Source organism: Drosophila persimilis, unplaced genomic scaffold, assembly GCF_003286085.1.
Source record: "Drosophila persimilis strain 14011-0111.01,24,50 unplaced genomic scaffold, DperRS2 tig00000191-arrow-pilon, whole genome shotgun sequence".
NCBI classification, from domain to species: domain Eukaryota; kingdom Metazoa; phylum Arthropoda; class Insecta; order Diptera; family Drosophilidae; genus Drosophila; species Drosophila persimilis.
In genome coordinates this window covers 1,399,994-1,466,130 of record NW_020825298.1, presented here as the reverse complement: position 1 = coordinate 1,466,130, position 66,137 = coordinate 1,399,994, and the positions used below count along the sequence as shown (strand labels likewise).

At 46.3% G+C, this 66,137-nt stretch overlaps 7 protein-coding genes across 8 annotated transcripts; 3 read left to right on the top strand and 4 right to left on the bottom strand.

Moving 5' to 3' along the window:
- Window positions 1-12,461: 12,461 nt before the first annotated feature.
- LOC6595361 (protein phosphatase inhibitor 2) lies at window positions 12,462-13,443 on the bottom strand. The gene has a single exon (XM_002020798.2). The coding sequence runs from the start codon at window positions 13,391-13,393 to the stop codon at window positions 12,692-12,694; it is 702 nt and encodes a 233-aa protein (XP_002020834.1). The 5' UTR covers window positions 13,394-13,443; the 3' UTR covers window positions 12,462-12,691.
- Window positions 13,444-47,569: 34,126 nt separating this feature from the next.
- On the top strand, window positions 47,570-49,231 carry LOC113565832. The gene is made up of 3 exons (XM_026989124.1): window positions 47,570-47,851; window positions 48,863-48,979; window positions 49,038-49,231. The coding sequence occupies exons 1-3, from the start codon at window positions 47,703-47,705 to the stop codon at window positions 49,123-49,125; spliced, it is 354 nt and encodes a 117-aa protein (XP_026844925.1). The 5' UTR covers window positions 47,570-47,702; the 3' UTR covers window positions 49,126-49,231.
- An 8,415-nt stretch (window positions 49,232-57,646) lies between these two features.
- LOC113565783 lies at window positions 57,647-58,182 on the bottom strand. The gene is made up of 2 exons (XM_026988917.1): window positions 58,065-58,182; window positions 57,647-57,997 (listed from the first exon to the last, which is right to left on the bottom strand). The coding sequence occupies exons 1-2, from the start codon at window positions 58,167-58,169 to the stop codon at window positions 57,737-57,739; spliced, it is 366 nt and encodes a 121-aa protein (XP_026844718.1). The 5' UTR covers window positions 58,170-58,182; the 3' UTR covers window positions 57,647-57,736.
- Window positions 58,183-58,366: 184 nt separating this feature from the next.
- LOC6595362 (40S ribosomal protein S14a) lies at window positions 58,367-58,929 on the top strand. The gene has a single exon (XM_002020799.2). It carries the CDS (start codon window positions 58,416-58,418, stop codon window positions 58,869-58,871), a length of 456 nt encoding a protein of 151 aa, XP_002020835.2. The 5' UTR covers window positions 58,367-58,415; the 3' UTR covers window positions 58,872-58,929.
- An 84-nt stretch (window positions 58,930-59,013) lies between these two features.
- Window positions 59,014-59,735, bottom strand: LOC6595363 (transcription initiation factor TFIID subunit 7). The gene is made up of 2 exons (XM_002020800.2): window positions 59,657-59,735; window positions 59,014-59,589 (listed from the first exon to the last, which is right to left on the bottom strand). The coding sequence occupies exons 1-2, from the start codon at window positions 59,669-59,671 to the stop codon at window positions 59,092-59,094; spliced, it is 513 nt and encodes a 170-aa protein (XP_002020836.2). The 5' UTR covers window positions 59,672-59,735; the 3' UTR covers window positions 59,014-59,091.
- A 427-nt stretch (window positions 59,736-60,162) lies between these two features.
- On the bottom strand, window positions 60,163-61,727 carry LOC6595415 (histone acetyltransferase Tip60). Its single transcript, XM_026988813.1, has 4 exons — window positions 61,605-61,727; window positions 61,406-61,532; window positions 60,543-61,353; window positions 60,163-60,481 (listed from the first exon to the last, which is right to left on the bottom strand). The coding sequence occupies exons 1-4, from the start codon at window positions 61,626-61,628 to the stop codon at window positions 60,265-60,267; spliced, it is 1,179 nt and encodes a 392-aa protein (XP_026844614.1). The 5' UTR covers window positions 61,629-61,727; the 3' UTR covers window positions 60,163-60,264.
- A 1,654-nt stretch (window positions 61,728-63,381) lies between these two features.
- Window positions 63,382-64,823, top strand: LOC6595416. 2 transcript variants are annotated; one of them, XM_026988790.1, is made up of 4 exons: window positions 63,382-63,489; window positions 63,945-64,052; window positions 64,110-64,541; window positions 64,598-64,823. In XM_026988790.1, the coding sequence occupies exons 1-4, from the start codon at window positions 63,445-63,447 to the stop codon at window positions 64,610-64,612; spliced, it is 600 nt and encodes a 199-aa protein (XP_026844591.1). In that variant the 5' UTR covers window positions 63,382-63,444; the 3' UTR covers window positions 64,613-64,823. The 2 variants fall into 2 exon arrangements, with proteins under 2 accessions (XP_026844591.1, XP_002020838.2); XM_002020802.2 differs by having other exon boundaries at window positions 63,387-63,489; window positions 64,110-64,823.
- Window positions 64,824-66,137: the final 1,314 nt, after the last annotated feature.

The window sequence follows — 66,137 nt, the reverse complement described above, 5'->3', positions numbered from 1 at the left end:
GAGAGCCGACTGGTGGCGGGATGCCGATGGAGAGGCTTGGGGCCAGCCCTGGCTGCTGTGGCATTTTCTGGTCGATAAATTTAATTTACACAAATTAGTCGCGCATTGTCGTAAAAACGCAATCGAAATGAGGTAGAAAAGCATGGACAGCAGGGGAAGGGGAGGGTGAAAGGTACGGAGCCCAGGAGTGGAAACGTAAAAACAAAAAGCTAATTAATTAAAACACCTTGGACACACACCGCCTCCCCCTCTCTGGCTAGGTTTGTCCTCGTCCCCTGATCCCGTGGAGTAATCGAAGTAAGCCAAGAAAATGGATGACTTTCGCGGGGGGGTTCCCGCGGAAAGTAGCTCTTAAGTCGATTGTTCGGTTGTTCGATTGTTTGCCGAACGGAAAAGAGTTAAAACCAAGACCAAGGGCATTCTAAGAAGCAAAACTCTTTTCCAGATTGTCAATGAGCTCAAGATTAGCAAATCGGCTAATCTTTGAACTGAAGGAAAGGGAATGGAAATGTACTTTAAGTCCCATGGCTTTAATGGTCAAAGGTTGGCCCTTGAGCTCTTCAGGGTTTCATCAATCTCACAATTTCATTGCTGATTGAGAGAAGGAGAGTGGTAAAGGAAAAAGTGGATGAGGCCCTTTCCGCCGCTGATTGAAATCGGCGGAGGGAGGACTGGAATAAAATATGCGACCTCACGATCAATTCAGAGAGCAAATTTGTGAGCATTTCCTGGGCCTTGGCCACGCACGTCTGACCAGCCTTCGGTTAGCTTCACCTCAAGGTCCTCTTCCCGGCTCATCCTTGTGCCCCATGCCCCCGTCTCTTTGGTGGAGCTGTCAGGCATGAGGCATTTTCATTACATTTCTGCTTTGTGGTCCAAGTTTTTGCTCTCAGGATTCATTGGGGCATCTCTCCCAGGGTCGCTGAGTGGTAATTTATGGCTACGCATTTGGTTTACTAATAATATTCTCCGCTCCCTGCCTCATTCCCTGCTTTACAGGGCACCAATTTCTATTCTGGTGCCGCCTTTTGTTTACCTAAGCAATAACAATAAATTAATCGCCATCGACAGCCATTAGTGGCGCCCTCCTCCCACTCCTTCCGCCCTCTCTCTCTCTCGCTCTCTTTATGCTTTTGTACTTTTAATTATGTGTCCAAATTTTTGGTATTTGTACTGCTCCTTCTGTTCCGTGGCCTGCTTTTGTAGTCCTCTTTGGATACCTCTTACTTGTGGGGCATTCCATGAGGATGGAAACTGCCAGAAGATTCATTCTAGTTCCTATAAGTCCCTCTGGAAACGCCCAAATCTAGAACATTTTTCTGATTTTCATTTCCTCATAACTGAATAAATATTCCAGCCATAGAAGTGAGTATTCTTTCAAGCATCAAGAGGTACTGAGTGCGAGTGAGACCCTAGAGTAGAGGGTATTCCATAGTTGGCTCCGTTCCCACTGCCTCCCGCTGAATATTCCCTTCGTATGCGTATAGGAAATATGGCGTGTCGAGCTGTTAATTGCCTCTATCAATGCCGCTTCCTCTGCGTATTTTACATGTGTTTAGACACCGGTATCTCATATCCCGCACACTCCGGTCCGCCGAGAGGACCTTCCCCACCTCTCCTACCGCTCTTCCACCTAATTGTCGGTAATGTGTTCTGGTTATAATATTTTTTCGTGGGTTTTTCGGTCTGGCTGTCTGTATGGTATGTTTTGTTTTTGCTTTGGAAATGTTGAATTCCTGTGCTGGTAATATTTAAATGAAGGGGACAGTGCGTGTGCAGAGTTCGCTGGGGCTAAATGTTTGATAAGTATCCACGTGGCCGGGCATTTGACTGTATTGAAATTCGTTTCGGTTATTGGGGGAATACATTTTTAATGGCTGGTAATCTGCATGTAAAACTAGTTATTGCAGATACAAAAAGTGTTTTTCCCGGACTCTGTATTGCTCTTTAATACCTTGTGTGGAATACCTTAGCCCCGCTCTTTCTTTCAGCCAAACAACTCATGTATTCGGCAATTAAAAGCCTGTCATCTTTCCATTCAATTGTTGCCGGACAGACAGGTCTCTGCCACATGTTAGAAAGGGTTAACAATGATTACATTGACTGAAGGCAAGAACTTTCCTGATTTTCCAAGCAAAAATGTAATAAACTGTCACAAAATTCATTCGTTCAACTGCACAACGACGTCAAGTGAGTCAATGAATAAATGAATGAATTCAGTGAAGTGAATTCAATGGCGCAACTGGAAAAGTTTCACTCGAACCGAATTGTTCATTGTGCTCATCAATGCCTAGCCAAGGGGAGTGGAGTCGCTTTACACAGGGGGGGAGGGCACAGGGGGGGACACGGTTGGGTAATGCATTGAAAGTGGAAACCACAGCACAGCACAGCACAGCACAGAATGCAACGAATGTCAACGTTTTCGGGATGGTAAATTGAAAATCTTGTTATTGTTGAGTGCGTATGAGTGAGTGCATGAGGGATGGTGGATGGTGGATGGGGGAGGGAGTGGGGGGTGGGGGGTGGGGGGGTGCTGTAACAAGGCAGCTAATTAGTTTTTGGAAAATGCCGCAGGATATTTCGAATGGTAAAACGCAAAACATGTGTTAAATTACATGCAAAATGGGCGACACTGGAGTGGAAATGGAGTGGAAATGGAGTGGATGGTGTGTGCGTGTGTGCGTGTATGATGTGCAATGCATTTATGCTAAATAATTGAAAATATTACATTACCAAAAGTAAATGTGTCACATTTCCTGTTGACTTTAATTGTTGTCAGAGGCTGCCAGGCAGACAGCACACAGGACACAGGCCACAGGACACACGCAGGAACGGAGGGACAGCGGCAGAGCAGGAAGTTCGGGACGACAGTGCGTATGCGTAACTTATCTTACCGTTGACATAAATGACATTTTAAGGGCAATAAGTTATTTCGCATTATGTTGTTTTAACCCCCAAACCAGTGCCGCCTTCCCCCTCCTCTGCACAGGCCCGCCAAAGGCAGTGGAGGTCCTGGGGGGATCCGTCCACAAGGATCCCCAGACTGCGGGGCGGCTGCCGCTCGAGTTGTTAACAACTATGGGACAAACTTTATGAATGAAGGACAGAAGGGGTGTTGGCCTGCACGGAGGGCTGGCAGGCAGAAGGAAGAGCAGGGCCTACAGAAGGAGGAGTGGAGAGCGGAGAGTGGAGGTTCCTGGAGTGTGCGTAAGTGTTTGCACCACATGCGGAAGTCACATGTTTGCATTATGTGTGTCCTTTGGCATGTCCTTGCCTCGTCCTCGTCCTCGTCCACGGCCCCTGACGCCTGTTTACACTGCACTACTTGCTGCAGCTTCCACTCGTGCCTCATGCCTCGTGCCTCATGCCTCGCGCCTCGTGCTGCACCCTCTGTGTCTTTGTGACTGTCCCTTCCTTGCCGAAACGAAACATAAATTGCATATACTCGTACATCGTCCATGTGTTTGCGTCGTCTAGCTCGGCCAGCACTCTCGTAAATTTTAGCTGCTGTGAAAATATTTGTTTAATGAGAAACTTTCGGGCTGCAACCGGTCCAACATCCGCTTCCCAGCAGGCAGCAGGCAGCAGCAGCAGCAGTCAGCACTATAATTTATTAATTATTTAAATTAAAGCCCGGCACAATGATCACTTGTGTGCTTGGCCGTGTGTAAATAGACAGATAAAACATTCACAGCATTCCAGAATGCTGCCAAACGCTGGACTCAACCAAATTAGAATGACATCAATTCTATAGAGAGTTGGGCACTGAGGACAAACTAAATCCATCCATAAGCCAGTTTTGTTTCCTATTATAATCCACTGTTTCCTTCGTCTATGCAAAGATAGATAGAAAAGGAAGAGAACGGGAAATGCTGGGCAACGAAAATTTAATCGAATATGTTTATTATTTCTACTAAAATCATCCTGAATCATCTGGTAGATTCCATTGCGTACACACACTCCTTGAAACTCCACTCTATTATGTAGAAATATTCAGGCACTCTGCAAAATGGAGAGGTAGGAACTGATCGACCAAAGATCTGGCTCACTCCGAGGAAAAGTGGAACAGAGCTCGCCAATGATTGCAGCCATTGTAGTTCCAGTTGGTTAATATCAAAGGAGTTGGTGATTGGAAGATTTGATTACTCTCCGGCGCCATTCTTTAATTTAGTCCGGCAGGACAGCACTAACCTGGAACGAATCGACGCGTCCATAGAGCGAAAGGCGTTTGGCATACAATAATGAAAGTATCTGATGGTAAGCTCCAAAATCAGAGCCATAGCAAGCACATTTCAAGGTCTGGAGTCTTGGAGCTAGCCACTTCTCAAATCTGCAGGAGCTGAATCAGAAAAAACGCAGACCCCACTGCTTTCCATAGCCGCAGACCCATTCGTCTGATTAACACGTTGTTCGACTCCATGGAGGGGCTGATAAAGTTGAGACTAGACATATCTGATATTCCAGAGACACCAGGGAGGAACCGAAACACCATGACGATAGCTAAGCCATTTCCGGGCATCGCCAGAAGGAAGATGACCCAGATCAGCAAGGCATCCGAAGATGTTGACAAATGGTTGAGATGAGACGCTACCAAATGGTTCAGAAGAAGCGCTAGCTCTAATAATCCAAACCTAATAGCTTTTTTAATCGAAGACTAGACTCACAATTAACTTCAAAAGACTCTAGTAAATGCCAATAAATATAATTATAAAATTTTGTCAAAGTAGAGACTAAGATAATTGAGATTCAATTTAAATTTAAAAATTAAACAAGAAAAAAGATCGGAGACAAGTGAGGCAACGTGGGGTGTGGGTTGTGTGGTGCCTACATTTACGAGTATATCTGGGGATCACCCGGAGTTCTACATAAGTTTTCGGGGCACTGTTCTAATTTGGAAAATTTCTATTACACCGCCAACGGGAGAGAATATTTTCGTTTTTTGGTTAGCCACATTTAGCAGGATTCCAGCACTTAACCTCACTCTCGCACACACACACACACTCTCGCAAATCCACTCTCTCTCCGGCTCTCCTTGGGAAAGGAGCGCGCACACACATACAAATTACCAAAGATTTATCGCTTGTGCACTTGGAATTGATGACCAGGGCCTAATTGTCATCCGATATGAGTCCACCGCATGACTCGCATTGTCGCTCCAAGGGCCACAGTGCCACAGAGCCACAGAGAGAGAGCGAGAGAGGAGCAAAGAACATGGCTGCAAGAGAAGCCACTCGGGGGAATCGAGGGGACTACTTCCCTCGACTACTTCTCCTGGCGACCAGCACATTTATACACTTCAACCGAGCACGTGCATAGTTTTGCATGCTGCGCATAACTCGCACACAGCCAGCCAGAAAGACACACACACACACACACACACACACACGAAAAGCTATAATTTTTTACAAAGAGCGAGAGGGAGATGCAGAGAGAGAGGGAGAGAGAGACAGACAGAGAGCTGGGGAATAAGGAATGGGAACGGGAACGGCTACGAACAGGAATGGTAGAGCGATTTATGTTTGACTTTCGTGTACGGCCAGCGGTTTGTTTGTTTGTGTGTGTGTGAGTGGGTGGGTGTGTGAGTGGGTGGAGGGCAGATTTAAAACTTTACCTCAGCCTTTCCCTAACCCCTCTTCAGCCGAAGCCCGCGAGAATCGAATGTCTCGGCTGGATCGGCAGTACATACCCCTGGATACCCAGGAAATTCGGGGTAAATGAGGTCTTCGAGATGGAATGATACCTATGTACCTACAAGTGATCCTCCTCCGGCTAAAAGCCGTGCGATTCGAGCTACAAATCCATTAACATCTCACAGAGATTAGCGTTTCCCGTACTGTTTTCCTGCCTCCTAGAAAGCGTCTTCTCTCAGGTATCCCCCAGGTCGATTCCGGGCAATCTTGGCAGTTATCTCCTCCATTGGTTTCGCACTCGTTTTCCCCAAGTAAGTTAAGACTTTAGCTAGTGTGCGACTATTTGTTGTTTCTCCTCTTGCTGCCACTGCCACTGCCACTGCCACTGATGCTGCCACTGATGCTGGTGCTGTTGTTGCATTGACTGATAAATCGCCAGCAATTTATTATTGATAACACATTGGTACATTGATTGTGTATTAACTGAAACTGTTTGCCAAAGTAAAGTGACATTGATATATGGCATGTACATGAAATATCGCTTGTTACGACTGTTTCCCAGGCTCTGTCTTTCGTTCATGTGTGTGTGGTGTGTGTGTGGGGTGTGTGTGTGGGTTGGTTGTGCGTCGAGTGTTTGGTTTGCCCCATGGTGCAGAATGCCCATTGTGGCAATCAACACCAGACGCTGACGCAAGATTTGTGGCCCACCAGTCAGTCAGTCGAGTCGAGTCGAGTCGAGCTCTGTCCCAGCTGTATTCTGGATTCTGGATTCTGTTGAAAAGGCTCAATGCCCAAACATTTGACATGGCATCAAAAATGATGATGGCATTTCATTTTAATTTTGCACATAGCCAAATGCCATTATTTATATCCACTATACATAATCGTACACAATTACTACATATGTATGTATATCCTGGATATACATATTTATTGGACACTCACCCTTTCAAAAAGGGTGCCGTGTTGCTGAACCACTCCATCGCTATTTTAAGGACTCTCGAACTGTTCAAATCGTTGTTAAAACTTGTTAGACTTTGCTGCAAAGACAGAGACACCAGGATCTCAGAACCGGATTCTATCTAAACGTACGGAATGCAAGCACTAAATGATCTCCGATTAACGAGCGGTAACATTGAGAGTCGCAGCTAGGACTTCGACTCACCATTCATACCCGATACTCCATCGCTCTAACTCGCTCCCCTCCGCCAGATGTCGCACACTGCACGAGGAAGAGTGTGTGAAAGAGAGAGAGAGAGGGAGAGAATGAGTAAGCGCTTTGAACGGATACCGCAGCCACTGCAAATCGATTTCATCATTCTTGGTGTATCAATGATCCAATTTTAAACAGATTCGGCAATTGAAGTGGAGGCTTGAACAAGTTGGCTAAAAAAAATGCAATATTAAAATATAGAGAATGTTTATTGATTTTTGATACTGGGTAGCAAGCGTCTTCAAAGAGTATCATAAAACTGTACAAAATTCTAGAGTGAAGGGTACATTTCGACTGCGACTCATACATCACGACTCATGAAAGAAAGCGACCCAGCTGAGAGTGGCTTTTGGGCGCTCTCTTGGGGCCTTTCAATAGAAATTTAGGAGAGCCTTCGCTGAAACAAAACATGCACCATTGAAGTGCAGTGGCGTTACTCATCTTACCATCTATATTGTCCAGGCATAAACCCACAAAAAGCCCAAAAAAAAGGAAATCGAATGGTCTCCGAGATCCCACAGGATGGATATACCCTGGTATACCCTTGGCGGGTATGACAACAGACTCGCTGTGCAGAACAGAACTAACATGCAAATACGGACAGATGTGGCAAATGAACAACACACTTCCCAGCAAGAACAATGGCGGAAGAGAAGGGAAGTGCAGTACAGTACAGTACAGTACAACTTGTGCGGGGACAAGAGACAAGTGACAGGCGACGGCAAAACACGAAAGTGTAATCAACGCTTAAACACTCGCAGCCCGAGCAGCGGGACTCCAACAATTCGCTGTCTCTCTCTCTCTCTCTCTCTATCCCCTCGTGCTGCGGCTCTGCCCGAACTATCAGCATCTCCATCTCCGTCCTGGCTCCTACTATCTCCATCTCTATCAGGGCTGCTTGACAGACGACAATGGCTGACATTCCGTCGCTAGATGGCGCTGCGCTGCTGCAGGCCTGGGACAAACATTGCGACACATTACTGTCAAAACTCATGAAAATATTTCATCCCGGCACACAGTCCCCATCCATCCAGATCCACATCCCCACGACGGCGACGGCTACGGCGACGGCGGCGAGGAGAGTCGCACATAAAACATACAGCGAAAGAAACAGCAGAACAACAGCGATGAGAAAAACTCCCTAACAAGCGTCATATGCCAGCTGAAGCGTCAACAACAATGCAGCGGTACAATGCATACACACACAGGCACACACACACACACAGCTCATTAGAGCTGTGACATGGTCGGGGGAGGAAGAGGATTTAGTACGCCGGCTTAGCAGCAGCAGCGCAGGAGCAGCGCAGCAGCAGCCGGAAATGCAGCAACAGCATCAACAGTGGCTCCAGAAGTACACTGGAAAAACACCGAAAAGCCTCGCAGGATAATCGGATTAAGCAATCAGAGGGTTTGCACCAGAAATATTCTGGGCATGCTTCATTAGAGTACAAGAAACGTATCGATCGATACCTTGCTTATAGGATGGATATTCCTTCTTGATTCCAATGATATTGTGTTTTCTTCGGTGTAGTTGCAGCTCGGGAACGATATGTGTGCTCTCATCTTGTTGCCGCATTCAACATTCATTTGTTTTCAGCTTGTTCAGTGCTTTTTTTGGTCTCTTTTTCTATGCCCATTTCGAGATGCTCTATCGGATGGAGTCATAACCGATTGTCTCGGCAGCTATTCCACAAAATAAATGGTGTCCAGTTCCCTTTATAATCTGTGGGTAGATTGGATAAGAAATCCAATCTAGAGGAACAAAATAGAGGTATTCCCTAGAGCAGGGTAGGGCATTTGATCTTCCAAGCGATGAGACAGTCGCTCGCTTCTTCCTCTCTTTGCTGTTGCTGGCATTTTATGACAGTTACAAAAAGTCGCCTGATGATGTAATGTTTATGTGTCGCTGACACTGCCACATGCCCCACATCCTCGCCCTCGCCCCCGCCCCACTCTCCCGTGCAGCCACACAGAGAGACAACGATGCCCGCCGTCATAATTGCACCTGGAAGGCTAACCGTCGCAGACAGGAGGATGGGGCATTCGGTGGAGCAGGAACAGGAACAGGACCAGCTGCAGCGAGCTGGCAAAAAAGACGCACAAGAAACAATGACACGACAGAAATATGCCAAGTAGCTGCCTCGTTGACTGTGACAGGAGCAGGAGCAGAGGCAGGAGCAGGAGCAGCAGCAGCAGCAGCAGCAGGAGCTGTGGCGCGGGAGGAATTGGAACTGGTGGCAGGATAATGGGGCGAAAGAGGGGAGACATATGATGCATATCGCAAATGTCGTTTGCTGTCAGTTTCCGGTTGTTGCAGCAGCCATTTTGTTTATGCATGAACACGAAACGAATGCAACTGCAATTGCAGCGAAAAGAAATCAAAAGGAGGCAACCCCGAACAGTGGCAGGGAGTGGGGAGAGGGGAGAGGACAGATGACCTGTCCCCTTGTGTGAAGGGGCCGCGGGCAGGGCAAAGTTCAAGTGTAAACTAATTTCGGGCCTTGCACCTCCCGCCCTCGACATTGGGCTATAATTTTTTGGCTTTTAGGGCCAATTCGGCGACACGTGACTCTCAAAGCAATACGAGTGTACCCTGATGCCAAAGCCAGATAATTATAGTACAATCAGGCAAGCAATCTGAACGATTCTGGATCCAGGGTTTGGATCGGGTTTTCTGTCGTATTGCTCTGGAAACGCCCAATGCGTCACTATCAGAAGAGCTAATGTCCATCTTCTAGTACCCGAATATATCTCCATGTAGCTCTCTTCATAGTCTAGTAAGCCTTTATATGTTTAGGCCCCCGCCAATCCAAATGCCTGCTAATTATATTCCTCAATTCAGATGCCAAAGAAACAGGCCACAAATGAAAACATGAGCAATGTTGGGAACACAGCCTTATGTGCCTTAAAAGTCAGAAGAGGACGCCCTCAAACAACATCCTCTCTGGAGTGGAACAAAGCAAAATCCAGCCACTTCAAGTGAATTCATACTCTGTTCAATCAGACCAACTTGATTATCAATCGCCGGAAATTCCGATTACCCTCCATGATTGTCCATTGTCCCCGTCCCCCCGTCGCCCAGTGCCCACTAGGATCCTCCTGCGATGATGCATTAACTGGTAGGGCTCTCCAAAATGCTGTCGATGGCAGGACAACAAACGATTTGTGTTTGCGCTCTTGGTTGCCATATAGACACACACGAAACAAGGACACACTTGATCGGGTTGACACAAGGCACGATGACTGGCCACAATGTTTTTATGATGATTAGGAGGAGGTCCTTGTGAGCCACTCGACTTGATTCATCAGCATGACGAGTCACATTCTGTGGGGCGGCATAACGACAGTTAGATACCCGGTAACATTGTAAAATCATAAACCACAAGGAAAATTATCAGCGTATCCAAGAAAAGACTTTACTGAAGATGATACGCACATTCTTGTCATTGGGTAATACAAGCCAGATCTGTGGGGATATGGCCAGATACACCTGTATCTGAAGGGCTTCCAATTTATGCGCTGAATACCTGAACGAGTGCTGAAACTTTCAAGACTAAAAGTGACGATGAAGGGGAGCACGGACTAAAAAACAAAAGGCAATTAAATGTTATAAACGTAAACGTATCCACAATGTACTAAAGTACGGATTGAAATCTCGTCGTTGGCTGAATTTGAGACAACCACAGCTGGGACTGCAGCGGGGTTCAAGCAACCCCGACAGTGTCTAGACAATTTATTTTATTTCGACTAACGTTACGAGTATCCCGCTCAGACGACAGACAACAGACAACAAAGTCGTCATTAGCCGATGCAGATCGTATGACGTGATATTTATTTCCATTTATGGCCGAGAGGAACGTTAAATTAGTAAAAGTCGACGACTCAGCTGCTTCTCGTGCGTATTTTTTGTGCCCCAGTGGAAAGTGAAAATGGAATTCCCCGAGCTCATGTGATGGGGTCGAACCCCTCGATGGGGTTGTTTCTGAAAGAGAATCCAAACCAATTATTTCTGTTTTTTAAGCTTTACGCAAACATCGAACAGCAGGCAGGGCACAGAGCTCGGTGAAAATTACACAGCAGCAGCCTCGTCTTTTGTGATATAAAAAGGGAATAAAAACGAAAAACAAAAACAAACAAAATAAAAACGAAAGTGAGAGCAATATGAGTGGAAATACATTTTTCGTAATTAAAATGCAGCAAAGAGAAAAGAAAAGAAGCCGCAAACTATGTTTGGCTGTGCCTCGACCCTGGACACGAGTGTGGAAAAATGAGGGAAATACACGCATAAATGGAATAATTGTCACTGAAACATAACAACGATGTGCCCGCAAAAGCGAATATTAAGTTTTTCAAAGCGAGGATAAAATTTGAATATTAAATATGAAATATGACAATGGGAATTAAGTGTTATGGAATTGGTGCCATTATACAGATTGGTTATATTACTCACATAATCACAGAGTGCGGACATACCCTGTATGGAACAGCTGACGAGCGCAGCTCAAAGGAAACCTAAATTTAGGCACAAGAATCCTTGGATATTGGCGCCATGATTAATTCTCCAACTATTTTTGGGAATCGCGAAAATAGATGCCTTAGACATGAATTAAATCTGGATAAGAAAGTCTTTGTATTTGCTCTGCCTTGACTTAGCGGGCTTGTGTGCTTGCCTGGCTCTGCTAAGGGCTTTTGTGTTTCTCTCTGTTACAGCAATAACAATTCCTGTGTGCTTAAGACTTGGCCGGTGAAACATCTACATATGCACATATACTATTAATAACAAATAACTTGTGGATGTGGTTTTCGCCCAACAAACAACAACAACATACATATGTACATATGTATATGTAGAAGTCTATTCAAATGAAAACAACACAAGAAGAAGTGGGCAAGCAGGGCTATGGAAGCAGCAGTGTTTAGAATTAACAGCAGCAGCAGAGTAACAGTAGAACAACAACATAAGAGTAACATCAGTAACAGCAGATCAGCAGCAGAGTAATAAATGAGTAACAGCATTAAGTGTAACAGCAGTAACAGCACATCTGTAGCAGATCAATTGCAGTAATATCAGATCAACAGCAGTAAGAGCAGATTAACAGCAGTAACAGCATATCAGCAGCAGAGTAACAGCAGACAAAGAGCGAATCAGCAGCAACAGCAACAGCATGAACAGCAGATAAGCCGTAACGACAGAGGGAGAGCACAGCAGAGAAGAAGAGGAATGGCAAAAAGGGAGTCGTAAAACGAGAATCGCAGTAGCCAGACGTAATCAGCCGCGATCAAGCAGTGAAGTTAAAACTAATTGTTCTTCCACTTACCAGCCTACCGCGATTCAATAATAATATGTTGCCTTCTTTTAGACGATGCCTTGATATGAGTGTTTGTAGTATATAGCTTTATGTTTTTCGTGGATATTGAATGTTTCCTATATACATACAAACATATGTATGTACGTATTTGGAGTGGGAGCGAAACTAAATCTAGCTTACATGCTACCAAACGGTGAGAGCCGTGTGCATCGTAAGAGCGCAACAGAGCGCTGTTAACAGCTTAACAGTGAAGTGCCAGCGCTGCTCTAAACAATGAGTGTTTAAGCATTCCTCTATCAATCCCTCTTATGGCACAAAATTGCCAATATTTATTTTTTTTTTTGTGTACAAATATTTTGATTAAAAAGTGAGGGTGATATTTTTGTGTTACGACTATAGAATGTTTGTATGATCGACCCCCCTTGGCGTTTATGTAGAACTGATAACGCAAAAGCCGTTGTAACTGGCATAAATTAAAGAAGAAATTGGCCCCAGCTGCTCCCCGCAACGCATGGGACTCTCGATCGCCCAGCCGCACCTTAAATTGGAACGATATTGGACTTTGAGGTCCGTTCCTGCTGCGGCAGGGCTGTGTCTTTGGCTGTCAGCTTGTGATAGCAGGGATGAGAGGGCGAGAATCCTTGCTCTAACTCGACCTCTGGCTCCGGCTCTGCGTCCTGGTCTGCGAGCTGCGTCTCCAAGAAGAGTTTTTCGGCTATCATTTGCTCCAAGCTCTTGTTGCCCACGGACTCCTTGCTTTCGGCGGATGGACACTCCTCGGCATCACAGCTCGAGCTCTTGAAGCTGCGGACATGCTCGCTCTCGACGGTCTCCGACGAGGTGGAGAACTCCTCCGCAATGAGGCGACGCGCCAGCTGCACAGTTCGAAACTCCGTGTAGTGCAGGGAGCGGCGCCGCTCGAACTCCAGTCGCTGCACCCGCTCGAGGAGTGTCTCCGAAACCAGGTACTCGTCGTCGGACGAATCATCCTCCGTGTCGATGTCGAAGTTGAACTGATTGCTCTCCGACACCCTCTTCAGCTCCTCGGCCAAGCTAGCCGCGGATAAGCTATTGATGCTGGTACGGGCCGACTTCGGATCGTGGTCCATGTACATCTCGGGACGCACGGCGCGCTCTGTGGTGCTCATCAGACTTATCTCGTTGAAGGAGGTCGTCTTTGAAACTCCCAGGCTCTGGAAGCTTTTGTCCTTCAGGATGCCCCGATTTTTCTGCGCACTCATGGTGAGCGATTTTCTCACTTTCGTTTTCGTTTTTTCAAAATATAACAAAATATATATTCCCAGTATAATTTTATGTATGTTAGTCGGTCTACAGATCGATCGAGATTGAGATTGAGAATTGTTTGCCCTCTGACAAGACTAGGGCCAGGGCCCAGGGCCAACTTTGTTTTCGATTATGGAGCCGACTGGGGTTCCATAATTTGATGTCAAGCTTCGTTTTTGGGGCATGATTTGCACGCCGAAACGCGGGTTAAACGTCTGACCTTTGCCCCGCAGCTGACATCGACAAGGGAGGGCCCCAAGGAATTTGCTTGCCAGCCAATTTCGATTGTGTCAGAAGAGTGTTATTTATTGGGCCGCAGGCATCATTGTCTAGCCGCCGATCCCATGGAGCGATGGAGCGACGGAGCGATGGAACGATGCAAATAAATATGCGACTGGCGTTCCAACAGCGCCCCGGCATAAATTGTCAAATCGACAATCGAGATTCTGGCTTACAGATATGTATATTCGGCATTTAATTGGATTGGACTCGAAAGTTTTCTTCAAAACCCGAAATTGAGCTGTTGAAACGTGACATTTCGGCAACCGCAAAATGGTAACCGCAACCAAATCGCGCCATTTTACTCCTATATACAGGCAAACTATATGCACACTATATACCACTGCATATTGCACGAGTATATGTATAATTAAACTGTATTTTGGCACTTGGCTTGGATAACAGTTCGCTTTTTGGCCACCATTTGACCCACATTCAAAGACGGCACTGGCATCGGCATCGGCATCTCTTGGCGCGGTCGAAGGAAAGGCAAGGCTACATTGAAATAAAATGTTTATTTTGCATTTCATGCCAGCGGAGAGCGCTAAAATTATTTACGCAGCATCAGGCGTGTCATTTGCATGCGCCACGCCCCCTTCCCCACATACCAGTGGGGCGAGAGAGAGGGAGAGAGAGCACCCAATGAAACCCACAAAAATACTAAAATACGCTAAAAGTATTTACATTTGACTCGGAAAAATTATACATTTCCGTGCAAATAAAAACCAAAGCACGAGCAGCTCGGCCAGCAGCGATGCCAGAGATGGAGAGTGGAGGAGCATCAAGGAGATGCCCCGGAAATAAAACCAGAATCAGAACCAGAAAGCAGATTAGGGATCCCAGCCAAAGCCAACGAATACGAGATGCTCTGGGATTGAGATGAAGTATTCAAAGGGCTCTTTCAGATTTCAAGCAATAAATGATTTCAATGAAGGGAATATATAGACTGCTTGGCTGCTAGAAGATTATCTGAACCCTGTTGGAATAGTGTACTTGATCTATAAAACAAAAATATGTAATATTCTGTTGGAATTCAGCTAGTTCTTATGCCTATTCTTACAAATCTAGCAGTTTTCGATCTGTTATTTAACAAAATAGATAAGAATAGGCTCCCGACATGACTTCTATTACAATGTACAATCTATTAAATGGAAAACTAATGGAAATATCTTTCTTTATCCCATCATGGGTACAGCAGTATTCCGAAAACTTCTCCATTTCCAAGCGATATATCTCTGCCCTCTTATAAGTATTGATCCCAGCTTCTCGGTTACTTTCGGCCTCTGATCGTCGGAGCACTCCTTGAAAGGGCAGCGTGGAAAAAAAGCGCGTTGGCAAAGAGGAAAAAGCTTCAAATCCGCAAACAAACACTGTGACAGCTACAATGCGGGACGGGGCCACCGGCAGGAGGAGGGGGCGGAGGCGGAGGCGGAGGGCAGAGGATGTTTCTGGCCGGGAAGGCCACGAGCCAGAGTTGGGAGGAGGTGGAAAAGGCATCAACCGACTGAATGAAATGTACTCTCTATTGACATTTGATTCGGCGAGAGGCAGAGAAATAAAAAATATACGAGTGTATCTGTATCTGTAGCTGGAGCTGCCTTTGTGTGTGTGTGTGTGTGTGTGTGTGGTGCTACCACCAGTTAGCCTCCACTTTGAAGGAGGCTGGGGATTCCCCCCATGCAGCACTTTGCGGGACAAAGCTTTGCTCAGATTTCGCTGAAGGAGAATTCGCCTCGTTCCGTTTTCGTTTCATTGTTTGTTTGTTTGTTGGTTTCGTTTCGTTTCGTTCCGTTCCGTTTTCGCTTTTGTTTGTTTGCCTGTGGATTGTGTTTCCTGTTTTCCCCGAATTTTTCCCCGAAAAACGCTGCCCATGGCCCTGCCAGTGTCCTGGCCTGTCCTGTCGTCTTGACGCATAAATTTGCCTTAATTTGTTGCAAAATAATTTCATTCATTTACGTGCTGCCATTTACATGGCCCAAGCCCGTTGATAACTTATTTAAGCGCTTTTTCCACACACACACACACAAAACACGCAGAAGGAAAAACAAAATTTGAACAAAATAAATTATCAAACTGTCACATTGACGTATCGCCCAAGTGAGACAACCAGAGACACACGCAGCCAGCCAGCGAGAGAGAGAGAGAGAGGCGGGGCGAGGCGAGGCGACAGGCACCCAGGCAATCTCCTGTTCTGTCCTGGACCGGCCTGGGTCCCGGGACCATAATCTAGAGCATCATGTTGCTCGTTTAAAGGATGTCAAAGGTTGGCCATATATCAGCAAAAGGCATCAAACGCAGAGTCAAGGCTTCAGCTTCAGCTCCAGCTCCAGCCCGTTAACAATTTCATGTAACAAATTCTTTGTGCCTTCTGCCGGACATGGATACAGGCGGATGGAGTGGTTGTGGGTGTGGGAGTGGAGGTGGAGGGGGAAGTGGGTGGCCTGAAGTGGATTGTGGATTGTAGTGTAGCGGGGTTGAACATGGACATTCGAGCGGTTTCAGATTTCCAATAAATATGCCTAGGGTGGTCTTCTGCTCCTGCCTCTGCCCCTACCCCTGCTCCTGGTTCTGCTGCTGGTTGTTGTTGTTTTGTTTTCCGATCTCCCAGCTCTTCTCGGTCTGTAGTCGTATTCCCTACCCACTGTCGCTTATTTGACATCCTGACAGTTTCGACAGTTTGCTTCTCGTTTCATTCCACGACAAAGTGCGTAAGGAGGAGGACGCAGAACGCAGGACGCAGGGCGCAGGAGGAGCTACACCAGAGCTTTGTTTATTTATATGGTTGGGATCTCGCTCCAGCTACAGCTACAGCTCCAGCTCCCGCCCTCTCCCTGGCTGTGTACCTTCATGCGGTTGATGCTGTAAACGTTGCTTTGTTGCGGACAAAACACACACCCGGAGACCCGCACCGAAGGAAAACCTGCAGAAAAATACCCATCGATAGTGGGGTTCGAAGGTGTAGCGCAGCGTGTGACAAGGCTCCCGATAGATTGAGCCCCAGCAAACCCCACTCCCGGCCCCGTCAGAGTGTGTATTTATGAAGCCACTGCCGGCCACTAACAAGCGGCTAAAATCTGTCGCCAACAACGGTGGGAATTGGTTCCAGAACAAGGGGGAGCAGCAGCACGGAACCAGAGGGAAGACCTCACCCTATTCTGCCGAATACACGGGGATAAATGGATTTATTGGAGGGTTTTCGATGTGGAAAGTGGAGTACTAATAGTATCCATCGAAAGTGGACGTATCACATGTTACGACATTGTTGAACGATTACAGAACAGGGGTTCCTACAATCGGCATTGATCAATCCATCATCCATCTGCCCCTAGGTCCAATCTATCGATCTATTGATCGTCCATTTGTGTGCTTCAAAAAGCGGTTCCGACCTGGTTCCTAAATCCATTCATAGGCTCACGTTTCCATCAGTGACGACTGGCGGAGCACCAAATTACAGCTCAGCCTCCCAATCAGTGTCCCTCTTTCGGTGGAGCCCCTGCCTGTGGGGTCGCATCCTCTGGATTGCAACCTGAGCGCCGACCTGGTCGGTTGACATTTCTCATTTGACTGTTACTTCGTTGGGGACTCCAGTGGCACGCTTTCCACCGCTTTGCCATCCGAAGTTTGATGAGGTGAGGCGAGGCGAGGCGATGATGATGGGTGGGTCGTTGGGTCTGGAGTGGAGTGGAGTGGAGTGGAGCCGGGCTCCAAGTGAAATGTGATAACACTTTGCACAGTTCCAATTCGAGTTGCAGTCGAGGTTCGGTCTCGGTCTCGGTTTCGGTCTCGGGCTCGGATTCGGGTTCGCATTGGCATTGGCATACATATTTTCCGTTGAGTTCCGTTCAGTTTTTGTTTGCAATTATGCGGCAGATGGAAGCTGCTTTTGTTTCCCAGAAACAGAGATAGAGACAGAGGCAGAGAGGGAGAGGGAGAGAGAAGGCTCCCTTGCACGTGCTGTGTCTCTGTCTGTTGTGTGACTCCTTCTCTTGTCGGTTGTGAGTCCTGTATTGTTGATTTTGTCCGATTCCGCTGCAGGCCAACGGATGCTACGGACACACACACACGCACACACACACACAAAAGACAAACGAACGGACGGACAGACAGTTGTTTGCTTCATTGGCTGCCACAAAATATCAACAAGCATTTTGTTTATTTTCTCAACAACAACGGCCATTAGAGATGGCACTGGTGGGTGGTGGGGGGGATGGAGTACGGGGAGTACGAGATGTTTCTGGCTTTTTTAAGTGCATGTTGTTTTAGCGTTTGTGACATGCAACCGAGCAGAGGGCGAGGAATGGGCGGGTCCTGGGCTCTCTCTCTCTGTCGATTGGGTTGTTTTTAGCCCGAAATTTATGCAACTGCAAAAACAGAAATCCATTGTTTAACCACTAAAGTGTTTGGCAGGCCAGGAGAGCCCCGGCCCCGGCCACGGCTCCGACTCCGGCTCCCAGCCAAAGTGACGAGTGATGGTACCAGGAATTATCGGTTAAGTGAATTATTTCCAGCCAATCGGACAGATTTTCGGACAAGTATTTGATTGTCGATTGTCGCATTGCCTTTCATTTGGATTCAATTATTTGTCACCTGCGAAAGAGAGTGCAAAATACGGTTATTTACGTTTCTTACAAATTTTCTGTATGGGTTTTACCTTTTCTGCTGAAGTGGAGAATTGCCCATTGAGATTTTCATGTTGTAAGTGTCGCAAGTGTCTGGCTATTAGCCCTTGAAATGGCGTTAAATATGGCTTTAGTCGATTGACATCTTTTAGTCTTCAAGCGCCGTTCCATGCCTGTTACTTTGCTGCTTCCTTTAAGGCCCTTGAGTCCGGAGACCCACAAGAGGAAGAGATCGAAATCAGGTGCAGTATCTGTAAGGGAAAGACGTTGAAAGTCGATGATGACTGATGGAGATATATGGTCGATAAGGAGCTAAAGGATTTGACGGTTAGAGAAGACGAAGAGAGACCTGGCTGGACTAACTAGAGAGCTTTATCGATACGTATAAATATGGTAAAATCATTTTAAATTATCTATCAGCTCGCCTTGATGTTTGTGTACCCTTGAAGTTGGAATACCATGTAGGTATTTCTTATAAAAAGGCCTGCCAGCCATATTATCATAAGCCTTTTTATGTAATGGTACGATTTCAGGCAATTACCGAATGGTTTTCCCCCCCAAAGTGCTTTAACTTTGGCATATGACAAGTATCCAAATATCCTTTGCACTTGAAGACACTCCACATGCGATCCTGTATCGGCATCTGCATCTGTATGGAACCTAACGCCAGAGCCAACGTCTTGTTTTGAGAGCATTGTATGCAGATGACATTTCCTGGAGGACACACATGTCCCGCACACATTTATGATAAATGCAAAGTTTTGTGGGTAAATTTATGCAGCTGTGACTTTGCATAGCCGGAGCTCTCGGCTCTCGGCTCTGGGCTCTGTGCGCTGTGCTCTGTGCTCTGTTCTCCGATCAATGCCAGGGCCGTGGGCCACGTCAACGAACCAACGAACCAGCGATATGGACGGAGGGCAGATGCCGTATGTACGAGTATATACGTAGCACGAGATACGGCTATGGATACGGATATGGATATGGATATGGAGTAGCTGCGGCGGCCGGGCCATGACTGCAATTTAAATATTGCATGTGCTTCGATAGGACAATCCGTGACCACGAGAGCCAGGAGGAGCAGGAGGAGCAGGAGCACCAGGAGGGTTCCAGTGCCAGAAAACGGACACGGACACGGATATGGAGCACGGAGCATGCAGCATGGAGCACGGAGCACGCTCTGGGGCCACATATGCGAGTGCCGCCGACACATATTAAGCATAAAATTGTGTGCCAAACAAAGTAACGATAAATTGGACTATGTAAAAGTAAGCAGAGCCTGCAGTCGGAGATGGCGATGGCGACGGAGACCGAGATGGCGCTGAGGCAGCCGGCAATCCCATTCAGAAAAGAGGGGCGTATTTGGCAGGAAGCGTCGCATTATAATTTATGCACATGCAAGCCACGGAGTCTGGTCGGGTCGGATCAGGTCTGCCCCTGCCTCTGCCCCGGCCTCCTTCTCCGGCTCCGGCTCTGGCTCTGGCCCGGCGTCCGCTTGGGTCTGCCACTTAATCCGCGTTTAATAACACGAAACCAGAGTTGCGCAGCCCCAGACCCGATGTGCGATAGGAGCTGGGACTGTAGTCTGGGAAGACCCCACCGCAGACGCTTCATGTCGATAGCCATTGCTTTAAGAACTTTATGGCCTCCTCCAGGGCCTACAAATTGGTGGCAACATTTTTCAGTAAATATATTAACAATGCAAAAAATTCTGGAATTTATTGCATATTTATGAGGAGTATTTAAAAGTGGTTGAGGATTAAAGAAAGAATTAAATGGAATGCCTTTGTTTTCAGGCTTTTTATAACCGGTACTCGAAGAGGATAGGCAGATACAAAGCCAAAAGGAAGTGTTTCGGAAGGCATAAACTGTATTTTTGATCAGAGCTGTCTGTCCGCCTAGATCTCAAAAACTAAAAGAGCTAGAGCCACCAAATTTTGTGGTGCAGACTCCTGTGATATCACATTGAATCAAGCCCCCTACCGACCGCACAGAACGGGAAAATATGTGGCATACGAGAAAACCGATAACACAGAATCATAGAGAACGACCTTATATACCAGATTGTTGGATCTGGATCAGATTGGATCATTATTATAGACAAACGTGGACAAATCGATTTGCAGTGACTACGCACTGCACCCCCTTCCACGCGCCTACTCTTTCTGGCCTCTTTCTCTCTTTCTCAAGCAGTGTGCACCCGTGGCAAGCGCGTGTAAGGAGACTTAAGAGACCTGTCCTACAATGTATATAACCTATACCACGGTTGGATAAATCATAAGATTACACTGACTGAGTATTGGATCTAAAACTAGAGCTTCGGCCCTTGCCGCGGCTGACAAAGTTCCCTCTCGCTATTGGCTCGAATGTGGGATCTGAAAGAAAGCTTATGAGGGATCGGAAAATGTGTCATTTTATTCGATTTCTCCATGAAGATACATAATGTGGAATCAAAATTGTACAAAATTGACCCGATGGACTTTAAAAAATCTTTAAGAACGAGTGAAGAATCTGTCTGTGATTCCGTTTGGCAATTAAACCCATAAACTGTACGGAAATCTGCCGAAAAATCTTTAATTCTCAACGCCGAAGCCGAGTGAAATATTCCGTTGAATGAATGTGAATGTACGATGTATGCGTGCCCCCTAGGGGGTCAAAGGGTGAGAATGTTTAACCAAAGGCATTTTTATCAGCCGAGGTCTTAACACGCATATACAAATATGCCAGACAACACACACACACACACATGTACTATACACTCACGCACACAGAGAGACATAAACAAGTCAAGGCTTGGGCTCGGGCTTGGGCTTGGGTGTGTGTGTGTGTGGGGGGTGGGAAGGGGGGCTGGGGCTACGTCTGCGGGTTAAAAGCGAAACCTTATCGAAAACGTTTAAACGCACGCAAATTCCACGTGGGCAAGATAAAACATGCATAAGCCAGGGTTCGTGGCTGGGGGTTCGGGGTGGTGGGTGGTGGGTGGCAATAGGGGTAGAGTGCTGGGGTAGGCGGTGGGGGGGCGCAGGATGGAGGCCTTTTGTGCGACTCTGTCTGCGTGTGCGTGTGTGTGTGTGTGTGGAAAATATGCCAATGTTAAATATTTGTCGCATGCTGCCGCTGCGGCGTCCCTCAGATAAAGCGTTAACTACACACACAGATACAGATACGCACACGCACACAGACAGAGGAGGGCTACACACACACACAGCCATGGACAGAGAAAGCGCGACACTGGTATGTGTAATCTTTTGCGTGCTTTACGCATTACGCAAAAGCCTCCGCTGGATGCCTTTGTCCTGCCCCCAGTACCACCAAGCCCCTGCCGCCTCGACGCAGGACACCGTTGCAGGACACTTTGAATTATTCATTTACACGCTGTTGTTTTTGTTGTTCGGCTCCTCTGCATACCCTGTAATCATAGTGAGGTGAAAGTGAGTCGAAGAGGACTTCTAAAAGAGAGAGAAAAATGTGTTGGAAAGATCGGTTTTGTACAGAATACTACGGGTTAAAGAAAAAAGTTACGAACTAAATGATATACCCAGTACTCCTTGAGAGGAAGAAGGTATCAAACAATTTATGCTACAGAGAAAAGCCTTCTTAAAAAATATACAGAATATATAATGTCGGGTGCTCTGTGCTTCCTTCTATTAATTAGAGATTTCTCTACTAAAAATAGCTGCTAAAATCTATGAAATAAACCACCTTCCTTAGGTAATAGGTACATCCTAGCCGTACCCCTCGCCTGAGGCATTCTTTCTTGTTTTATAGACGCGAGCCAAGGGACAGTTGACCCAACAGGGGCTGCCTAGAGGCCCAACCGGTGGGGGCAGTGTGTGTGGAGCGGGGTGGGGGGTGGAGACCAGGGGCCGAGCTCTGGGTGGGGTCCCACCCCCGTCCCAGTAGGCGTGTTTGTAGCAACAACTGTATTTACTTTTTATCGCTGATAAAGCGCATAATTTATGGCTGGTTCGAGAAATTTAAATGCCCACGAGAGTGTCCAATGGGAGACAGAACGTTGAGGAATTTTGCCCCAGCTTTCCTTCTTTTTTTTTTTTTGCCCTCCACCAGGTCTCTGATCTCCAGTGCCATGCCAATTATTTCCAGCGGAGAGCTTAGGCTGGAAACAATTTAATATGCCTACAATTAATTGTTAATTTCCATAATTAAGTGACTTTTTTCGCAGCCTTGTAAATTAATTAAATGAACATATTTTGCGCAAAAAAACCGAAAAGAATAACAGAACAACATAAAACATAAAAACAAAGCAAAAGCACATTCTTCATGACTCATAAAAAGTGACCTAATTAACAGAAATATTTTACAGACAGAAAAACAAACAAACAATGAAAAACAAAAGTTTAATTTAAAGTACGGCAAAGAAAAGGCAAGAAAAAAGTATATTCCACATTTAAATTTAATCATTATTAAATCAAGGATAAGCCTACTTACAGGATCTGAAAAAAGTTGAGCTTAATGTTAAAGATCTAAAAAAAAACCGAAGTAATTTCCTGACCAAACGAATTTGTATTGGAATTATGAGCCCGACAAGGAGCTTATGATGTCCAGCCACAGATGAGTGCTGATATGAGTTTAATTGACTTTTGCCAGCATTTACATATGCATGTGAATAAACAAGCTAAGTCCTGTCTTATTGCGTGCCTAAATCCAGATACGAGGCATTCAAATCAACGGCAAAGTGCAGGACACTTGAAGGACACTTGCTCGCACGGCTGCAGGAATGAAAGGCCCAAATCTATCGAATAAATAGTAGGTTTGGTTAACAGCAACAAAAGAAAATGTTTAATTTTGTTGCCTAGTGTAATAGGCCCAATAGTAGTACCTTTTATAGGAGGCAAGGAACTGCTCTGCTGGGTAGAAACTTCCAATTAGGTGAGCAAATTTATGTAGTAAATATTCTTCAATATCTCAGCGATAACTTGAACGAATTTCCAATTGAAAACTTGTTGAACTCTGCCCCTATGCACCAGTATGGCAGTGCGAGTGCGTGCTGGCGTGGGCGTGTCCATTCAAAAACAATTACACACGCCCCCGAGGTCAGGATGCAATGATTTAATTTATGGCTGCCACATGCTACGAGTGTGTGTGTGTGTGTGAGGGGGTGTGCGTTTCTGCATGCGTGGGGTAAATAATTGTAGTTTAATAGCTGATTAGGTCATAAATGCAAAAAGTGTTGCCTACATTTGGGGGCTGCTCTCTAATAAAAGTTCTCCACACAGGAATACATATGTATCTGTGTGCTGGGTGTATGGGTGTGTGGGTGTGTGGAGATGGAATGGAGAAAGGGCTGAGCTCTTGTTGTGGCACAGGGGAAAATGCAAATTGAAATGCAATGCAATGTGATGAATGTTCAAGTGTAAAATATGTGGCGTTAAATTTCTGCCGAGGGTAAACAAAGTCAAGTAAATGTATTATAACGGATGAAGAGGGTTAAATACCCTTAAGAAAGGGGATGTATATAAAGGGGAGATATATGTATCTACAATCTGCCAGTTTCACACTAGAACTTTCTGCTAGAACAGACTCTGACCTGCTCCTGAAACCCCAAACATTCCTTTCACAGCATCAGTAGCTGTTCTTTAAGTTTCCATAAAACTCCCCGCCACAGAACCAGGAAGAATCCTCTATTTTGGGAAAATTACACCTAAATTATGCCCAAACTGAAACTGTAAACTACAGAACTACAGAGTGAAGCTCCCCGTAAAAGATTGCCAACAAATGAACCTTTGGGCTAAGGAACATTTGACACGCTCCATCCCGGAATAATGCTACCCCATTTGGTAGGGGTATGAAATCAAAAGCAAAGCGGCACATTTTTCAGCATATATTTGTTGTATTTGTTGTATTTTTTGCACACTCTTCAGCGAAATGAGGTCAGACCGGAGAGAGAGGGACCAAAGGGGAGGGCCTGGGCCTGGCGAAGGCACAAGAAATGGCACAAAGCAAATTTATGACTATTAAGCCAAAAGTATGTGGCATTTGTTGCTATTTTTGCACTCACAGCTGGGCGGCCGCTTAAAGTTATGCGAAAGCGCTAAAATATGCAAAGGGAAATCGCGAAAAAATGTTGGGGCACCGCTTCGGCGATTCTTTCATTCTCCTTCTGGCTTTTCTTATCAAAATAAATGAATCAAATTAAATAGAAAATACATTGAGTTGGGCTTAATTGAAAGCCAGAGAGACAAAGGCAGGGCCAAGAGGTGGGACCAGGAATAGACACCAGACAGGGACTGGTGACTGGGGACCGGGGACCGTGGAGACTCCAAGCAATCAACCTAATTTGTCATATGCACTCCGTCCGGTTCTGTTCGTGTCCGTCAATATTTATAATGATAGCTAATCTGCAGTAGACACAGCAAAGGTTCCCACAGAGGGCATTGCCATAGGCTGGGGTCACCACTGGTCGGGGTCACCAGCAAAATCACTCCATTCCATGGGGGCACAGGCAACGGCAATGGTCTGTGTCTGTGTTCTGTTTGCCTCTCTATCGAGCGAAACGCTTTAAAGCGATGGCGGAAAATAAATTGAAAGTACTTGTCCATTGTTTGATTAATGTGTCAATAATGGCAGACGGACCGCGTCCGGGTACGCTTCGCCAAAGAATAAAAGAGCTCCACTCGAATGCCAGACGAAGTGCATTGCCAGATGAAAGAGGGAAGCGGTTTTTGAGCAGCGAGGGAGTTTAAAGATTTAAGCAAGAAACTCCTGGAAATTGTGGGTATTGTGGAGTTTCTAAACCTCCGATTCTACTCCGAAAAGCAATGGATATGCGTGATCTTTATAGCTTAGTAATCTCCACCAATTACCCTACAATCAAACACAATCGAAGAGCTGCTTCACAACTCAAACAACCGCAGAGAGTGAGAGTGAGCCTGGACGAGGACCAGGCCAAAGCAAACACAAACAGAAATAACTGTAAGGCACACAGAACATTTGTTATTCAAAATACTCATTTAGTCGCTTGAGAGCCATCGAGTGGGCCCCGGCCCAACCCTTCCCCTTCGAACGGTGGAGCCACCGAATGATGCTCAAAAAGAAATCCAATTTAATGACTACGAAGCAGTCCCGTGGACCCTTGAAGGACCCAACTCAACCGCTGGACAACCGGTCGGCGATGACTTGTGCCTGGCGCAAAGCCCCCCCCTCCCCCCCAGAGCCAGTCCTAGTGCCTGGTCCGCGTCTTTGTTTTCATTGCGGCTGTCACTTTGGACGCACAGCCACGTTAATGGCAAGTGTAAAATGGTGTAAGCCAAGACCAAGACCTCCGTCAGCGTCCCAAGGACCTGAAGATAGAAAGCCAGAGCCAGAGCCACTCCAAGGCAGTCCAGGGCCAGTCCAGGGCCAGTCCAGAGCCAGTCCAGAGCAGTGCAAAGTGAAGCAAAGTGGGAAAGAAAAAGAGTTTAATTAACACGAAAATGGTTTCAATTACATAAAATTACATTTCTTTGGAGTGACGATGTCGACGGTGCTATTGTAGTTGTCTCTCTGGCTCTTTACCCTCTCTCCGCCCCCCCAGTCCCCCAGTCCCCCAGTCGCCCATTCTCTCTGTGTAAATGAGATTGAGGCAATGCAGTGGGTGTCGGCGGGGGCGTGGGCGTGGCACAGTTGATTTGGGCACAGAGATTTATTGGGCGTCAGTTGAGCAAATTAGTTGAAATTGTCAGTTAGCGAGGAAGCAGCGAGAAAGTTCCGAGTATCGCCCATTAGCGATGGGAGCACGACTCAAGGGCCTCCCCTTTTACGAGCGCACAGTCGCTGTCGGTGCGGGGGCATCTTTGACTGCCAGACGAAGGGATCAACTGTACTCCGCGAAGGATAAGAGTTTTCACTCTAATGGCGAATACATGGATGGCTGGCAAGGGCTCGGAATACTCGAACTGGGAATGATATTGCGGGTAATCCCCAATTTATATATTTTTAAACAAAATTTCTCTTTATTTCGGTCCAACATCATTCCATAATTCATTCCCAAATCATCTTACAATGTTCCCCCCCATCGAGATCATTATTTTCCATTGTTATTTCCATTTGAAATGCGACAAGCAAAAGAGAGGCAGAAATCTTTTTAATTAAATTTACTTATTTTATTTTTTGTTGACTTGAAAAATGTTTGCCGTTCATTTGAGCGCATGCAAATAATGTCATAAATAAAATGGGTGTACGCCATGACCTTTTCGGCGTAATACCTGGTACTGATACCCTACAAAAGGCGGGTGTCCCAGGGGTATGCTGGGAGGGACTTAAACTCTACTCTGTCTGGTCTCCCCTTAATTGATTTATAAGTAATTCCCTGTAAATTCCATACAAGGTCTGCATTAATCAATGTTATGAGAACTATTTGTGTCCCTAAATATATGTCAACACTTTCCATAATCAATCATTTCTGGGTTCCACTGCTAGTTATCCATCAAGTCCCAAATTAGATTAGTGTTCTATTTGAGAGCTTCATTAAAAGACCATTAATATTCTCTAATATTGTTTCCTTCTCTGAAGAAAAGTATTAAAATCCTTCTAGGGGTTCTATATAAGGAACCCCTCATAGTTTTCCACTTAATTTTGGGGAAAATAGCATAGTTTATAGCCCATCTAGGGTATCTTCAAGTCCATTATTTTCTGCCGCTTTCTGCCTTTTTTTGGCACTGTTGCTCCTGTGGTTTGTGTCATTCATTTGGCTTTTGTTCCACTTGGCAGTCGCCCCCAACCTGCCCCATTGTTTCCCCGCCTGTCTGCCTGTCTGCCTGTCTGCCTGCCCCCCGCTCTGCCCCTGCCACCCGCTGTCGTGGGCATTGTGCCGTGCCTCATTTATTTTACTTACACGCATGCGATGGCAATGGGCGATGGCGCTGCCGCCAACGTCGCGTCATTTATGACACCTTGACAGAAAAATGAGCACACACACCGCGCCACACCGCACCGGAGGGGGTGGTGGTGGTGGTGGTGGCGGAGAGAGGGTTAAAGAGAGAGGAGCCCAGAGCAGTGGAGGTCGATCCTACGTGAGTGTCTGGGGTGCGGTTGTTGGAACAAACGCACATTCATAATTTCATTTCCCTCAGAGACGACAGGCACTCTCTAGGCGCCTCTTCCACTCTCCCTTCCCCTATCGCTATCCCTTTCAGTCTTTTGTAGCCTGGCAGGGTATGCTAATTTCGGTCAGAGGTTTGTCGCGCACTCCGACGCCAAAGAGTCTACCATAAAGTGATCTGAGCAACGTCCTGATTCACGCAGCAGTCGATCCTCCTTCCAAGATCCTCCAAAGGTCGCAGTGTAAGACCTCTCTTTGTGAGGATCTATAATCTTATAGCAAAGGAAACCCAAGTCTATATAAACAAAAGCCTTCTGTGGTCCTCTATATGTTTTAGCTACTGTCTCTTGCAGATTCCTATGGGCTCTTGAAATGTCTTGAAATGGAACCCATCAATGGGTAGCAAAGCCCTCGACCCCAGGGAGCACCCCTTCCCTTTTCCATCTTCTATCCCCCCCTTCACGCTGTATCTTCTGTGGCGCTTATTATGCGTCTGAAATTGAAAAACTTTGTTTGCCGGCACGCTGGGGTTAACAAATAGGCAGCCACCCGCCTTCCTCCTTCTGTTTGTGGCTGAACACAGCCCCTCCCCCTGCCCACACCCCACCCCTCCCCAGGTGCGTCACATAATTTGATGCCTTTTATGGCTTTTAATTTGTTGCCGTCGCTTCTGTGGCACTTTTTTTTCCAAGTTCTATTTGAATCTTTCAGTTCTTTCAGCCATGAATTCTCAGGGCTAATGAGACACGGAGAGAGAGAGCACAGCACGTGAGTGGCAACAGGTGTGCTGATCGAACGGGGAGCCAATGGCCCTGCCAGGTGTGGACACAGATGGGTGGCGCCTCCACGCCGTTTACGTGACTCCGATGACCCGTCAAACGGTTCGGAAAAGCACCCCTGAAGGGCTCTTCGGAGGAGTAGATTCGATTCGATGGTTCTGGAGTGGAAGAAAGTGGAAAGTGCGAGGGAAAGGACTGGCAATAAAGGGCGTGTCCCTGTCGCGTGTCCTCGTTGCGGTGATTGCCTTTTGCTCTGGCAACGAAAATTGATTTTACTTGTTTATTGCACCACATTGCAGTGTCCACACACTTTGTAGGCCAAAGGGGGAGGTATCCCTCGGTCTGTCGATACAAAATCTTCTCCATCAAAGCTTTCGCACGACAAAAATATAATATACTCGAGGAAGAGTCTTTGCCTCGCATCTCAAACAACATTTGCTAACAAGTTGCACAATATTTGCATACTCCCCCCCATCCCCCCCGCTCTCCCGCTCTCCCACTCCACAGCCTGGCAGCCTGATTAGCTAGTCGTCTTGGGAGCACATTTAGCCATCCATCAGCCATGGAACACATTTATAAATTATGCAGTTGGCACTAAAAACCAACGGCACACGAGCCCGAGTTTGGGAAGCCTTTTGTTTGTGCTTTTAATAAACAACCGAGAGACACAGAAAGAGCTCCGACTCGTGTGTGTTGCATGCATTATGGAAGCCTTCCTGTTGCACCTTTTCGGAGATGGAGCTGGGGGCTGGGACTGGCTCTGGAGCTGGGGGCTGGGGCTGGGCCACAGCTGTGCCATTTGCCATTTGCTTTTTGCTTTTTGTTAAATTGCTTCTTTGTGTTCACGTGCAAATTTCGACGGTTTTTTAGACTTTGTTTTTGCTTTTCCATTTGCGTTTTTGTTGGCCAACCTTTTGTATTCAGTGCATTTTGTTTGCATATCAAAATGCGTGAAATGTGTGCAAGAATGATGCGAATGGAAGTGGGTCTCGGGGGGCGGGGGGCCGTGGCATAGAGCAAAGCTTTGTTCTCGTTGTGGGCCAACTTATTAGCGACGTTATGTTTCGGCCCCGGCATTTTCCCATGCATAAAAATGTAAGCTCTGCCAGTGCCGGGCCGAACCGAGGCTCTGCAAATTTATGTGCGTATAAATATACATGTGAGAGGAGCGGAGCGGAGAGGAGAGGAGGGGAGAGCCAGAGCCACGGGCAGGGCAGGGAGAAATAAACTAAATTTTTACTACCGCATTTCTTCCACTAGTATTGCTCGTACTGCTAGTCCTTCGGGGGCTCCTGCCGGGGGCCTCCCTGCCATCCGCTGCGCTGATTCTTCGCCGGAGTCGGGCCACAAATATGCGAAGCATTTTTTGGCTTAGCAAAAACCGCAAATTAACTTGCTAAACTAGACCAGCCAGCAACCAGCAACCAGCAGCCAGCAGCCAGGAATATGCTCGTAAAAACAAGCGGAGCGATGTGGAGTATCGTGGACTTTGATCGAATCAAGCCTCTACCCTGGAACGAGAGGGGGCCCTGAGGAGAGATCTTTTGGATGTAAGAATATTCAAAGTCCTCTTTGCTTTTCCCTGCAGTATTTTCTATGATTTTTCTCTTCATTTGCAGGTGCTTTATGCTTCTCCTGGTAAGAATATTCATAAAATTTAGACAAATACAAGGCAAAACCCCTAACATATTTCTATGTGTATTCCTACTAAATTTCATATATTATACACAATCAGACGAGCCTCAAAGTGCACTCGACCACCGCTAGTACTTGGATTTCCTTTTGGCATTGCCTTTGTGGCAGGATAACCCGCTAAAAGTCAGCACAGCAGCCCAATTGCAACCCCTACCAGTCCGTACGACATCCCTAGTTCATATATATAATCCATAAATCATACCAAACATTCCGTATATGCCCCTTGGAGAAAAGTATGGAGATCGACACTGGATCGATCATTCATGGCGCCTCAATTCAAGTGCCCGTAGATATAAAGATACAAAACTACAACCAAGCAATGGCTTGTATGCCCTCCCACACCTTTTCCGCTATGTTTTGGCCATTGAAACACCGTTCTCTCGCTTTGAACGAGAACGAGATCGTTCCGACAGAACGCTGATCCCAAAAGAAGCACAACAGAATGGGAAAACCCGCAATGGAAACTATTGTGGCGACATTTGTGGGGCCGAAAACGTTCTGGGGGTTCGTTCTGCGGCACACAAAATGCCAATGCCAATGGTTATGCTAATGCCAAGGTGGGGATATCCGGAGCAGCATCCAGCATCCATCGGGGGCATCGGGGGCAGGCAGGCAGACAGGCAGCCGCAGCGGCAGCCAGTCAACTTTTATTTCAACTTTATGCCATTTTGGCCAGGACTCTGGGACGTCCCTTGTAAGTGGGGTCCTGTCAGCATGTGTGCGGGTCCTAAACTCGCCACCTCCACCCTCCTCTCTCTGCTAGGGGGGGATTATGCGGCAGGAAGAAGCTTGGCAGCAGCACGATTCGTGGACAGGGACCGGATCAAGCGGTCAGCGGGTAGTTCCCGTTGAATTCAGGTGTGTTTGCCCCCATTCCCCCCGCCCTTCGCCCTGCACTTAATGCATGAGCTCATACATATATTCGTGTATATCTGGGCATGTGTTGGCCCGGGCTAATACCTTTTTATGGCCGTCATATGTTAATGCTGCTTCATTAACATTTTAATGTCGCCAGTCCCAATAAAACAGAACAGACAAAGCGAATGAATCGTTGCGCTTGTCGCTTAATTAAAAAATTTAATTCAACAAAAGTAAATAAAATGCGAGAGACGAGCGACCAGCGAGTGGCATAGAAGGGCAGATATAATTCGCTTCAACATTCGCTGGGGTCAATGGCTGCCAAAAGGCTTTAAGGGCCGGTCGGGGGCGAAAGGGGAGGGGTCAATACGATGAGCAGAAGACGAAGGTGAGGCCAAGGAAAGGTGAGGTTGTTCCAGTGCTCAAATAACCCTTGGGGAGGCCCCCCCACTCCCCCTCCGAGTAAAGAGTTTTGACGAAAAAGTAATTTTAAGCATCGTTTAATTTTCATTCCGTGTAACTTTTTGTACGCCCACCTCATTACCACGCCCCCCCGCCCCTCGCCCGCCACCTAAGTGTTTTCACCATAAACCCTTTTTCTGCCGGACATTTGAGCAGAAAATTCTCGTACTTTTTTAACAAAGTTAATTTTTATGCTCTCCGGTCTCCGCTCTCCGGTCTCTGGTCTCTGATTTTCCCTTTCGCCTTTCTTTGTTTTCGGCCAGAGTTTGCTGCAATCAAACAGCAGAAATTGTTTAACAAGTATCAAGGGGTTTTTTTTGGGGGCCGCCAGCCGTCGAAACGGCAGAGGCAAGGTCAAGTGACCCATTTGACTGGAGAGGCGGAAGGAATTGTGACCGGGCGGGTGGAAAATCTCGTGGAGGGAGGGGAAGGGAGGGGACAGGGGCATGTGGGGTGGCCTGGGCACACTAATTGTTATGTGGCCGGCGCAACGTGGCGTATGCGCAATTATGAAACGCTTTCCATTCGTTTTCTTTGACTTTTTTGGGGGCTTAGAAGGAGGATGCGTTCTTTTAGGTTCAATGATATTCGAATTTGAGGCCCACTTCTGCCCAATTCCCTCTGCTCTCCCCTCTTGTAATCCCCACTGCCTTTGGCCATGGAGATCCTACCATAATCCCCTTCCAGTGGCAATCTTCGCGGCTGACAGAAGCTGACACCCAACTCCCAGAGAGGTTTACCCATTCAATGGGACTGTTTTGGACACACACACATCGTGAGAAAAGAGAGGGAGAGGGAGAGGGAGGGGTAATAGACTAGAAAGAGAGAGGTGGATAGACTGGAAAAAGATAGACAGAGACATCCGTCGGCTAGCACTTGGTTTGATCGAGTCAGGCTACCACCTTTGCCTCAATCTCAGCTGCTGCTTGCAACCTGTGTGCCGCCAGAGAGAGAGAGAGGGAGAGGGAGGCAGAGATTTGGAGTCCGAGGACCGAAGGCAAATGCAATTTGCATATGCATGAGATGAGATGAGGGGGCTGGGGCGGGGACTGGGACTGGGCTCCGGCTCCGGCTCTGTGGCTGTGGCCGACATTTTTGCAAGTGTAAAGCGTAAGAGGTGCAAATGACAGTGACCAAGGCGGGAGGCACCAACGAGGTGTCCTCTCCAGGGCTGCATGGCACCTCCTCTGGGTGGAGGGGGGGGTGTGGTGTGGCGCATGCTTAAAGTTCTTGCAGTTCTTAAACTTTCCCTCAGCGGCGGAGCAGGGGACTGCCCCCCGCTCCCCCTCCCCCCTTTTCCACTCTGACAATTTCCCCCGCCTGTTCTGTGTTTTATGCTGACTAACTGTGCCACGCCCACAACCATTTTTAATTAGTCATTTGCTTTGAATCTATATGCAAAAATCCCAGCACCTGTTTCTATTTCAGTTGCTCTCGCTTTCGCTCCCTCCCCCCTCTCCTCCTGGCCCTGCACAGGCACAGTCCCTGCCAGTTGTATGCGCACACCCATTTGTGTTATTGTTTTTAATTTGAGAATTCTTGAGAAGTTGTAAATTCATTACTTATTCACTTGACGGCGGAGAGCGGAAGGCGGAGAGCAGCGGCACGCGGGGGAAAAGCCAAGCGCAAAAATAAATTAAAAATGTAAATTAAATTAGTAACTTCAGTGCGTCTGTCAAGTGCTCGGCTGATTTATTTGGCAGCCCGAATGGCCAGTCATGGGCCATCCCATCACCCCCCCACCGATCGCCCCCCCACCCCCCGCCTAATGCTGGCATAATTAGAGAACTCAAAGTCCTTTGCCGCTGCCTGCATGACCTTCGCCAAAGTTGGGAAAAAACAGACACACACACAGACACACAGACATGCAGGGGAAACTTTCTTGCATACATTTCTAAGCGCCAAATAAAGAGAGAGAGGGAGAGGGGGAAGAGAGGGGAGGGGAGCACAGCGGGTGAGATATAAATGTCACTGGAAATATTGCAAGACTTTGCCATTCGTTCGCTGCCCCCCCTGCTTGCCTCTAACCTCTATCGTCGAGATAAATGCACAAGTTCATTTTCAGTTTCCAGTTTGCAGGCAGATACCCTGCAAAAGTAGTGCCGGGGATGTGGATCAGCAGACAGATACTCTGCTCAAAGGCCTCGACCCAGGGTAGCCATCGAAAGTGCTAGCCCCTCGCGAAAGGCTCAGAATTCCTTGCCCCAAATCAAGTATGCCCCAGGGCTCCACAGTGCATCTGCAGTCGTGCCACGGTGGCTGCCTAATTTCCATTTTCATTCGCTTGTTTGATTTCTTCTTCCTGTCATACCCTCGCAAAGGCCATCACGGCTCTACGCGGCTCCAAAAAGGGTAACCAGTCTTGCCCCCTTGAAGGGCATCGGCAGAGCCAAAGCCCAAGATCCACATCGAAAGCAACACCAAAGCAATCACCGATCTGTAAGCGTATCCGAGAGCCGTCTATCCATCGTTTGTGCGTTTTTCGGGGCTTTTTGTTTTGCCTGCAAAACGAAAGAGCCAAAATGTTGTTGATGTTTGCTGCATGCCACGAAGCCGGGCTTGCCAAGCTCCACGCCGCGCCGCACCGTTGCATATTTGCTTTAAACTTTTGTGTCAGCAATGAAAGCGAGACAAGCAGAGTGGGGCAGGGGCAGGGGCAGGGGCACGTGCAGGAGAGATAGAGGCACTGTCAGTGCTGCTGCAATCGCTGTTGCAGTTGCACTTTCAGTCGTCAGACACGAGAAAGTTGTGACATTCATGGAGGCACACAAACAAACAAACAAACAAAAAAACAAACAAACTCTCACACACCTTTCACGATTGTTGCCGTTTCCGAAAAGTTGCGACTTTCGAGCGCCACAGAAAAGTTGTGTAGCCGAAAAACCAAGAGATTCGTTTCACTTGATGCACGTGGAAAATATTTGCCTTCATTGGAGCCAAAAAGAGACGAAAACCGAACCGAAAAACAAGCAAACAATTTCCCTTTTAATTAACACGGTCTTGACGCAATTTATGGCTCATCAAAGTGCCGCCGTTCCCGGCACAGATTTATCCCTGGATCTCCAGCCCCTTCCCCTCCATGTCCTCCATGTCCCTGTCCATTGGCCGGCTTTAATTATTACTGTATTCAGTGGTAAATTGGCAAACATTTTGGCCGCCGTTCGGCGGGGCTCGGCGGGGCTCGGCTCCGCGCGATGGCCCGTGCAAATAGGCAGCGGACAAGGCCAAATGTTTACACTGCGTATGCGTAATTTTTAATTGATTTGGCCACACTGGACAAACAGCATCCAGAGGGGCACCCCCCTCGGTGTTGATGGGGTGGAAAGTGCGTGCATAATACTGTCTGAATTTTGTGTTTTAATTGCATATATTAAGGTCCATTTGCCGGCTCGCATTATGTTTATTCAGGCGGCAGAGGGTCCAGCGACGGAGAGGCAGGCCCTTTGTTCTCTTATTAGCCGATTGTCGCTGTCTCTGTGGCAAGATACGAGGACTCGTGCTTAAATTATTCACAAATCCGACGATTCCAGGGGGGAACACTTCCCTCGAGGGATGCAGCAAATAGAATCCGAATAACTCTGAAAATATGTGTGTTTTTCCCATCTCTACCCTAAATGGAAATAAATTGTTAAACAATTAAACCGTTTGCCCGGCATTTGCTGGCATTTTCCCCAAAAGAGGCTCCAGATTGCAGCTGTTTTAATTTTGATTTGGGGTCGCCAGAAACTTAAGTTTTGAATGTTTCCAAAACCAGACAGACTCTGTTTCTGCTCTTTTCGTCCTGCTTCCTCTGTGTGCTTAGGCCCTCGACAAATACTTCAGCCCCGGTCGGAGGCCCGTTTCGAGACTAATTAATTTATATCAACATTTCAATGTTAAGCCAAACAAAACAATCAGCTTACTGTCGTTCAAACTCGTCTGAACCCCAAGGGCGGGTGTGTGTGTGTGTGTGCCCTACGAGTGCGAGTATGTGGTGTGTATGAGGTTCCTAAATCTACGGGTGTCTGGAGGCTTGGGGTATTAGTGAGACGACGAGGGTGGCCTCTGGAGAGACTCTGGGCATCCACTATATATCTCTATATATCCCACAGTCCAGGGAGAAATATTTCCAGAAGAAAGAGTGATCACAATTCGATGGTTCACCCTTTTACACGTCCATTTATCCGCCCTTCTTTCCCGAGTATCCCTTCTATCTATTCAATATCTGCTCCCAACTTTTTTAGCCACCCTCGCTGGGCTTGTCTCCGTTTGTATTCAAAGGATTAACAGCCTCAGAGCTGCGGCTTTTACCATTTCCACACGGCGGCTCCCCTAAGCTGTCCTTCCCAAGGCTGCTCCGTCTTTTTCGCAAATCTTCTCCCTCTCCCGATCTTGTTGCTCCTTCTGCTGTTTATCTTTGCCAGCAGAGGCGCTGCAGGACCCTTTGAAGCAGCAAAAGGACGTTCAATCTTCCAGTGTCGGGAGAATGTTGCAAATCAAGTGAACCTCAAGGGTTCTTCCTCCACAAATTGTGGGTCTCTGAGGGGTCCACCGATTCGTCGGTGGAAAACGCATCGTGTAAGAGCAGCCCAAATGTGGTTGCTGTTGTTGATGTTGGTGTGTGTTGCTGTTGGTGTTGCTGTTGGTGTTGGTGTTGGCCTTGTTGTTGCTCTTCTTCTTTGAGTTGTTCGTTTGCCTTGTCTCGGGCAAATCTCCGAGTGTGTTTGGGGTGTCTGTGTACTCTGGCAGCCTGTTTGTTTGCCAAACTGTTTAACTTGGGGCCCCACTCGCCTAGGGGCCAGAAGAAGGCGCTGGCCGCAAAAACTTGCACCCAAACACCACACAAGCAGCCACCTCCCCCTCCTCCTCCACCTCCTCCTGCTCCGTCCAGCAGTCAGCATTCCGTTGCCGTTTAAAGTGTTCTGTGGGTCACACAAATTGAATTATGGGTTTATGTGTGAGCACAAATCGATCATAAAACACTAATTACGCTTCCTGGACTAAGCGCGTTAACACGCTCTCTCGCTGAGCTCCACGCTCCGGGCTCCGGGCTCCAAGCGGAGCCCCAGCCGCCCACAAACACCGTTGCAGACACGGCGATTAAAAGCTTAATTATCCCATTGCGACACTTCATTAGTTTCGGCCAAGTCCTGCCGCTCCTCCTCCACCAACCGAAAACTTCTTCGCCACGTTTATTGCAATTAATTTTCTTGAGTTCAGTTTTAGTTTTAAGTGCCTGCTGCGAGTGTGTGAGTGTGTGTGGGGTGTAGCCCCTAATATGTCGGGCAGGAGGGCGTCCCAGAGGTGGCTGCCATTGCGGTTTAAAGCTGCTGTCCGACCGAGAAAAAAGCCCGACCCCAAAATGAAACATATTTCCTGTCATTGCTCAATTAAATCGGATAAAAGAGAGACCGAGCAGAAGGAAAGGCCCCAACCTACACCTGTCTGCCCGTCCCCCCTCTTTGTTTGGCTTTTTAGCTTCCATTCTGCTTTCTCCACAGCTAATGGAAATTTCCGTTAGTCCGTTCCAGCTCCGTTCGTCGTGGAGCTTATTTTTCTTTGCGCAGCTTTTCACAGATTCAATTTGAAACGGTACATTGAATTAAATTACATAAACGAAGAACGAGGAACGAGGAACGAAGAACGAAGATGGGAGCCAGAAATGGCAGCTGAAAGATGGCAGAGAGGGGCGGAGAGGGCGGGCGGGGGCGGGGGATCCCGTCAAGCGGCAACCGTAACAATAATATGGCCCACAAAATCGCATAACAATGAAAATAGCTAAATAAAAAGCCAACAACAATAGTAGTCGAAACTCCTTTCAGAAGGAAGGAATAGAACAAAATGTGAAATGGACCACGGCACGGCTCCTTCAAATCGAAGCGGAGATGCTCTCCTTCTGAAGAAGGAACCCCTGTCGAAGGTTCCAAATAGATCATAAATGAAGAAAGGCATCGTTTGCCCATCACTTGATGGCCCAAAAGTACTCTTCACTCTGATATTTCGAGGGTTTTCAGAGGTATATTCCATCCATGAATCCCTCTTTTTGGTAGAGTATTCCCGTGGCTTGGACCCCATCAAATTGCAGTCATCCGTCATTGTAATAATAATTGTGGGGACATACGTAGGCTAATGCACTTAAATTGCCCCAAAAAAAAAGGAAGAAAAGCAAAAGCAGAAGCAGAAGCAAAAGCCGAGTCAATTAGGCACATTTCCGGTCAATTCGCTTTGTGCCACAGAAACCACAATTGAATTTTCATCCTTCACAGGCGGAGATATAGAATGAATAACAGGGGGGACGACACCCTGCCCAGCACCCCATCAGCCCCATCGAAGCACTCAACTCCTAAGCGCATGGGAAAGCCATCAGTGAAACGACATAAATTATGTTCTTTATGGCTGGCCAGCAGAGAGTGGAGAGCGGAGAGCGGAGAGCTGGGAAGCCCAAAGAAAAGTTGACTTTTTGCATTGAACTCCGGTGCATAAATCAAAACGTGGCACTGGCTTTTGGGTGCGGCGGGGCTATGGGGCTATGGGGCTATGGGGCTATGGGGCTATGGGGATGGATGGGAGATGGCCCACAGTTTTGTAGTTTTAACTCACGTAGCCCTGATGCCGCTGCCCCTGTCGCCGCAGGAGGTCGCCGCACAATTTGGCACGTGTGATAAACTCGAAATTGTTGCTGCTGGCGGCAGCCCAGCGCTGGATGCGACTGCGACTGCGACTGCAAGTGTCAGCATTTTCCAGCTGAAAAGCTCTCCCTCTCTTTATGTTTTTTCCGCACTCGCTTTCGGGGCGGGGCTTATCTGTGGCACATGTAGTTGACCTTGTGGGTGGGTGGGCTCCCAGCAAAAAGTTGCCGCCATTAGGGAACTATTAGCTGCGGGCCTCGCAAAATATTTTAAATTTCTAACCCATATTCCGCCACCCCCTCCCCCGCTCTCCCTCCCTCTCTACCCCTTTCGGTCTCCTCTTTTGTCCCCACTGGAAAAGAATGCTTAAACTATTTTGCCGAAAGTTTGTCAGCAATCGAGAACATTTTGTGGAATTTTTAATCATTTTTTCCTTTTGGCTCAAATTAAGGGCTGGCATATTTGCCAAAAGACGGCAGCTCAAAAAAGTTTCAATACCCGTGCCGAAGAGAGAAGTGAACTTTATTTTGATTTGGAATATGGAGGGGTGGGGACATGCACTTGGCTTTGGCCAGGTTTAAGGCCTGGTCCTGCACTCAAGCCGCTTTAAAGCCACGATTTTCGGCATTTAGATATCCTACTTCTCATGACATCCATAAAGGAGAGCATTCAATGCATAAATAGGCCAACGGGGAAGCTGTTTCCAATCAAAGTACATGCTCCAATATCGCCCACTATCAATTTAGGCCTCGCATCGATTGCGTCACTCCAACTCCTGCCTCGTGCCTCCTGCCTCGTGCCTCACTGGCAATGAAGTGAGCATTCGGCTTAATGGATGGACCAGGACCAGGACCAGGACCAGGCTGCCGGCTCCCCGGCTGCGGCCATTCGATGGGAACTGCAATGCATAAAGAAAACATGTCGCCAAACGCAGCACACAATGGCCCCGGGGTTAGGTCCGCCGGCTATGGGCTATACGAGTAGATGTGCCACAGTGCTTACGTGGCCCTTGGGTGCATGCCCCACATGCCCCCTGGCAGCCTACTTGCGCCAATTACACGTAGCAGGAGACAGGAGCAGGGACGAGAGCAGGGACTGGGACAGGGACAGGGCCCAATGCCAGAGGCCATGTGATAACCAGCGCTTTGAAGTGCCCGACTCTCATGCGCCATGCATGACGGGGATGGGTACCCCCTCTCCCTCCACCCCTCTCTCACCCCCCTCTCTCTGTCCTTTGTGCGGTTTGTCGCGCGTCTAATTAAAGGCGCCGCACGTCGAGCTCTGCGACAATATAGATTTCGTTTTTGGTGGAAGACTAATGGGCGCTCTTTGACCGCAGCTGTCACACGGGGACAGGACACAGGGAGAAGACTCTCCAACTCCAACTCGACTTCCTGTCCCTCTCCCACTCCCACTCCCACTCCTTTGTAATTTGCAACTTTGCCACTGCTGTCAAGCGGCAGCAAGTGCTGATGCTCAGATTTAATGTGGCAAGCCACCACCAAAGCCCCCAAACGCGAAGGAAGGGGGGAGGCCCTTAAGAACGAGGGATACTTCAGCAGTTCTATACCCAATTAATTCTGGAGTTTGGATTCCTTTCTCTGATATTCACAACCTTCAAATCGAAATCAACGCCCGCCCTTTGCCTCGAATGGGCGTGCCAAATGAGTCATCACAGATATCGCATGCAAATGCAATCAGTCGAGGCATCCCCCTCCCCGCTAGCCCCCCGCCGCCCTTCCTTCGACCACATCGAGTCATTTGTTAACAATCCAAAGCGGGGCTGGGGGCTGGGGGCGGGGGGACAGCGCCAAATGTGCGGAAGTGTGTAGTCGGATGTGGTTAAGCATACGCCATGTGGGCCATCAAAATTTTGTGTTTTGCTCGCTTTTGATTTACACTTTTGTTGTTGTTGTTTTTGTTGTTGTTGGGCTTTCGGTCGAGTGTGTTTGTTTTTTTTTGTTCGAGTTGTTTTTGGTGGGTGTGGGGGAGGGGGGGGGGGGGGGGGGGGGGGGTTTGTTTTTATTAAGCAAATGTGCATGAAAATCTATGCGCGGATACGCGAGCAATAATGCGAAATTTATGGCTGGCAAACGTGACACTGCCTCCCTACCGTCCTTCGTCCTGCGTCCTGCTCAGTCCTGTTCAATCCTGCTCTCCTGCAGAGCGGAAACTGCTCATTTGGCCCCCGGCTAAGGGGGAGAGCGTGGAGCGGGGAGCGGGGAGTTGGGAGATTCGCTCAGCATGCAGTTTTAATTGTTTTGTCGCTAAAATATGTCACTGCATCTCTCTCTAGCTCTGTCGCTCTCCCCTCGCTTTCTGTCTGGCCCTGCCCATGCGAATATTCCGCCCCTTTTTGCTGAATTTTATGGCATTTAATTTTGTGCAAACTCCCCGAAACACACCCCGAAACTCTCGCTTTAATATTACAAAATAAACAGAGTACCCTATCCGCCCGTCTGCGTCTCTTTCGTTTGTTTTTTAGCTGTCGCTCTGTGTGTGGTGTTTTTTTCGGGATGACCGCAATGAACATTTATCTGTTTAGCATTTTTTGCAGTTTTTTGGGTTTCATTCGAAATTGAATTGATATGGCCTGCTTTGAGAGTGACTATTAGCGATAATCGCTGGAAAAAAACAGACTAGAAAATAAACACTTGAAATAAGCAATAAATTGGGCATGTAAAATTATAGCCAACAAATTAAAAGTGTGCTTTAAAGGGGGTTAAAGGGCAAAGGCACTTCAGAAGATAATTAAATCTTTTTTGGAAATTATTTTTTTCCATTCAAGCATTAGTGAAAAAACAGCCTTCAAATGCGTTTTGTCTTTTGCATAAAGGGAAAAAGGGACATATGTAGGTGTTTGGGAGGTACCAGAGGGATGAAAAATATATCTTGGCCGATGCGCAGACCTAACCGATAACCGGTCGAGCCATTTCGGAGGAGTTAAGCAACGAAATTTTTGACTTGAGAATATTATATATTAGATTTGTCATATCTTTGAAGGATTTGCCTTGTAATTCGAGAAACAGAACAACGAACAAGTCTTTGAAACTACTCCCTTCAATCCCTCATGGCACTCGAAGAACACCACTGCTATCCATACTTTATTCTACTACTCGTTCCTTCCATCATTAGAACCAAATAGAAATCGGGGATAAAACCAAATCCAAATCGCAATTCGCTTTAATTTGAGTATGATATCAAAGCAAATTGATTTCCATTATCCCGCGGATCCGCCGCCCTCCGCTGCTCCCTTTTACGCCGATTGGCAGCACTGCCAGAACTCGGTCCAGTGCCAGTGCCACGCCCCACGCCCATCGCCGAAGCATGGGCGTTTTTATTGCCTGCTTCTTGTTTTTACTTTCCCAAATGTACATATATATTTTTTGGGGTTTTTTTCGGGGTCGAGTATGGGGGTCCTTTGGCAGTTGCAATTGAATTGGGCTCCCCATTGCTGTGTGGTGTGTGGAGAGGGGGTGGGGGGAGAGAGAGAGAGTTTTCTATTAGTTTCGTTTCGGGGTTTGTCTTTTATTTTTTGTGGCTTTGGCTTTCATTTGATTTGTTTGGGTGGTGGCGGGGGGGATGTTTGCATATTTCAGCTTTGATTTATTGTTGCGGTTGCTCCCTGGCCGCCCCCGCCCCCCCCTGGCACCCCCGTCGTCCATGGTCCCATGGTTTCCCTGTGAAGTTTTCCGAATGGCCATTGCCATTTCATTTCAGCAACAAGTTTTCCCCTTCACGGCTAATGCGACGCGGCTCTCAGCTGCAACTATCGCAAGCACTTTGGCTTGAGCCCCATCCCGCCCCTCCGCGCCGCCTCCTCTATGCACTCCTGCCACCCCAACGCTGTCAGCCAGCTGTGACAGGCGTTGGCAAAACTTTTTAATCTCGTTAGCTTGGGCGGAATAATAAAATTAAAGCCCGATGCCAGGGCACTTTTCCAGGTGCGCCGCTAAGGGGAAAACTTCTGTGCAGAAAATTTCAATACGCCATTTAAACTGATAATTGTTTCGTATAAATCATTTTGGTCAACACACACACACCCCAGCACACACACAGAGAGAAAGAAAGACAGACACGGACCCACAGACACTGGGAAAAATTACCTTTTGGCCCAGCAGAAAGTTAATTAAAAAATTGCGGCGGCGTCCACGGCTTTTGTGTATGTAAGTAGCCTCCCCCCCTGCCCCTGCCCCTACTCCCCCTCTGAGCGAAACAGCTTCCAGTGCTTCCCGTGCTTCCAGGGGGGGCGCCTCTCAAATAAACTGCAATTCAATTAGGGACGCGGCCATAAATAAGCCACAAGAAGAGGCGATGGGTGGCCCAGGGGGGGCTAGTGGGCTGTCTGTGGGCTTACTCGTATTTAGTTAAATATTATTTTAATTTCTCCTTCGTTCCCTTTTCAGTCGGCGCGCCTTTTTGCGGTTGGCCCGGACATGAAACAGATAAAACGATTCTCTCTCTCTATCCATCTCTTTCGTTGTCGCTCTCAATCTCCCTCCCCCTTTTTTTGGCAGCCAAAGGGGGGGTTACTTTGCTTTTTTGTGGTTTAATCTTTTATAAATAACAAATGGCATAAGCTGCCTGCCTTTTTGGCCGCACGGGGCGTGGCATGGAGCAGGCCGACTGTGTGTGTTTTTTCGAGGTATTTCGTATTTCCGAATACTGGGGCTGGGGTCTTTTTGTACGACACAAGCCGCAAAAGTTTAAGTTTTAAAATGAAAATTAATGAAAAATGTCGAGACTGAAAGTTTCCCTGTAAAAAATCACTCTGCTGCTCTGAATATTTAACAGAACAGCCAGCCAAATATCCGCCCAGTTCCCAGTTATTGATCCCCGCCGATAGGTCTTTGTGGGTCGTCTCCTCCCCCCCCCCCCCCCCCCCCCCCCCCCCCACATCGAGAGCTCAGTACGGCGTACCCCTCGTAACTCAAACAATATCCCGAAAATAAAGAACACGCCCAACAAAAAAAAACTGTATACAAATACCAAAATTTTCGCTGTGGCAACTCGGGCTAAAGTAATTATTTTTAATAATTGACTTGGTGTTTGCTGCTGCTGCTGCTGGTTTTTTTCCTGGCCCATTCCGCTCCCCCTTTGGCCAGGAAAAATTTCGTGAACTTTGAACTAATTTGGCAAAGTTTTTGGCCCTGTGTTGGGGCGGGCTCGCATTGCGAGTGTCTGCATGTGGCTCTGGTTCTGGCCCTGGTTCTGGCCCTGACTCTGGCAGCTGCTTGGACGGCCTGCTTCTGCTCCTGCTGGTGTTCCCACTGACCTTCAGACCGCACTGAGCGTGGCTCAAACTAATTAAATTTATGGGTCTGGCTGGGTCTCTGGATTTTATGTAATTTGGTAAAAGTCAATTTTTGAATTTAAACTTAAACAAATGGTAATTATAATTAGATGAGTTTAGAGAAGTTCTCGTCCTGTTTTAAAATTAAAAACCACTAAATCGTGGACGATTTGAAGGTGCTATGCATTCCATTAATGCAAATGTTGCAGGGGGCTTGCTAATCGATTTAATCCCGTGGAACAATACAGCGGATTCGGGACTGCAATTTGTAGTATATTAAATTAAATGAGTGTAACCATAAATATTCAAATGCCAGTGGCGACAAACAATTGGTAATGAATTGCGTTCGACGCTAATTAGATAACTTAAACAAATACATGTGTAGCATAATTAATTTGCATTTTCCAAATATTTTCCACTTTATTTGCACCCCCCCCTCCCGAACCGTCCCCCGTCCACCTGGGAGGCTCTGCTTTGTTCCTGTTAATGCAGAACAAATTATGTACACACACAGCAAATATTTGGCAATTAAAAAGTGCACATGGAGTTTTTACATAAAATTATAAATTGCAAATTCAATGAATTTTACAAAAATTATTGTCTGTGGCGATAAATTCAATTAATTGGGTTTTTGTGTGTTGGTCAGCAGATGTTTTCGATGTGCGAAAGGGCAAACAAATACGCAGTCCGAAAAATGGTGCAAATGTCGGGTACAGCAAAGCCCAAAGGTTTAAATATACTTTCAGGCTTCAGGTTGGAAAGAAAACAAACGTTTAAACGGATTAAATATCCGCGGGCACCCCACAGTATCGGAACAGCCTCCTTTCGGTGCCACTACGGAACCCTCTTTGGGGGTATAATTAGCACAGCGCCTGTTAATCCCACGGCCCGTGCCGCCTCCGTCTGTGCACCTCTTGCGTTGACGTGTTCCTGCCTCCCTGGGGGGCAGCCGAGTGGCACACGCGACTAAAATACATTAGCGCCCCGACACGGAGCCTAGAGTCGAGAACGAATTAAACCGATCGCCCGGACTAAGCGACATTCCCCAAAGGCCAGTGGGTGGGGGTGGCATGAAATGAGGAATGCTGCTTGCTGTGTGTGCCACTCGCACTACTAGCGCAGTCCCTCCTCATCTTTGTCTCAATGCGCCGAAAGAGCTCCATATACGATTAAGTATCATTCAATTAAACTTTCTTCATATTTCCCTGTCAGATTCGTGTCTGCCACTTCCACACTTCCTCAGAAAAAAGGTTTATATTTATTTTGGTTTATTTTAAAGCCCTCCTTTTTGCTTATGTATTGTACTCCTGCTTATCCAAAGCTAAATTTAACAGGACACAAAAAAATGGCTCTGGTAGCCAAAGCTTTAAATACCCTTACAAATATATCGGTTCCAAGGAAGAAGGTATATAATAGTGATTGGATTTTGGCGGCTCTGATCAGGTTAGGAATATATATAAATATTTGGGGGCAAGTCTATATACCTTAAGGAGTCGGATATCATCATAAAAATCTGCATACACTAACATTTTTTAAAAATACTCTTTGTTCCAAGAATATTCCGTAACAAATAAAGACGAGAGTGAGGGAAATTCCCACGCAGACAGGCGGTAAACAAAATATTTGCATTACTTGGGCTTTTGGTTGAGGAATTTTCCGGCCTACCTTTCACTCTCAGGCTCTGCTTCTCCTTCCCTTCCCCTTCCCCCTTATATACTCGTATGACTTCGTATTGTTGCGTCACATGCGTCGGACGGGACGGGACGGGACGCGACGCCCGGGTTGCGTTTTAGTGTAATTTCCGCAATCATTTCCGACAACATTTTATGCCCCTCTGCGCTTATTGATATCGCCTGACTACGGCACTACTCTCCCGCCATGCGAACTGTTGACTCCACCACCACACTCCCTCCCACATGTTCATTCATTCTGAATACAACCTTGACAGCCCACTGCTTTATTTGCTTAGGATTTGTCTGTATTTGTTCCCAGCGGACGGAATTCTTAATTTTTATTGATTTTATTTCAGTTCATTGTTTTAGGCATTTGTACCAGAAGAAGAAGATAAGGATATGTTAGTAGAAACTGCAAAGATCTAATCCCCACACAGACTAAGCCGCAAATTATTCAATTGTCTGCCGCACAAAATGATTTCTAATAAGAGCACACATAATTTAAGGTAAGGCTATAAACAAGAGAGAGTCACTCAGATCTGCAGTTTTGGCAATGCCTCACCCTCCCATGAACTTCGCTTGGAATGAGAGCACTCATTCCTTTTTGATTCTCTTCTTCACTGCTCTATTACATCAGGGAGTGGGAAAGGGACAAAACTTGACGCGTTTTCAAGCAGGCACACACACACACATTGCTGGAACAGATCAATCGAAAAAGGGAGACAACGCAACAATAACAAATTTACAAACGAAAAAAATAATTTATGCAAAAGCAATATGCTTATCTACATTTGTATCAGCCTCATTTACATTTATCACACATTGCCGCACTTTTCTTCACTTTTCCTTCGTTGAGCTGCATTTTTGTTGCCATTTTGCCTCTTTTTGCGCCCCCGCCCTTGAACAAACACATTTTCTTCCACTAAACAAACAGTTTTTTGTACATTTTCATTTCACCACTGCACTTTACACTATGCTTCACTTCACACACCCACGCGACACTTTACCCGTTGAATTTTTCATAATTTTCTTGGATTTTCACGGATTGAAACGCGAACGCATGCTTTGCCGGTGAAAAATTTGAGTAAGAGCGGTGCGAATGCAAACTTGTTTATTCTTTGCGCTCCTGTAACTATTCCTAATTGCTCTCTCTCTCCCACTCACTCTTTGGCTACTTTTGCTACTGCTTATCCATGATGAAATCATACAAGGTGGTCAGCAGCTGTAGGACGGTCTCTTTTCATTCCGCTCTCTCTCTCATCAAACAATGCGTCATAGCGCTCTCAGTCGTGCTGAGCGTACTATAAGACAGGAAAGAGAGTGAGCAGACCACCTTGAATAATTTGTTCTTGCTTTTGCTTTTGCTTTTCCTTTTCTCTACTTCTTGTCTTCTCTCACTGCTATTGCAAAGGGTAATGAAAAGAGTGAGGTTGTGTGATCTGAGTGGGAGTGAGATGAATAGACTGGTGAGAGAGTTACAGCGCGCGGTGTAGTTGCGGCGCCTAGCCAAATTACGCAATTTAATTTAATTAATTGATCTCTATTTGTGACGTTACTTAATTTAATGAATTGATCTCTGCTTGCAAAAGCAGAGGATAAAGACAAGAAGAAGACATAAGCATAAACAGAAGTAGAAAGAGTAGCAGGAGAGCGTAGAATGAGCACATTTGCATTCGCACTGCACTCACTCAAATTTTTCCGCCGGTCAAAGCGTGCGTTCGTAAGACAGCTCCGCTTTTAAATTCACAAAAATGCGGAAAATGGTGAAAAATCCACCGGGTAAAATGTCGGGCTGGTGCCTGAAGTGAAGTTTGATGTACAGATTAAATAGAAATGTGAAAAATACGTGTCTTATTGCAAGAAAATGCGTTTGATCATTGGCGGGGCGCTGAAGGAGGCAAAATGGCAACAAAAGTTCAGTTCGTTGAAGGAAAAATGCTGCAATGTGGGATATATGTATATGTATATGTATGTACATATGTGCAATTTTTTTATATGTAGATAAGCATATTGTCTTTGCATAAGTTTTTTTTTTCATGTGTAAAAATATAAAATGTTCCGTTATCTCGTTTCTTCTTTTCGCAAAAGGAGCTGAAGAGAGAGTGGGACAGAAAGCAATTATGTCGAGAAGCAGGAGAGCATAGAAATAACGCATTTGCACCGCTCTCAGTTTTATTTTTTCACCTGGTCAAGGCGTGCGTTTGTAAGTCTATTTTTATATTTTTGCAATTATAACTTTTATTTATTCCACTACTATTTCATAGAGAAGTTTCCATTCTTTCACGTTCGTGATGTTCTTCAAATGTTCTTCTTCAATTGGTCAAGCCTATGGGATGCATTCGACTTGATAGGAAACTTGTCCATGGTGGAACCCTCACGATATTCGTGGCCACTGCCGATGCGAGCCCCAACAAGGCGATGATATCGACAAAGGCATTCATATCGGCATATCATTGTGGCTCCACAAAACGCGGACTATGTGGTAGACGATGTGATACGTTTCTCGTGTTTACTACAGATACATTCTGCTGTAAAAGAAATCTAAACTGCGTTCAAGAACAGAACAGGGAGTGTGGTGATCGCTGAAAAGTTTGCTGAGATATTTACCTGAGCTATCTTACCCTTACAGAAACTGCATTGTCCGCAAATTAAGTCGAAGACGGCACTCTTCAGTGGCCGTTCGGCGGTTGCTAAAACATCGGAACAAAGTTTTCAGTGATCAGTGAGAGAAGGCCTAAGAGAAGCTGCTTCTACACCTAGGAGCTGCAACAACCAATCCTGTCTCGTCTGTTGCAAAGAGATGTGGTCTTCTCAATTGGGCTCAATCTCAATTGGGAACTTGGCTCATCGACTGCTGACCGGGCAGGAGCAACGCAGCCAAAAAGCTGATTTGTAACCCCATTGCCCGGCATTAGAGCGTCAGCGTCGGCTAGTATGACAGCAACCATCTGTGGTAGACGTCCATGAGGTCCGATTCTCAGTGCCTTGTTCCAGCGACACAACCGATCCGCTTCCAGTGGCTACAATGTGAAGCCCCTCCAGACGCAGATTATGGAGTCTGCAGCGTGGGATGTACTTGTAAAAAGTGTTCCGTTTCTAGGTACAACAAAATGTAAGAACTGCATTACAGCATAAGTATATTGTATAGATTACCGAAACGTATAGAAGGCATTCCAACATTTAGTCAGTAAGGTTTCAGACCATTGACCTAACATAGCAGGCTTCTTCTGTGCCCTTTTCATTGATTTCGTTGAACCATATTGCTATCAGCCGACTCGTACACGTTCACTGAAACTCTCTCTCTCTCTCTGAAACTCTTTTTGACAAGCGACAGTCATTGTGGAAAAGTCCAAAGACTTGCTTCCGAGCAATCTCTCTTCCTTCCGAATCCTGCTATCCGTTTATCGCTCTTTTTTTGAGCATTTACCGAAAATGCCTTAAATTGAATTATGGCATTCGCTCCATATTTTTTCACTCTCTCTCTCTCTAGATCTTTCCTCCCGCTTTCTCTCATTGCCAGTCCAAATGGTTTGTTGCATTTAATTTATAACGCACAATAAACTTTTGCGGTTTCTGGCAAAACTTCAACGCGCCAAATGCCGCAGGGCAATTACAGCTGTGAGATAGGGCAGAGGGCAAAGGGCAACCAAACAAGGAAGAAGGACTATAAAACACCCTATTCGAACTGCGCGGAAACTATCTAGCCAAATCCCTTGCAATGAGGGAAGTAGAGTGGAAAAGATACATATATACTTTATAAAAGTGCTCTAACCATATCTTCAAACCATTTTCCCCAAATTTAATTACTTAATGTTTATGTTTCTGCTAGATATATGTAGCTCTTATGTACCATTCTATTCTATGATATACAGGGTATACAAATCTACATGCATAAACATGAAGAGTGGAAGGAGCAGAGTGAGTGAGAGCGAGAGAGCAAAGGCATGCATCAGCTGCTGCTCTGCTTTTTTCCGACCAATTTTTGTTCTCTCTTTCATGCTAGTTCCCTGGTATACCGCTCTCTGTTTCTTTCGCTCTGACTTACCCCTGAAGCATGCACGAATTTTATGAATAATATCCTAAAGGCATTAATTTTCAAATTGGATATTTTTGCCCATTTCAGCCGGCGGTGCGCAACTGTAAACAAGAGTAAATACTTCCAGCATCGCAGCATCACGGCATCAGAGCATCGTACTGTGGCGTATCATCCATGTACCCCAGACCTTGGGGCCATATTGGGGTAACAGACCGTAAAGAGCGAAATATATGTAATATGATTAAATTTGATCAACAAGCAGGTCTGCCAGGAACAGGGCATTGTACAGCAAAGGACATTGCAAAGGAAGGAAGGAGTATTCGCAGGACGAAGAGAGGGATGCGTCATAGATATACAGCAACCTAGCACGTTCCCCAGCTTTCTCATCTATAAATGTGGGTACTATACGAGGCCTGGCCATAAGTATCGTTATATGCATGCCCGTTGCTGTCACTGGACGAGGTATAGGGTCTGATGGGTATGATTAATGCGGGAGAAGGTGGGTGAAGAGTAGGATCGAGGTCAGAAATGAACTCGTGATGAATTATGAGAATTTTCTACAATGAATTGTGGTTTTCTTTAGGACTTCTTTTATTTTATGACTCGTTTGGATAGGGTATCCTTAAGTCCACTCAAATCACACACATTTCCCCTGTTTGTTCTACTCGTATTCGAGTGTGCGTATCGCATGGGTGGCAGTGTGTTATTTATGGCTCATTTATGATTGGAAAGCGTGATATTTGTGAGATATTGTAAAACAAGCAGTCAGCAGACGAAGGCAGGGACATTGTCCTCGGAGGACTCGAAGGGCTTAGGGGAAAATGGAAATGGTCTATGGGAAGTGCCCCAATTCGATTTGGGGCCTGTCATTCTTTCCGTTCCGCAAAGGAAACGGCTCTCCTGTGTCTTCCGTAATCCAATAACGAACTTAATCCGCTGACATCCACTTGTTTTCCACTCATTACTGAAATGTCGTGCTGTGTCCTGTCATGTTGCACTACCAATCAGCGCCGCAAACTGTTGCATATTACGCATACGCCGCAGCACTTGTGCCACAGCCAATTGACAACTGTTGCTGCCACGATGCCACGATGCCACGCTGCCACTGGCGGCGGCAGTTGCGGCTTCAGTCGCTGTCTGATTGAATTTTGATTTGCTGTAGTGGGTTTTTGCATAAGTTGCAGCTAACTCTCCCATTCTCATTCTCTTCCTTTGCCACTGTCATGTGCAACTTGATTCTGTTGCCGCTGATAAATCTAATCAGTGTCGCGGCCAACGTGCAACACTAAGCCGACACGCCTCTCGTCAGTGCTTACCTTAAAGGTTAACGTCGGGCAAAACTTTTGTTGCAACTTCTTGACGAGTGTGCGGCGGGGAGAGGGGCAGGAGTAGGAGCAGGAGCTGGAGCTGGAGATTGGAGCAAAAGTTTTCACTTAAATTTTTTATATTATTTTGCTTTAGCTCTCAACCCACCCCCCACCCCACACCCAACCCATCCACTGTCGTCCCGTCCTCTGTCTGCCTTTCTTACTCTTTGCAACACTGCACGTAGTAACTTTTTATTATTGTATTAGCAAAAGTTTATTTTTTCTTTCGTTGCCCCTCCCTTCCCCGCCCCTCCCGCCGACCATTCTTTGACTTCCATCCAGCCACAAAGTGTGCTACATCTGTGCCTTGGCCACCACCAATCGATAGTTGTCTGCAAGCACAACTGTACACACGCGCCGCCTCTGCCGTCCCCTACTTCGCCGGCCCTGCTGTTCAGTTTGGTAAGATGTTGCGCTTTTGTGGCCAATGGTTTAGATTTAATTTGGCAAACAGCAAAAGGGATGGGGCAACATTTTGACAAAGTGTCCAGTGCCCGTCCTCGATGTCGTCTCTGGCTGTGGACTGTCACGCTGCACTGTGGTTGGAAGGGCATTGAAGTGTTCCTTTGGTATATGATTTGGCACATAATTAGAATTAGTAGAGAAGTATAGGATAGTAAAGATACCCAATAGGAAGAGTAATAGTGTCCTCTGAAATCTCTAAAAATTCCACATCTTCCTATTCCTTAGGTACTACAGTGCCCACCCACAGTAACCCACAAGGTCACCAGTTAAAGTCGCTGCCTCTCGCCAGACCAAACTGCAATTTGTTGCCACTGCCGAGGCGATCCAAGAGGCAACTTTGTTGCAGTCTCTGTGTCAAGTGCACTTATGTGTGGAGTCGAAGCGAGTACGACTAGCACCAAAAAAAAAGGGAAGGGGAAGCTGGAGCCACTTGACAGCCACAAAGCGCTTGGCTTGTCACCCGCTACTTGGTCAAAGCATTGCGTCAAGTGGCTCTTGGAGCAGTTAAGCAACGTTTGCCGACGCCATAAATGTTGCCGCCACTGAGCCCCCTCTGCTCCCTCTCTTGCCTCTGCTCCTTTGGAGTTTGTGCAACTTGCATCTTGAGTAGCAGCCACGCCGCCACGCCAACAACTAACCAGCAAAAAACAACAAAAAAATGGCAAACGTTTGCCATTTTTCAGGAGGACAAGGCGGGAGGATGAGGAGTGACTGCATCTTGGCACAGACAATTTCACAGCAATTTAAGTTTTAGCTTTTGTTTAAGCAACACTTCAATTGCAACGCCTTCAGAAACTGTGTCAACCGCCTCGGAGGATGCGAAAGGAGGCAAGTACAGTGCGGTCCTTCCATGAGGAAAGAAATCGGGAGCAATAGGAGCCTCTAGGAACTATCATTCACCGACGTTTCACTGTATGTCGTCCTCTCCATCTATCTCGAAGGTGATTAAACTCATTTGCCACACACACGAGCAGGCACTCGCCACTCCCCACACTCTCTCTCGACTCCCGCCTCAGTTTTGTTACACATTTTTGGCCGGGACAATAGCTGACAGGGAAGCGCATCGCATCGGTGGCACGTAGCAAATTGTTGCCAGCTGCTGTTCGCAGCCACACACGCATCCTGCCACACAGGTGCACTTTATGGCTGACTTTAAGTTTCGGTTCGCTTCGGTTCGGTTCTTCTGTACGGGTTCCCTATGATTTATTATTTTCCAATGTGCTCTCCCTCCGGGATCCACCTGTCCACTCACACTCTGGCCCCCCGGTTTCTCTGGCTAACGATTCATTTTGTCACATTTTTATTAACTGATGGATTGGGTGTGACCCCAAAACCCAGCCCCCAAGCCCGAAAGAACAAAACTGAGCAAAACTTTCCAGCCAGCTCCGGGTTCAGGTCCATGCCCCTAAGTATGTGGCTGATTGGGATGGAATACCCTGTAGGATATGTGGGAGAGAGTGGCATGAATAGGATTGAATCAAGTGTAATTTAAGCATCGACGGGAAGAGGTTATATATAGGTAGATTATAGCCGAGTACCAAGGCAGGGGTTACCCACCAAAGTCTTGAATGCATGGACTCCCATTCCCTACTCTCCGCTGACCATATTAATTATGATACTACCTCGAAACCCGGACAAAACTAGGGCATGTTTGGGTCAACACCAACTCGAGTACAACTTTTCCTTTGGCCATCATCAAAGGCGGCCATATTTTGTTGTTGTTACACGAGCAGGTGCTTTGTCACCCAAGCCCATTAAACATTTAATGCGAGCGGGCCAATAAGGAAAGTTTTGCCTGGACAGTGAAGCCTGGACGAGCATTCGATGGGTCTCATGCATGCGCAGGGTCCTGCAGAAGGAGCCCTCACTGTGGCTGCAACCGTCTCGAATTTCCAGAGGATGTGTGGGTGCCTTTGTGGATGTGATTTGGTCAAGTTTTGTCTATATAATTATAATTAATTACTCTTTGGAAACTTTGACACATTTAATTATTATTTTATTAATACATTCGGTTTTGGTTTCGGCTTCGGGTTCGGCCTGGATGGCGGGAGGTCCTAATTCCTAATGAGTGTGCCGCTGTCCGATTCGATTTCACAGTGGAAATGTACGAGCATATCCTCTGCAGCTGCTAATTGCTTCAGGAATTCGGAAAGTTTCCGCTCCTTGGATCTGAAGTGTTTGCTTAAAGGATTCTGACCCGGAAATCTTTCCTCTCTTTGGGGTTTTTTTCACTTTAAATTCCATTTAATTGTTTCCACAAAGTTAAAGCCAAAAACTAAAGATTTGTTTAGTTTGGAAAAGCTTTGAGGGATTGGGGTTGGCGAAGGGGGGGAATGCGGGGAATGGGGACTCGGATCAGGATTTTCATTTCATTTTCTTTCATAAAAGTTCTGTGTACTTTTCTGTGCAGCCAAACCGAAATCGAAGTGCAATGGAAATGGCAAATGCTTGGCCAGAATGCTGGAAACTCCGTTTTCTCTGGCCAGAACGCAAAATGAAAAGCGTTTTGCAGTTTGTGTAACTATTTAAAAAGTTTTCCCTGGCAAGGGCCACACATCCAAGTGGAACTGCCCTCACCCGCCGAGGGTTGGCCAAGGAAATGCAGATTTTCAAGGGGAATCAGTCCGTGGAGGGAGATCTATTTGCTCCTTAATCCAGGCCATCGCCCAAAGAATGGTCTGGTAATGGTCCCAACGATTGGATGATCCATTCATCCACTCAAACTTCCCGATCGACCCTCTGCCCTAGACACATACGCATTTATGCAAGTACACATTCGGAAGGGGGTCCTCCCATCCCATCCTTTGAACTTTGCAACAAATTAAAATTAAGCCAAAACTTTGGGGCAGGGCATGCCTTTGTGTGGGGCGTGGCTGATGTACGATATCGATGGCCAAAACGGTGCAGAGTTTGCTCTTTGTATCGCACTTTGTATCTACTTGCCCCATGCAAGGGGCAAGGGGCAACACTCTCAGCTACGGCTTATGCAACGCATTAACAACGAGCATAGCGGAGGGGTAGGCGGGGTGCGGGCATAGGAAGGATGAACAGCATATTTTAATGCCTGATTTTTAACGTCGACTCGGCCCACTTATTGACAGCTGCGACAGGCAGCTGTGATACGCACACGCCCCCATGCCGGCCCCTGCCACATGCCACACACTTTGATGCATATGTCATGCGATACACAGCCCAGCGAAACAGAAATTTATTTGCCTGGCGCCTGTCAAGCCACGCAGCTCCCCGGGAAGCCCGTGGAGCCCAGGAAACCCAAAAGCTAACCGAACCGAAGAGAGGCATAAAAAATTTTTAATTTAATTTTGTAGCACCAAAAAAATGCATATATACATGTACAGTCTGCGCCTTAACCTTTCCCCATATATCTCATATACATATATCGTATATATCGTCTGTATATATATCGTATATATTCCGTCATGGCAACTGCTGCGCCAACATAAAATGCTTAAACAATTTTTATAGGTAAATATTTACGGTTCAATGTTTTCCCGTTTTTTCTCCGCCCGTAGATCTTTTGGTTCCATTTTCGGATGGGTTTTCCTCCCACACAGTGCCTGGTGCTAATCGACAGACGTCAACTTTGATTGAATTTAAACACGGAATGTTTTTCACTCGTGCCGAGCAGTTATCAAATTTATGAATAACTAATGAAAAACAATCCCAGCCCCGACCCCCCCCCCCCCCCCCCCCCCCCCCCCCCCCCCACCAAGCGAAATGAATGGGTATTAATTGATTGGGGCTATTTTTTGTACATACATATATGGATTTTTATTTGATACATTTAGTGGCAGTTAAGCAACGGAAATAAGCGGTCTTATAGTTAAGGTAAAGCAGATTTATTTCTTTGTTCTCATTTCTAAAGGGACATTTTTTATACGGATGTTTTCTTTGTTAGGAAACTCCTGCGATTCGTGCATGACTTTATTCAAAAATGTCTCAAATATGTTTCCCGTTCTACTGATTGTGAGTTACAGCTGAAAAACAGAGTAAAGGCGAAAAAGGGAGACACTATGAGAGATGGAGATACATGGAATGGAATGCATGCAAATTGGACATTGCACTGATGAGCGATGTGTCTCTGGCACGGTCGCTGTTGGACTTTCTGCCTCGTCTGCTTCGGCAGTAGCTTGTTTAATTGCAACTAAAAGCGGAAGGCAACAGCAGGCGGAGGAGGAGCAGGAGCGGGAGCAGTGGAGCGGAGGAACCAACGTTGACTGCTCCCCTGAACTGTGTCAAAAACAAGGGCCAGAACAGCAGGGCAGCAGTAAAAAATATACGGAACGAGACTAAAGATTCACACACAAGTTTGTTGTTTAGTTCTGTTTGGTTTTTTGTTTGTTTGTTTGTTTGTCCATCTGTGCAGGTGTGCGTGTGTTTCTGTTTCTGTTTGTTCGCTGCCCGTTGCTTCCTGCAATTTGCGCTCTGGCAAAGCTTCCTTTTTAAGCCCGTGCCACGGAGCAGGAGCTGGAGCAGGAGCCGGTGCCGCAGGTGTTGGACTGAAGCGGCAGCGGCAGCATCAGGATCAGCGGAGGTGAGAAACAGTGTTCCAAAAGCACTTTTTAAAGTCCCAAGATATTGTTATTACCAGAGGATTTGAGTGGGTTAAAAATGAAGTATGTTTTCCTTATAAAATAAAATTCTATATCCATGCACCTCCACAGATCCGCCACACTAGACGTGAACCACTGTGCACTGGCGTAGACGGTGACTGCGGCGGCGGCAACATCCTCTGCTATCTGCTTGCTGCAGCCGAACAGTCGGCGCGAGAGGTGCTCGGAAGAGGAGGAGGAGAGGAGAAGAGTGGAGAACGGATGGGTGGGTGGGTGTAGGGTTGGGACAAACAGAAACCGACGCGGCTTTCCTTTTTGACACACCATTTTGCATGTTGCATGAAGCTGCCATGTGTGTGTGCGTGTCTTCTTCTATCCCACTCTGTCTCCCTCCTTCTCTCTCTCGCTCTGTGTGCATGGCGCATATGTCACTTGTCTAAATAGCAGCGACACCGTTCACCTGTATCAGTGTGTGTGTGTGTGTGTGTGTGTGTAGTGTGCTTGGAACTGCCCGACGCACAGTGGTCTCCACTTAAATACATTGATCGGAGCCTTCGGGGAATACCCAATCCAATAATTATAAGCTTTTGCTTTGCAGCTTATAGATTTCCTAAATTATAATAAATAAAAATACCACTTTTTCGGAAAAAAGTCCTACTGTGCACCGGATGTTGCTGAGAAGGGGAATGGTGGGTGGGGTGGAAGCAATGGATGAACGGGGGTCAGGATGACACCGGACTGCACTGTCCATGCATGCAAATGCAACATTTGCAACTGTTCTTTCTCTTTCCTTCGCTCACATTTTTTCTTACTTTTCGCCGACAAGGTGGCAACACTGACACCCGGCAACGGCAACGACAACTACAACTACAGCGGCAAACCGGCAGTAATTTGGCCACCTTGTCTAGGTGTGTTTGTTTAGAGGAGCAGAAAGGTACAGCACAGAGGGCAGCAGTAGAGTGCGTTGCAACATGGCATAGGAGAGACGGAAAAAAGCCAGAGACGAAGCAGAAAGCTAAATGGAAACCGAAAAGCTCGATGGACAGGAACAGGAATCTAAATGTGGGGAATGAACAGACATAACTATTAAACGAATCTCCAGAATTGGACAAACACACATTTGATTGATCATGGGGGAATCATGCATAAATAGAGTTCAAATCTACAATATTAGGAGCCACCAACGAATGTGGCGCTTCACCTTTTTGAGCAGAAGTAGCGTCGAAGCAGAAGAAAGAGACGTCTATAGAGTAGATTCATGCATGGCGCTGGTGTGTGTGCATGTGAGTGGGGCATACACTCGTGCACACAGCGAGTTCTTGAAAATAAATAGTGAGGTTAAGGCAGAAAAAATTATACTCGAGCTGCACATTTATTTGCTTTGCTGATGTCAAAACTGAGACACATTCATTTATTAGGTATCGTTAATGCTGTGGTAATGCAGCTGAAGTTGCGAAAGCCATTATTCGACCATATCCATGTTCATGCCGTCCCCCTTCTTGACGACATCGTCTGGCTGTTCGTCTTGCACCTCATTGCGGTCAGCAAGGTCCACGGTTCTCAATTTATGCTCGATCTCTAGTAGATCATCTTCCTTCTTGTTTTCCCTTGAAATTTTAATTATTTCGGAGACGATCCGGATATTCCTCAGATTATGTTCATTAATTATCTTCTCCTTAAGTTTCCTTAGTTCGACTCTAGTCCAGCAACCGCAAACCGGATTCTAATAAGCAAATATATTTGGCATGAATCATCTGTAAGAAATGCAGCTTAATATGGTTTTTACTTACATGGCAGAAAATGCCTTTGCAACGCACAAAGCCGTCCTTCTTAATGGTTTTGTTTATTTTCATGGTCTTCTGTATTAGATTACGAATACCAATTTTTCCTTTCGAACCTGAATTGGACATTTTTGTTTTCTTCTCCGCGCTTACTTCAAGAGTAAGTGGTGAACGAATATGGTGCTTTACCTTTTTGAGCAGCAATAGCTCCGAAGCAGAAGAAAGAGACGACTATAGAGTAAATTCAAGCATGGTGCTGGTGTGTGTATATGTGAGTGGTGCATAGAGGAGGAGAAAGGTACGTACAGAGGGCAGTAGTAGAGTGTTTGGTATAGAAGAGGCAGAAAGCTAAATGGCAACAAAAAGGCGTGATGGAGAGGAACAAGAATCTAGATGTGGGGAATGAACAGACATACATAACTATTAAACGAATCTCTAGGAATGGAGAGCACACACATTTGATTGATCATGAGGGATCATGCATAAATAGAGTTCAAATCCACCAACGAAAATGGCGCTTCACCTTTTTGAGCAGAAGTAGAAGAAAGAAAGAGACGACTATAGAGTAGATTCATGCATGGCGCTGGTGTGTGTGCATGTGAGTGGGGCATACACTCGTGCACACAGCGCGGTCTTGAAAATAAATAGTGAGGTTAAGGCAGAAAAAATTATACTCGAGCTGCACATTTATTTGCTTTGCTGATGTCAAAACTGAGACACATTAATTTATTAGGTAACGTGAATGCTGTGGTAATGCAGCTGAAGTTGCGAAAGCCATTAATCGACCATATCCATGTTCATGCCGTCCCCCTTCTTGACGACATCGTCTGGCTGTTCGTCTTGCACCTCATTGCGGTCAGCAAGGTCCACGGTTCTCAATTTATGCTCAATCTCTAGTAGATCATCTTCCTTCTTGTTTTCCCTTGAAATTTTAATTATTTCGGAGACGATCCGGACATTCCCCGGTTTATTTTCATTAATTATCTTCTCCCGAATTTTCCTTAGTTCGTTTCTAGACCAGCAAACGCAAACCGGATTCTAATAAGCAAATATATTTGGCATGAATCATCTGTAAGAAATGCAGCCTAACATGGTTTGTACTTACCTTGAAAATGCCTCTGCGATACGCAATGCCGGCCTTCGTAATGTTCATAGTCTTTTGTATTAATTTACGAATACAAATTTTTTCTTTCGGACCTGAATTGGACATTGTTGTTTTCTTTCTTCTCCGCGCTTCCTTCAAGAGTAAGTAGGGATGGGAGCTGGAGCTGGTGAAACACCGATGCTCACATCGATGTTTCTCTAGCTCGAATAGATATATATCGATAGATAATTATATTTTTGCGATATATATCAGAAGTCGCTGCTCATCACTGAGCTTTGACATCACGCTTAAAAAACTCGGCGAACAAATCTTTCTGCGTATTCCACGACTCGAGCATTTATTGATTGCAAAATGCCTCCCAGAAAATCCAAGGCCCAGAAGGAAGAGCCGCAGGTTCACTTGGGACCGCAGGTTCGCGATGGCGAGGAAGTCTTTGGCGTGGTCCACATCTTTTCCAGCTTTAACGACACATTCGTCCACGTGACCGACTTGTCCGGCCGCGAAACCATGGCCCGCGTCACTGGCGGCATGAAGGTTAAGGCCGATCGCGACGAGGCTTCGCCATACGCTGCTATGCTGGCTGCTCAGGATGTCGCCGAGAAGTGCAAGATCCTCGGCATCACCGCCCTCAAAGTCAATCTGCGGGCTACTGGCGGCAACAAAAACAAGACCCCCGGACCCGGTGGCCAGTCTGCTCTGCGTGCTCTGGCTCGTTCGGGAATGAAGATTGGACGCATCGAGGACTTGACTCCCATCCCCTCGGATGGCACCCGCAGGAAGGGCGGTCGTCGTGGACGCCGTCTGTAGGCCATATTCCATGTTGTATCTGCTATAAACATAACCCTTAAAAACTATGAATAAAGTAAACGAGTAAAGTAAAATCTAGAACTTTTCTGCTATAAAACGTACTCCACTGCCTAATGCCTTATAGTATAAAGAGTGAAATATCTCTAGGTGGACCACTCCTTTGGGAGAAGATACAAATCTTATTTTATTTGTACAATAATCGTTGTAGTTGTAGTTGATATCAGACGGAAGAGTGGTCTGAGCTGTCCGACTCGTTGATGATCTCGTATTTGACATCCATTGCCTGGCTGTCCGTGATGAGAAGCCACTTCAGCTCCTTGGCGATATCGGTGGCTGGCATTTCCGGATTATTTAGCATTTTCTTGCGGAAACGACGCCTGCTCACGTTCTTGAGTGGACGAGTGATGCCATGTGGATACATGTAAGTTTGGGGCTGCTTATTGGCGGCCTCTTCTTCCGATTCTGATGACTTGCATTCGATTTCCTCTGGCTTCTCGGTGCATATGAGCATCTGGGAAATATCTGCAGTCTTGTAGAAGTTCTTCTTGTCCGTCGTCTTGTAGCTTTCCACGATTGAGGGCAGGTCGACGAGCTTCGTGTAGAGCATAGAGCCATCCAGCCAAACCTGACCCTGACGCAGGTCCTCCTTCAGTGCAATGCTCAATTTCTTGTGTACATTTCCATCCCTGATGGCCTCGTGAATGGTCTCGGCACGATCCTGCAATGCATATAATTAACATAGTAAATCACCCATGAGGCAAGACGCAGAAGACCATATCGCTTACCTCGGGAACTCGCATTATGAATTGGCCCTCCGCCTCAAATTCGTCGCTTGTCGGCTCGCTTGTGTATTGTACATTGTTTATTGGCTCCATTTTTAATGATTCAATTTATGTTAGTTGTAAGATTTTTTTTTTGTCAAAAATACGAATTCTTTTGCCAATGACGCAGTGTTGGAAAAAGCACACTTAAACAAGTCGCTAGAGAACCACTGGTTCTGAACCAGTCACACTCTGAAGAACCTCCATCTTATTCCGTGATGCACACATGGCTCACAGGAAATCAAAGGCCCAGAACGAAGAGGCGCAGATTCAGCCCAGGATTGTAGTGGCGAGGAGGCATTAGTATTACTGCGACCCATTCGTCAACGACCGTGAAACCATTGTCGGCGTCACTGGCGCCTTCTTCGTCGAAGTGGCCTTCTGTAAGCGCTATTCCTTTTATCTGCTCATACAACTTAAAAGCTATAAATAAAGTAAACGTAATATCTATTCTTAAATGAATCCTGTTTAATTCGGGAATGTCTGTTCAAGAGGTAGAAGTAGTAGAAGATTGAACTCCTGCTTGCTGATGCGATCTAAAAATATAGACTATTCTAGGGATTATTTCATTCCTAGCGTTTCTTTGAACCAGTCCAATCCTTGGGCACCCAGCGCAGGCAGGTGGCATCAATGCACAGTTGAGGTTTGGCCTTGTCTTTCAAATAATTCTCAACGACATCGCCTTTGACGCAGACAATGTATCGGCTCTTATAGTACTTGATAAGTTTCAGATGAGTCAGCGTGGATACCACATCATCTGTGCTGATGGAAGTCTTCTCAGAGATTTCACTATTGAGAGTAAAAAGCAAACAGTTAGTAGATGAATAGTCAGTGCTCTTTAGGCGTATACTTGATGGAAATGGTAATCTTGTCCTCCGCCACGTCGAGCTTCTGCTTGATGAGTACATCGAGTATGGCCTGGGCCCAGAAGGAACGATAAGAGAGAAGCCCCAGGTCCGAGAGCGGTTTCTCTGGCGTGCCGGTCTTCCCCTCACACTTTGACAACTCGTAGCTGAACTCGATGAGCAGGCGGCCATAGCCCATGCGCTGGTACGGAGGTAGAGTCAACACACAGGCCAAGTTGTTGTCTTCGCTCACCTTCTCCTTAGAGAAGTATCCCACCATATGGAAGCCGCGCGAGTCGAACACTGTCATTATGTAGAACAGGAAGGGATCTGTGTTGTGATACAGAGTCTTTTCGTCTAGGAACAGCTTGCTCAGGAGGCAGAGATTCTGCGCGTATGTCATGCTCCGGCGTCCGTCAATCTCGAAGAACGATATTGTGTCCTTGCGGTAGATTTCCTCGCCAGGCGGATGGCGAAGATTGCATTTAATCAAATGGCGAGCCAGGCATGTGGCATTCATCACGTACTTTAGGCACCACTCGCACAAGTAGATGCACGGCTCGGCGCACATTACCTCAGGATATGGCGAAAAGTACCAGGGCTTCATGCGATGCTTTCCCAGCTCAATCCACTGCACATTCTTGATTTCATGTACAGGCTTCTTCTTCAGTTGGGATTGCTTGGAAGGGGCGTTTGGGAGATTCTTCCGCGATCCTGTAGAACGTTCCATTGCGTAGCGCTGTCGGTTGCGAGGAAACTGCACAGACGACAAGTCCAGATCCTTCTCGTCGAACCAGTCATCCAGACGCTTGTTAACTGAAAGGCAATCAATGTTAATCACTAAAGACGGACTTCCCAGCCTACTCACAATTCAAGAAGTGCACATAGTATAGACGCTTGTTCCCCACTTTTTTGGTGCTCAAAATTTCCGCCATTTTCCACACATCTGGCTTTTCCATACGCACGGAGAGCGTGCAGCCTTCTACCAACTGCGTCTGAAGATCAATAAGAGGAAAGTAATTTGGAAAATATCAAGAGACATCCCCATTTACCGCTGATTCACATACATACGAAGTAGGCTTTAAACTCATCTTGCTTTCATCAATTATTAACTTGCGCGGCCAAATCGGGATCAACGCTGACAACTGATTTTTTTGTTTGCCAACGCAGATCGGGGATGCCGTATGGGCGCAATCGACTGCCGTATATCGATATGAATCTGCCTCGCAAAAGCTTTATAAGAAGTTTTTGTACTTTGAGAAACAACGTTTATTAAATAATATATATTTCCTGACAGCACCTTTCATTAAATTTCTTCTTATTTGAAGTGAATTGCCTGCCGGAGTTTGTTCGATATATCGATATATGTACATCGATAAGAGGACAAGCGCTAAATAATTTTAATATTTCTACCATTAACATTAATTTGACCATTAAAACCCTTAATTAACTTACATTCATACTTTAACAGCCCAATTTTTCTTTTAATTAAATTAAATCTCAATTTTTTCTTGGCGGCAATATTTCTGATATCTATCGATTATGTTGTGCGGTCACACTGAAAAAACGTGTGGCCGGCGTATTTTATCTATATGTATGTGTATATATATGTGTGCAGTTCGGCGGAGCTAATTCGTGTGATTTTACACCCTTGTTTTTGTGTGTTTAAATAAATTAATAATCGTGGATCGTCAAGAATCGAGGTGAAATTTTGTAAATGTAATGTTTATTTTCTCAAAATGCTGGGTTGGACGGCACCTGCTGCATATTCCAACCTAAAACATGTCTATGTTTGTAGTTGAATTTTTGTTTTTTTTTTCTGTTTCTTTTTGTTTGTTTTAGATGCAATAGAATCTAAGTGCAACAACTTAATCGGTGTTTTTTTTTAATGTGGTGATCTTGTGCACATTTTGAGTCTTTTGTGTGTCAACTCGTAAAATCCAACGAAATTCTCAACACACGCTCACTCTTCCTCACCAGCCTTAATGTAAGTGTATTGGCGTGCACATTGGAAAGCTGCTGTGATATTTCATATTGGAAAACGTACCGAAAGACTCACAGCAAAAAGAAAAAACTTGTTAAATATTAAAAACTCCTATGCCTTAGACCCTTCTGAGCTTTTAGAGCCATTTTATATGCCGCCCGGAAAGGGTTCTCCTTTCCCCCTGCAGAGCCACACACACATGAACAAACAAATGGCAAAGTTAAATTTGAAAATAATAGAAAAACTTTCTACAGTCACTCCTGGCAAACAGCAAAAGCAACAAAAACAAATAACCCTTACAATAACGCAACAAAAATGAAACTATTTCGAGTGAAATAAATCTGTTGGAATGTGCAAAACTCCTTCCAAGCGCATTGCGGCGGGCATTTTTATTTTTTGGAAGGGACTGTTCTGTGTATGGGAGAGCGAGTGAGATAGAGGGTGTGAGGGAATGAGGTCGATTGCAAGGTGTATCAATATAACGTGACGCATTTCCAGTTTCCAGCAGAGTTTTAACATACATATTTGTTGTATAAATAGCGTGCAAGTTTTTTCTCTCCCATCCATGTGCGTTTGTGACAGTAATATGCACCTCGCTAGACGCGAGCACCTCACCTTGTATTAAATATACCGCCAATGCTTTGCGCTTTGCCACTTCTCCTTGGCTACCCTTTGCCACTGAATGAGAGAGAGTATTCGCTTCGATGGGTTGTGTGAGTGTGAGAGAGACACGGCGACTAGGGCAAAGTAGTTCGAAAACATACGAAGCGCGGGGGTGACGGCTGCAACTGGAAGTGGAATCATTTTTATTGCCAAATGTGTTTGTTGCTCAATTTAACTAAAAGTGCTGCCAACTCTCGCTGTCTCGTCCGCTTCGCCCTAGCATTCGCTTGCGTTCTCTAACGGCCCGTCCTGAACGGGGAATGCGAAGAGAGAGGGGGACAGAAGATACAGAAAGCGAACGAATGGTAAGAAGGCATAGAAAGGGAACGACGGTAAATGTGCGAATGTTGGCGAAAAAGTAAGGAGACGAAAGGAAAGGGAACGATTGCGATCGTTGATGAGCGGTGTTGTTGGTGGAAGCAAGGTATAAAGAAGGAAGTTCGAGAAGACGCATGCGAAGCGCATAATGATGACAGGCGCAGACGTACGCACACTAATGAACGTCCCAAAAGATGTACCCGCTGTTCAAAGTGCTGCTCTCATGTGCAGAAGAAGCCGGAATTCTGGCATTCATTGAGAATGGGTTTTTGATGTTACAATGACTCCAAGCATTAGTTGCCAATGTGGAACTGTTTCATTTGATATAAAACATTTCCTCATTTGTTTATCTAAACTCTGTTGTCTCCGTTATCATTGATCGAAATAATATATAATTTACTCTCAGGAATACTCATATTGTTTCAAACATTCCTTTTCACAGCTTCACGTATCAAAATTGATCTCAGTAAATATGTTTTCATTGAAAGCTGTAGAGAAAGGGAACCAAATGAACTACGAATTGATGGTCTATATGGAAAAGGATATCGAGGTAAGCGGAATTCCTTTCAAAATAACCGTCTAACGTTCCATATTTTTTGCACAACAGGAATGGGATAAGGGTATTGTTGCAGCCGTCAAAAGGGGCAATTTCTGGTTGAAACTGTCCATTGAGCGCTATAATGTCGTAAAGACTTATTTTCATTCGGAGTTCGTGGACGTGCCCGGGTCTGGGTCTGTCTCTGTCTCTGCAGACAACTTGGATGAGTACGAGGACTTTAGCGACGAGTTGAAGCGCCTGTTCCTGCCGGACGGCGAACCAAAGCTAATGGAATATAAGATCCAATACGATATCATCAAGTCGCCGAAAAAGTGTCAGAACAAGGCGTCCAAGAAGCGTCGTTTCCGCAAGAAAACCAACAAAACAGTGATCGATGAGTTGTTGGAAATCAGAAATGCGCTCTGTTCCCCTCAGCTTGCTTTAGTTAGCAAGGAATTCAAGGTCTCCTATCCAACACAAGAGGAGGATCCACAGGAATTGGTACCAGAAGAAGTCATAAAGGAATCAATCTTTTTCTATGAAGCTCCTTTAAACAGATCCCGCAGGCGTAGTTGGAAAGTGAAGTACTACTGAAGACAGCTCTGATATTCTGAAAAATTAGATCCAAATTCTGGCTGTGGGTTTTGTACTGGACTGCGCCCTGAATGCAAATAAAAATAGTGTACCTTCACCCCCTTCGGTTGGTCATTGAACTGATTGCCAAATCGTGACATAAATATCATGAAATTCATTTCTACAATATATATCCTGCATATCCCAACACTCATATGCATACATGTACGGATATTTATTGCAGGCATTGTTTGCCCACATTCGACTCTGTTGTCTATTTATTTGCCGCCTTCCGTTTTGTTATTGTGTTTATTCGAAACTCTCCTCCTCCTCCTTTTTTCCTTTACGAGTTTTTGTTTATGGATTTTTGTTGTTCTTTTCTGTTTTTAGTGATTTGAAATCGATGCATAAATAATGGTTTCTGCCAGCGGCTCTGGTTTCCCCTTATTTCAACATTCTCGTTGCGGCCTGTTCTACGCCGATGAAGAGCTAACCGCTAGCCGTACAGTGCGTTTCACAAGTATCTGGAGTTGGGATTGGTTGAAAGCCAAGGAGAAGAATCTGGAGTATCCAATGGAAAGGAATCCCCTATTGTGAGGGGCCTCCATCGACGGAAATCTTCCTTTGTCTCTCCCTACAACTATGGAACGCACTGTAACGCTGACGGAACAAGCGGAAAATCAGTGAAATATGACAAACTTTTTCAATTGCACAATATAGGGGCATAAATTTTATACAATAAACAGGGCACAAAACAAACAGGCAACAGAAAACAAAAACAAAACACATTCGCGGAAAAGGGGAAGGAAAGGGGAAAAGCGAGAGGGAAAACTTTTGCAAATCAACAATCCGGCAGGAGGCGGCCGAAAGGAAGGGTGCGAAAGATCGTGAAAGTTTTTGTTTTGCTTTTATTTTTTTGGTGCTGCTTTCGTGACGTTTGCCAATTGCTAAATTCTCGATGCAATGACAATCGCCAGGGAGGGGAGCGGGAAGGGGGGAGCCAACACAACAAGGTGATGGCACGCCCATTTAGCCAGATGCCCCCGGTTCAACGCCCCCTGGCAGAGAGATACTAGGGGGGGCCTGAGGGGGGGCCAGGCATGGCATGGCATGGGGCACGAGGCACGAGGACACACAACAACGTTTACGTGACTTGTTTCATAAACAAACAGAAGGCGGAGAAAATTGGCACAAAATTGCCAATCCTTTTCGTCGGCCAAGGATTGCCTGGGTGTGTGTGTGTGCGTGTGTGTGTGTTGCGGCACAGGTGGCGCCTGCCACATGTCCTGCTCTGGCCTGACATTGAGCGGCGTGAAAGTTTCGTCCTCCATTGGCGCTTTTGCATACAACTTGGTAATTGTTTCCGCCAACAATTGCTGCAGCTGCTCGGCTCCGCCTTTTGGCCATTTTAATCATTCAAAATTCAAAAGTCACGGGCGGCCGCGGCATCTTAGCGCCGCATGAGGGATTGGAACGGATTGCCAGACAGATCAGGACATTCCGGGCAGATCGGAATATTCAGAG

Bases quoted from the DNA above. Each gene is read 5' to 3' on its own strand.
- LOC6595361 (XM_002020798.2), bottom strand. From the start codon at position 13,393: ATGAGTGCGCAGAAAAATCGGGGCATCCTGAAGGACAAAAGCTTCCAG.
- LOC113565832 (XM_026989124.1), top strand. From the start codon at position 47,703: ATGAGGTCCGATTCTCAGTGCCTTGTTCCAGCGACACAACCGATCCGC. The intron at 47,852-48,862 runs GTAAGAACTGCA...TGCCCATTTCAG, and splicing joins GTTTCTAGGTACAACAAAAT to CCGGCGGTGCGCAACTGTAA. The intron at 48,980-49,037 runs GTAACAGACCGT...ATCAACAAGCAG, and splicing joins GACCTTGGGGCCATATTGGG to GTCTGCCAGGAACAGGGCAT.
- LOC113565783 (XM_026988917.1), bottom strand. From the start codon at position 58,169: ATGTCCAATTCAGGTCCGAAAGAAAAAATTTGTATTCGTAAATTAATA. The intron at 57,998-58,064 runs GTAAGTACAAAC...TTTGCTTATTAG, and splicing joins ATCGCAGAGGCATTTTCAAG to AATCCGGTTTGCGTTTGCTG.
- LOC6595362 (XM_002020799.2), top strand. From the start codon at position 58,416: ATGCCTCCCAGAAAATCCAAGGCCCAGAAGGAAGAGCCGCAGGTTCAC.
- LOC6595415 (XM_026988813.1), bottom strand. From the start codon at position 61,628: ATGAGTTTAAAGCCTACTTCGTAT. The intron at 61,354-61,405 runs GTGAGTAGGCTG...ATTGCCTTTCAG, and splicing joins CTATGTGCACTTCTTGAATT to TTAACAAGCGTCTGGATGAC. The intron at 60,482-60,542 runs GTATACGCCTAA...TACTCTCAATAG, and splicing joins AAGATTACCATTTCCATCAA to TGAAATCTCTGAGAAGACTT.
- LOC6595416 (XM_002020802.2), top strand. From the start codon at position 63,445: ATGCGAAGAGAGAGGGGGACAGAAGATACAGAAAGCGAACGAATG. The intron at 63,490-63,944 runs GTAAGAAGGCAT...TCCTTTTCACAG, and splicing joins ATACAGAAAGCGAACGAATG to CTTCACGTATCAAAATTGAT. The intron at 64,053-64,109 runs GTAAGCGGAATT...TTTGCACAACAG, and splicing joins ATATGGAAAAGGATATCGAG to GAATGGGATAAGGGTATTGT.